General features: G+C 38.1%; 3 protein-coding genes and 1 pseudogene across 3 annotated transcripts; 1 reads left to right on the top strand and 3 right to left on the bottom strand.

Moving 5' to 3' along the window:
• Window positions 1-2,822: 2,822 nt before the first annotated feature.
• LOC114470088 (homeodomain-interacting protein kinase 3-like) lies at window positions 2,823-10,023 on the bottom strand. Its single transcript, XM_028458102.1, has 9 exons — window positions 9,914-10,023; window positions 9,056-9,231; window positions 8,701-8,838; window positions 7,869-8,010; window positions 7,720-7,773; window positions 3,938-4,096; window positions 3,652-3,828; window positions 3,302-3,520; window positions 2,823-2,966 (listed from the first exon to the last, which is right to left on the bottom strand). The coding sequence occupies exons 2-9, from the start codon at window positions 9,226-9,228 to the stop codon at window positions 2,823-2,825; spliced, it is 1,206 nt and encodes a 401-aa protein (XP_028313903.1). The 5' UTR covers window positions 9,229-9,231; window positions 9,914-10,023.
• An 11,470-nt stretch (window positions 10,024-21,493) lies between these two features.
• On the bottom strand, window positions 21,494-28,520 carry LOC114470087 (homeodomain-interacting protein kinase 3-like). The gene is made up of 10 exons (XM_028458101.1): window positions 28,508-28,520; window positions 27,764-27,939; window positions 27,478-27,654; window positions 27,165-27,346; window positions 26,919-27,042; window positions 26,676-26,792; window positions 26,496-26,588; window positions 26,127-26,301; window positions 22,388-22,525; window positions 21,494-21,606 (listed from the first exon to the last, which is right to left on the bottom strand). The coding sequence occupies exons 1-10, from the start codon at window positions 28,518-28,520 to the stop codon at window positions 21,494-21,496; spliced, it is 1,308 nt and encodes a 435-aa protein (XP_028313902.1).
• Window positions 28,521-42,088: 13,568 nt separating this feature from the next.
• LOC114470086 (protein BTG3-like) lies at window positions 42,089-44,455 on the bottom strand. Its single transcript, XM_028458100.1, has 5 exons — window positions 44,320-44,455; window positions 43,457-43,632; window positions 43,102-43,239; window positions 42,256-42,397; window positions 42,089-42,160 (listed from the first exon to the last, which is right to left on the bottom strand). Exons 2-5 carry the CDS (start codon window positions 43,627-43,629, stop codon window positions 42,089-42,091), a joined length of 525 nt encoding a protein of 174 aa, XP_028313901.1. The 5' UTR covers window positions 43,630-43,632; window positions 44,320-44,455.
• A 1,287-nt stretch (window positions 44,456-45,742) lies between these two features.
• Window positions 45,743-67,533, top strand: LOC114470085 (uncharacterized; annotated as a pseudogene).
• The last annotated feature ends 4,556 nt before the right edge of the window (window positions 67,534-72,089 follow it).

Genomic DNA, 72,089 nt, shown 5'->3' with positions numbered 1-72,089 from the left:
GATAAAATTGCAAATGCAATTAATCGTTCAGCCCTATAAAGAATAAATTGTCATTTGTTAATCTCATAAGTATTCAAAGGTTTATGTATTCTGTTGTTTCTCAGACTGGAAAAGCATCCCCAGCACTTTTGGAAGAATACCCAGAGGCAACAAACCAGCAGCGTAGTCCAGGACATCCCAGCACCACTGAGCTACACTAAAAGCGCAGATCAACAATTGTTACCCAAACTAGTGATGAGTACCAGAGACATTTGCAATTTGCAACCTGAACCATTCAAGTGCAGTGTAAATTTATTATGTATATGAGCTCCCTGTCATGTGGAAAGTTAGAGCTTGTCATTAACACTCGCTAACTAGCCTCTATGGATAACGGCCTGTCAATCAAAGTCCGGCCCCGATTAGTTTACGAGATTTTCTAAAATGTTCCTTAGGAAAACCAGCCTGGTCCCAGTAATTGTGCCCAACCCAGCATTATCACAGGAGGAATATTTAACTGTAGAAAGTTTTGGAAAAATGGCACCAGGCTTTAAAGTTAAAGCTTTCTAATGGGAGACTAGCGGCTGACTATACTGTATGCAGGTACTACAGCAATGGGGGACAAATGGCGGCCTCTAGTGCCGTGGTCACGAAGCTGAGCAGCCAGCGGCCATTGGTTGTAAAGCATAACATCTAAATGCATACCAGGGTTATCATCCATGTTATACATTTTTTGCCATATTGCCCTATATTTTCAACTCGTTCGTTGTAAATATTTTTACAGTGAAAGTTTGGCAGCTAAGCTACAGGTATTTTTCTGTTGAACTTAATAAAATTCCCTGTATTGCTAAATACAATTGTAATGTGTTTATTACAGGAAAATACATTAATCCAGACAGAAGATATGTAGTTTTAAAGGCAATTATCTGTAAATAAGATGGCATTTGTTACCGTCATTTTTATGGTGACTCACTGGCAGCTGCAGTTGCCATTTTTTCACCGTTATAAATACGGTATGGTATTCTGTAAAATTTACGGTAATTCACTGGCAGCTGTAGTTGCCATTTTTTCACCGTTATAAATACGGTATGGTATTCTGTAAAATTTACGGTAATTCACTGGCAGCTGTAGTTGCCATTTTTTCACCGTTATAAATACGGTATGGTATTCTGTAAAATTTACGGTAATTCACTGGCAGCTGTAGTTGCCATTTTTTCACCGTTATAAATACGGTATGGTATTCTGTAAAATTTACGGTAATTCACTGGCAGCTGTAGTTGCCATTTTTTCACCGTTAAAAATACGGTAAGGTATTCTGTAAAAATTTTAACAGATCATATTACTGTATTTTTAACGGTGAAAAAATGGCAACTGTGGCTGCCAGTGAATTACCGTAATTTTGACAGAATTTTTTTTACAGTGCACCCCAGTCATAAACTGTTTCAATCTCTCAGGAAGAAAGTTTCGGTCAATCAGGACCAGAACCTCCAGACACAAAAACAACTTCTTTCCCTCTGCCACCATTCAAATGTTTTACCAATTCTAAATATATGAAATATATGATCTATTATTGTATCAGTGGCTAAATATATTTTGAAAAGGGTCAAAATGACGAAAAGTAGTGTGGAAATAAAGAAGGTTTGAGATCTAGATTATTCATTCAATACATTTATTTACAAATATACATGTACCATGCAATTATACAAAGAACTAAACAAACAAAGAATAAAAACTAATTACTCCTTCACAGAGGAAGACAAGCAACCTGAAAAAATTTTTTGAAGTCGAGAGAAGAACTTCCTTACTGACACACTCCCTCTCCCTCTCTCTCTCTGGCTTTTTCTTGCTTTCTCACTCTCTTGCTTTCTCTCTTTGGCTTTCTCTCTCTTTCTCACTTTTTCTCTCACTCTCTCTCTTAAAAGTTCAGCACGCCCTGTCCAAAGTCGAGAGAAGAACTTCTGAACTCGTTTCAGGAATCTGCCCGAGAACCTCATAGAGTTGGAGGCGGGGAAGGAGACGTCTTCTGCATTAGGTCCAATTGGAAAAGGGAAACAATTTCACAGGAAAACGTGGGACATCCTCAATCCAATCTTCTGATACATGTGTCTCACAATGTCCACATTTGTTGTTTGCAGGAGACAGTGGGGACTCATCATCCCCATTTTCTGTTTCATGTTTCTTACTGTGCCCATCTTGGCCAGATGAAAGAGTAATGTCATCCATTTCTTTAGTAGGAGGAAAAATAAAAAAAAGATTATTTAGAAATTCAATAGAACAACTAGTTGATCACCATGTGCGTGATTGTCTCCACAGTGCAGTCACTCACTATTCTCTGCTGTCTGGCTCCTGGGCTGGCTCAGGTATGACCCTGTGATAAAGGGATGCTGAAGAGCCTCAACAGGAGAGATTCTCAGATCCCCATCCAGATGTAACAACTCTTTTAGGAAGTCGATGAACACCTTCCTGTCTTCCATTTCTTCAGCATCCTCTACTTCAGAGATCTAGATTCAAAAAAAAAAAAAAAATAAGAGTTAGGTCATTGCACAAGTTCACACTTATCTTACTCATGACATAACAAAAAAAAAGAAACCGTGAATAAATTCAGTTTATTAACGCATTTTTAAGGTTGGTTGCATTTTAAAGAAGAAATCTCTACTAAGTATTTGAACTCAAATACCGTAGAGAACACTTACATAGAGCAGGTCATCCAATGATGAGAAATGAGCACGAGATTTGGGCCACTCCTCTGCTTTCTTTTTGTTTCTAGATGAGTTTTCTTCTGGGGTCTGTGGAAACACAACAACAATGAAAAGGGTTTATGAGAAGTTTAGGGCAACAATCAAGGTTCAACAACAATGAAAACTATGCTTTACCAGCAGCCTCCATTGTGTGCCAAATTCATCCTCTTTACAAAAGAATCTCTGGCTGTACATGCCAAAGCGGAGGTGGTATTTCGACGGCATGCCCAGCATCTCCACCATGCACTTCATCTGCAGAAAGAAAACACAATTACACATATTAGGGGCAGTTACTCAAGACTTACTATACATGTGGAAAAGAGAACACGTGTCATTAAATGGATGGAGGGATGATGTATAAAAAAAGAAAAGACCTACCATGAGGTATTCACAGTGGATAGGAAAGAGATGATCATTGAGGTAGAGAAAGGCCAGCGTACAGCCCACTCCCCACATGTCAATGGCCCCTGAAAATGGAAGGCCAAGACAAACCTCTGGGGCTCTGCGACGCAAAATGAATGAAATACACTTTAGAAAAATGTTGCTTAGCATTAACTACCAACACTATAATGACAGAGGTTTGTTACAAAAACACAGAAGTTATTCAGGGTGACACCCTCATACCTGTAGCCGATGGGCTGAAGAATCATCCCGGGACAGATGGCAGAGAATGAAGAAGCCATTCCAAAGTCAACCAGCTTCACTCTGACTGGATCCTCGTCTATGTCAGCCAACATAACATTGTCGGGCTTGATGTCGCCATGCATGACCCTTACAGACTTTAGTCCCTGCAATGCCACCAACAGCTATAAGGACACAATTAGAAAAGACGTGATTAGAATAGTTTCTCTTATTCAGATTTTTAAGATCAGGTTTGCACTTCAAGCTTTCTTAAATCAATTAGCAAGCATTACCATGGGATTAAAACCATTCTTACCTGCTCTGCAATGGGGCGGATATTGTGTACTTTAATTGAACAGACTAGATGGGATAAATCCACGTCCAACAACTCAAAGACAAGGCAGTTATAGCCCAAGTATTGAAATTGTTCGTAGAATTTAACCACATTGATGTTGTCTGCATTCAATGAGCCGATGGTCTTCAGCATGGACACCTGAAAGGAAAGAAGCACTATTAGATCACCTTTATATCGCTGTACCTCAACAGTTCATAGTTAAAGTCCTGTTGGAGGCCCAAAAACTAGGAGAGATCCAAACACCTACCTCATCCTCTATGTCTTGCAAAAACTCCTTCTTCAGAATTTTTACCGCCACTGCGCTGCTGCTGTTATCAGCCCAGCACTTTGCCACTTCTCCGAAGCCTGCCTTCTCCAATAAATTGGAGGATGGTGTAATGAGTGGAGTTGCTCTGGAGGACCTGCCCTACCATTAGAGGATGTGCTGTTAAAGTGGACAGACAGAGCACATGGTTAGTATTCAGAATTCAAACATTAAGACTCACACAAACAAGGAAATCTCATCCTGTCCTGGAAAATTACTTCATATAAGAAGTCCTGTCTCAGCATTGACTGCATGTGTAGGACGTCCTCATTTTTTGTTGATACACTCAGAGTATGAGCCATGTTACTTTTCACAGTTAAAAGGTATAGTAGTAGTAGGTAGTAATACATGGTCTCAGTTTTCAAGAGCTCCTCATGCTATATGACATCTATTCTGTAAACATTGAAGTCAAACACTCTTATTTTATGTATTATAAGTACACACCTTTGGCTCTGGAGGCTCTCTCAAACTGTTCCTAACAGCATTAGCTATATCAAATATTGAACTGTTTTTTTTTTTTTTTTCAAGGAAAATTATTTTTCATGATTTGAAACCCGAGTAAATATTTTCTAATAATAATTATTAAATATATTTAAATGTAGTGATTCCCTTCATGACAATGGTACAGTTTTCTTTCATCTTATCAGATAAAATTTCATCCTCATATTTTGTCTGTATAGTCTGTCTTACCTGTTGAAGCCATTCCTCATTTAGGTTTTCACAGTTTAAGCTTTCAAACTTTACAAAAATGCTAGTTTTACGATTTGATACTCAGAAGAGAGACAGTTCCCAATCTAACCACTAGCACTGAGAGTAGCTACTGCAGTTCTGGTTCTCTTTCATCTCTTCATTATCTTTCATCCTGCAACCATGGCAACCATTGGCTTTCAAGTAAACACATCATGAAAGTTTTTCCTATATTCAGGGCCGGCCCTGCCGCCAGGCAAACCAGACGGCCGCCTAGGGTGCCATTTGCTGGTGGAGTGCCGCATTGCAACCCCCCCCCCAAAAAATTTTTTTTTGAAATTTTAAAATGTATAGTACATATGAAACACACCCTTTACAATCACATGTTTTTTTCCTAATTAAAATATTAATATTAAAAATCTGGTGGTACATATACTGTATGTATAACGCCAACATATCTGAATCCATAGCAGACAAACTTTTGGCAACAATAAGTATTTAATACTCTTCAGACATCCTGACCTTTTCATCTGAAATGGTTTTCTCATTCTTAAAAGTATTTAATCATTAATAACAATTATTGTAAAACTTTATGCTGCAAGAGAAAATGGGCTGTATATCACACCCTCATATCCAGCGCTAAACCACAACATTGCCTCATGATTCGAACCATTTCGGTTTGGGTTCGAAAGGCAAAGGCGGGAGCAGCACAAAATATACTGTATTTGGTGAAATTTTGGGGAACAATTTGAAGAAAATTGCAGGATTTTGAAAAAATTTACTGTACTTACAACAATATCAGATTTAAATTGACTTTGATTATGTGATATAGGCGTGGAAAAACTGATCTCTGGAAATAATGTGCATCTTCATTGACTGTGTATTTGCAGCTTCTATCCCAGAAAAACAGCTTCTTTTCTAGAGCTGTTGTTTACTGAACGCTCATATGTAAATATCCATGTCCATACCACATCTTGTCTTTTTTATTTTACATTGGCCATTGTGTGTGTGTGTATATATATATATATTCACTCTTTATGAGGGCTGCTATTTTTTTTTTTTTTTTTTTTTTTTTTTTTTTACATTGTTGTGCTTTGTGTAGTGACAAATAAAATGATTCTGATTTGGAGGGAATCAGAGATTCTACAACTAAATTAGGTAGTGATTTACAGCAGTGGGCTGGATCCAAGTCCCCCCTTTGTCTGCATTGAAAAAAAAAATTAATGCAGTGGTTCCAACCTTTTTTGGATCGTGACCCCATTTTGATATCAAGAATTTCCCAAAAGACATTTTTTTTTTTCAAGAATCATGTTTCAGCTCAGATTGATTTATTTTTACTGCATTTTAGTTGAACAAGATTTACATTTCACAAAGTGAAAGCCATTTTTAAATTGTATTTAATGATAAAAATGTTCCCATTGATGTTAAGAAGGCCTTTTATTTGGAATGTTAAACATCCAAGATTGAGGAAAACTCTTCTTAATACTATTACTGGGCCACAAATATCAGGTCGATGCTGTAATGGAAACACTATTACTTGGAACCGTCTTCCCCCGTTTGGGTCACCATGGAGTCTCATGTGGACAATAAGATTTCCTTACCTGCAACTATAGGTTCATCATTTCCTCTTGTCTTGTCTTTACCTAGTAATAATATAGTAGTCCATCAGTCTCTCAGAATTTGGTTTTAGTTTAGGATGATTTTTGGTCTCAATTATTTTTCACTTCAAAGTCTGGTTGTTTCAAATCAACGATTTGTTCCTTCAATGACGGATAGTGTATTTCACATTTGGAACAGAAAAGGTTTAAAATGTTTCGCTGATCTATATTTAGATGGACAATTTGAAAGTTTTTCTTTATTTTCAACCAAATTTTGTATTGCCTTTACTCACTTTTGTCATTTTTTACAGGTAAGACACTATGTGTAGAGTATGACAGCACAATTCCCTCAAAAACCTCCAGATAATTCTGTCGACAACTTTTTATCAGTCAAACCAACCTCTAGGGGAGCAATATCGGTTCTGTTCAACTTAATTTTACATTTACAATGTTTTTCTGTTGATGCGTTTAAATATAAATGGGAACATGATTTAAATACTACCATTACGGATGATATGTGGGAGTCTATCCTTGGCCAGGTTCACACTATATCAATGTGTGCTCAACATACACTCATTCAATTCAAGATAGTTCATTGTGTGCACTTGTCCAAGGCTAAGTTAGCGCGCATGTATCCGGATGTGGACCCAACTAATGGAAAGTGTGGTAGTGAACCTGGTACATTGCTTCACATGTACTGGTCCTGTCCTTCATTGGTCAATTTTTGGAACTCAGTTTTTCACACAATTTTCAATGTCCTGTATCACCAAATTAGGCCAGATCCAACCTGTGCTATTTTTGGTGTAGCCCTGGATCTTAACTTGCTTAAAAAGCAGCTCAGAGTGCTACATTTTTCTTTATTATAGGCCAGAGAAGTTATAATGTTTAAGTGGAAAGATTCCACGGCCCCTTCACATTCACAATGAATAAAAGATGTTATGTCCTGTATGGATTTGGAAAACATTAAATACACAGTTCATGGATCTGAAGATAAATTTGATAAATTATGGCGCCCTTTCCTGGATTACTTTGAAAGACCCACAACTACAGCCTCTGAATACCCCACTGACTCCCCCTACCCCCTCTCCTCCTCAAACCCTCTTTATTTTTGTTCACTTATTTACTTTTATTTATAGGCATATGAGTTTTATTTTTTAATTTTATTGAAATGTTTTGTCTGTGTAGTTTTTCTTTTGTTTGGCAGCTGGCTACCAGTAAATTTCTGTTTAATGTTTATGAAGTAAAATCAAAGAAAATGTTAAATTGGACAAATGTTTATTGTACATTGTTTAAAAAAAAAAAAAAAAAGACCCTTACTGTACATTGATACATTGTTAAAAAAAATAAAATAAAAAAGACCCTCAAAAGATAATGAGGGGGGCCTTGGCTCTGGTGGAGGAGGCACCGGTAGCTGTGCTGAGGCTATGGAATTTTATGAACCATTCCTGACAGCTTCTTTTTGGGTTCCCAAGCTGGAGCATCTGGATTTAACACCTGGGGAAGGAAAAGGTTGAAGATCAGTTCAAACATAGAAGCACCAACAGTTTAAGAATAAGTGAGGGGGGTGTGGCTTCTGCTCCCTGGGTTACCTGGCACTTCCTGTTGGTGACGGTGAGGGGGGAGGAACGTGTGCTCCCCTCATCAGATGAACCCGAGTGATAGTCCGATGTCATCTCATCCTTATCGGAGGAAAATGTGGCAATTGAGAAATGGAAATTCTGCTCTCCGTACCTGTGCAACAATAACACACACACACACAAACATGTCAGTTCAATGACAAACCATTTAATTTAATAGTATGACCCCAGACACACATATCTGACATGAACATACCAATATCTGACCCCTCCCACATATCAGAATAAATGTTCAAACGGCCAGCCCCCCATTTTACAGGAAAAATATCTTGGAAATGTTTGATATGGTCTCAAAACATGAGGGTTTAGTCTGTGTCATTTGTTTTCATTTGGACTCAAGTTTTGCGCAAAATCCCACCCAGTCATGTGTTTACATAGAGCGAGATTATAATCAAGATTGTGTATGTAACACTCGCTGGAAGAATAATTGCATGTATATGCATGATATTGTCCCAAAACATGCATGTGAGGCATTTCCATGTCATATTGGGACCAGATTTTTAATAAAAAGCAAAAACTAAAAAGGTTTGGATTTAATTTTCTGATTCAGAACATGAATTCCATGATCACGAATAATCAGAGGCTTTAATGTATATAATATTTGTTAATTATCAACTAATATTGTATTATGTAAAACAGACGTCAAATGTGGGTGGGGCTAAACATAAGCTTGGTTTGAGCAGAGTGTATACTGTTTATGCTCTGAATAAACCAATAAACTAAACCTAGGAATAGAAAGTCTAAAAAACAGAGTGAAGAATAATTGTGTGTTTTTGTTCCTCACCTGCCACAAACCTCTCCTGGATCCACCCAAAGAGTGATTTCCCAGGGCAGCCCCAGGTCACCGTAGTGAACCCCACTTTCACTGCAGGCACGCAGCAGCTCCTGGTCATATTTGTGGAACGCGTTCACTCTGATGCACCTGAAAAACACACAAGGATCAGCGCTTTTAGCTGCTGAGGCTGACCAGAGGACAGCTAGGGTCACTCCATGTCATTTCAACACATTTTCAGGACATCACATGCACTTTGGTCTTAAAGAATTCTGAAATGTTTACCAATTGTTCCTTAATTATTCAATTATCACACTTTTAAAGAGACGGAATGACCCACAAACCATGGGTGTCCCGCTGAGCGTACCTGTACGCCTGGCCTTTGCTGGGCTTTTCAGGGACCCAGTGTCCCTCAAACTTCTCCTGCAGCGCCACTGTTAGCCTCTCAGCAAACAAATCCATTTTCTCCACCTCCACCTTATTCTTTAATTTCACCAGCCTTTTCAAGAAGGAAACCACCGCTGCAATCTCGTTCCTCATCCTTTATAAGTAAAATAATAAAAACTTATATGATGATGTACATAAAACAAATAAAACCAAACTTAGTGTAAAAATGTCAAGAGATAGAAAACCAGAATCCTGACCTAAAATCCCAACCCTATAATAAAATCCACAACATTTTTGTTTGCTTACATGTAAATAACATAAAGTTACTATGAATATCACAAACTGAACAGTTAATCAGATAAATATCAAAAGTTTGATGTAAGAAATCATTATATAGTTAGATATTATTTAACATTTCTTTAGTCTTTTGAGTGATCAGCAAACACACACATCTTCTTTCATATCTTTCAGGTGAGATACATTTAAGAATATCATTTATTTTCAAAGGAAGAGAAACAAACTCTAATTTAACACTTGCCTCTTAAATTTACTTTTTATCCATAAAAAAAATAATTATACATTTTGAAAAACGTTGCTACAAGTTTCATTGTCTGCACTTATGAATGTAAAATTATGCCAACATTAAAACTGACTTACACACACAAAAAAAAGTAATTTTATCCCTTTGTTTTAAAACCAAACTTAATCTGACAAAACTCAAGTAATTCTATCCTGGAAGAAAAAAAAAAAGTCATATTGCTGTAAAAACTCACACATTGCTCACGGGGAGCCTCTGGTGGTCACAATGTAAAATGCATATTTAAAATATTACACTTACTTTATTTGTTTGTGTCCGTCTTTAGTTATTGACTCAAATGGGGAGAATAAAACATGTAGTTTATCACCAGACTTTGTCTTAGAACTACTTCAGAAGCTGCTTTCATCTTCTGATTAGTTGTGTTTACGACAGTTAAAAACCATGGCAACCGGCGCAGAGTCTGCGCATGCTCAGCTGGTTCTAGCTGTGGTAGACACGTGTGTTGTCTGTCGTCTCCATCCGTGCCTGCTTCATACAGTCTACTTAAATATTCCCTGCTAGGTGAGCTGAAAATATTCATGGTGTAACACTGACTGTACTGTAATTGACTGTCATGGAATATATGTTTTAATGTCCTGTTAAGTTGTATTTTCTGAGTGAATGTTACTATCATGCTAATCGCTGTTTAAGCTAATTGCTAGTTAGCTGCTGTGCTAAGTAGCTTCAGAAAGGATGGTAATTTATTTTTGTGCACAAAGAGCTTTATAATTTAGTTTTGCAGGCCAGAATTTTCATTTTTTTTTTTTTTTTTAATTAAAACAAAAAAACATTTTAAGGACTATATTTTTATGAAACAATATCATTTATCTAATTTTTTTTAATAACATGAGCTGAGAAAGGGACTATATAAGCACAAGCTTATTGGATTTGAATCTTTTTTTGCTTTTTTGTTTCGCATTTACTGAGTTTTTTATTTTGATTGGTACATATGTCAGTTTTGTTTGGGTGAGAATAAATGATATGAGGTTGACTGTATTTCTGTTCATATTATTTTGTTTTATTTGGACTGATAGTAAACTGCTGTCATAACCCTGAAGTAATCTGCTCCTTGGTTACGTTATGTTGTGTTGTGTTGTGTTGTGTTATGTTATGCGTGGTCAAACTTACAGCTTTGAGGATAGCTTTCTGTTAGCATCTCTGATGATAACAGGTCCTAATTCAGTTGTACAAAATACTTAGAACAAATATCTATCATCTCATTTCTTTCCTATCTATTCCTAATCTATGCAAATATAAGTTTTAATATTTTTGGACATCTGAGCCTTTTTGTGTATACCTCTTGATTACATTTTTTTGTTTTTCAAAGGGGACATATTATGAAAAATCCACTTTTGCAGTGTTTTTGAACACATGAGGTAACTTGAGTGTCCACCAACACACAACATGTGAAATAAACCATCCAGTCCTTTGTTTGTGGTTTGTGTAAGTCTTACAACACAGAGAAAAGTGCCCTGTTTCAAATTTTCTCAGTTTGTGATGTCACAAGCTAAATCTGGAAAGAAAATACCCTCCCCGAGTGGGAGGTCTTTGCAATTCTAGGGACACACCCCCCAAAATGGAGCACTCTGAAAGAGCTGGATTATACAGGGTCATAAACCTCTGCTGTTGCTTGATTCATGTTATGTTTTGTTTAAACTCCAGCACAGATTTGTCATTTAGACCTCAGGGAACTGTTTTAAAAGGTGAAAAATAAGTATAATATTTCCCCTTTAATAGTAAAATGTGGTAAAGCTTTATATGAAACATATTTTAATAATTGTTAACTACATTGATGTAGTTAACAATAGTTTTGCATTAATTTATAACTGACAATTTTTATAGAATTTTCATGGCAATTATAATTACAAACTCAATAACAATTAAATTGCAATTACGCCAGCAACAGTTAAAAAAAACAAAAAAATGCAATTATGCCATAATTACGTGTGTTAACAAAAAAAGACACATTCTAAGTCGTGTTTCATGCTAAATAGAAGAGGGACACTAGATAACCAATGCTGAGAAAAACTACCTTCTGAGCTGGAGTCAAAGTGAGATATTTCAAGCCTTTATTTGTTATAATTCTGACGATTATGGCTTACACCTTATAAAAACCCAAATTAAAATCTCAGAAAATTAGAACATTAAATGAATAAAAAATTATTTAAAATACAGAAATGTCCCCTCCTTCTCCCTAAATAAAAAAAAGAATCCCAAACATTTGATATTCAGCTGACACACACACACACACACACACACACACACACACACAAAAACAAGCAAGAAACCAGTTTGCATACATTTTTATCTTAAATCTTGTGTAAAAAAAAAAAAAGATCAGATCAGAGAAACAGTCATTCTCCTTTTCCTTCAGCCAATCATTTTTCCTGTTAACATTTCATCAATAACAGGAAAAGACATTAATAACAAATGCATGTACAAAAAACAAAAACAAAATAACGTCAGTCAATAAGCGGATTCGGCATCTCGCTGCACGCAAAGCATGCTGGTCCGGGTCAAAGGTCAGGACTACCCAGCTCCCGCCTAGCTCGTATCATAAAACGTAAACATGGCCGAGTCTGACAAAGATATTGAATATTTTGAGCGTTGTAAAGTGGATGTTTTAAAAGAATATTGTAAGAGACGTGGACACGTTGTTACTGGGAAGAGGAAGAAAGAACTGGTGGCCCTTTCTTGGGCATTGTCATTTCAAAAAGCGTCTATAGTTTTCACAAAACAGCAGGAACGAGAGGCTGTCAACCTTGATTATAAATCTCTGCTCGAGATCGATGTTGACAGTTGATCCTGGGGGGATCGGGCATATTGTGGCGAGAAAGAAAAGGACGCCAACAAACCCCCGAAACCTGCTGGGTGAGAGACACCTCTCGAACATGTACACCACAATATAATATTTATATACTAGTTTACTAGTTAGCTTTAATGTAGTACAGTATATGTCAAACTTACTGATTTAATCCATTCGGCACGACGTTCTGGATCTTTTCTTTCAGTAGGAAATGGGATGAGTACGTATGGCGGGTTGCATATACATCGTGAGGTTCCTTTATTGCACTCGTGAACGGGGCAAAACTCTTTCATCCACGTATTAAGGCCACGTGTACCGTTGGAACAGCCACACACTGAACAATGGGACCCTGGCATATTGCCTTAAAACGACCTTAAGCAAAGTAAATGCCTAAAAGTCCGTATAAGTAGCCGGTTGTTCCGCGAGACAGGGGCTTTGTTGACACGCTGGGCAGTCGTGAACTCTGACCCGGATATATTGACCCGGGAATCGCGCATGCGTACTGATAATGCTGATTTGGCTTATTGGTTCATGTGAAGCACAAAGTTGGAAGGAATAATTTACACACATTAACGCAGAGACAACAAAGTGAGCAGGATTATAACGGGAGAAGAGAAGGATCCGTGGATATTGGATGTTGGCTGGTTGGATGTTGGCTGGTTGGATGTGTGACGTGTTCCAGTGGTTAAAAAAAGACCAGTCAGATCACAAGCTCTGAACCACTCGTCCTGAGCCTGAGAGCTGCAGACTGAACACTGAAGGTTAAAAAAGGGATTTTTACTCTCATCATCATCCTCATCACCATGCCAACCGCTCTGAGATCATGTTGATAAAACAAACACAAATAGTGTTTAGAACTTACAGAAAGAAAAAAAACACTGATCAGTATTGAAATAATGCAAAGCTTTTATTTATTCTCTTTTTTTTTTTTTAATTATTTTTTGCATACCTCTACTGCATGGTGTCATACTGAATTATACATTTTCATTGAAAGTTTATATTTTAAAACTGAGGTTCGTGGCCTCTGTTGTGGTCAGTTATTTACTGTAGAAGGCATGGAATACTGTAGAAAAATTATATATATATAGGGATGTAACGATTAATCGTAAGGCAATTAAAAATCGATTCACAGGTACCACGGTTCACATCGATGCGCTGAAAATTTAATCGCAGTACTTTTTTTAAACAGCAGAGGGCTTTATTCTTCCAAAAGCGGACGTGACGGGCGGAATCTGCTACTATTTTCTTTTTGGCCGCCATTTACTGTTAAACATGCTCATGAATGATTCTTTTCTCCTTTAGCACCGAAAGAATGTCTGTAATATTACGTGAATATCTGTAAAAGTCACGTTTTTCTATTAGCTCTGTCTGCTAGCATAGCTTCTCTTCTTCACTGGTGGAATAACTGCATGCCAACCGACCACTGGGTTACCAGTGCCCTCTGCTGGTCTAAACAAATATCTGACGTTAATACAGTAAAATGACTGTTTTTTTTTTTAAAGTCCAATTGTTAAGGCACAAAATACATTTTCAGTTGCACTTTTCAAAAGAAAAAGAACTATTATGCAGTTTTGAATTGTTTACTATAGAACCAGAATTTAAATTAATAGGTTTCTTCTTCATTTGTATTATTCCTTTATTTATTTAATTCAAGATTTATTTTTAGTTAAATTGCATCATTTTGAATAGTTTATCAAGGGATTCTTTTGACAATGAAAAATAAAAGGAAAATAGTATAGTATTTTCCCCCAAAAAATAAAGGAATATTTTTCAGTCATTTGTCAACATTCCCATTTTGTAAAATAAATCGTGAGAAAATCGTACCGTGAACCCAGTATCGTGAATCGAATCGTATCGGGAGTTGAGTGAATGGTTACATCCCTATATATATATATATATATATATATATATATATATATATATATATATATATATATATATATATAATGCCGATTGTATGTTAAAGCAGCCGGTTTTAAAGTCTTAAGGCTCCAAACTACTACTGCACCAAACCCTATGGATGGACGATTTGGTACAGTAGTATTTTGGAGCCTAAAATTTTAAAACCGGCTGCTTTAACATACAGTCGGCCTTATTATAATATGTTAAGGAAATTAAGTGTACAGTGCAACATTTTGGAGTAATTAAACATCCTTTAACACGTTACAAAACACTGAACCATTGCTTTAATTAAACCCCAACAGATCGTCTTATTCTGTAGTTATTAGGTGTACTTTCTTAAAGTTGTGCCATTTGTTATGTTATAAATGTTTTGGTAATTCGCTACGTGCACAATATGGCATCCATAAACTTCCTGTCACAGTTTGTGTGGGCAAGGACTTCCGGCCCCAATATCCTGCCAATCAACCGGGATTGTTGTTGTTATTGAAGACATCCAGCGTTGGAAAAAATGAGTATGTTCGGTGTCCAAAAGAGGAGATTGGCCTATAAATACAGTTGCTCGATTCTCAAGATACCCACGGTACCCAGCGGTGCCAAATTGTAACGTTCCTACTATACTATAAATTCTACACGACGGTATTATCGTAGATTACGATACTACTGGTGCCAGTTTTGCTACATAGTGGCTGCCTCTACTCTCCTTCTGGCTTCTCACTGCACAGTCTAAGCTCACTGCACACTAATCACTTGAAAACATCCCAACATGGCAACCATTGCAACCGAACTCCACAGCTGCTGAATGATTGGCTGTTTGCCTGTTACTGGTGACGTCCAGAGTTATGATAGGCTGTTTCTGCATGCTGGGTGTGGCCGTCTGTTAGCTGATTGGCTGTTCATGTGTTTCTGCCGGCATGAAGGAACTGAAGACAGCTCCGCTTCAACAGGAACTTTTATCAAAACAAACAACAAGCTAGAGTTCTGTCTCACCTGGACATGCACACGGCTTACAGTCACAAACACGACACAACTCATGGCAGAAGCTCCGGGCCCGAGCGGCGAGTTTGCAGCGGCGGCGTTGTCGTCAGTGGCATCACTAATTTTGCTCAAAAAACCAAACTCCAAAAGTTCATTTGGAACTATTTTGGTTTTATAAGCTCTTGCTTCGGCCCACTCCTTTTGAGCAGAACTTTAACTGGTCAAATAAACAAATAAACTAAACTAAACTAAATTAAACGAGGCAGAGACGGTAAAGCAATAGGAGATCCACTGTGCAGGTGCTGTCACCAGCTATAGGAGCCAAAGGAGGGAATACTTTTTTGTTTGTTTTTTCCACACAGACTCAGAGCAGTCTTTTTTTATTTTTATTTTTTTTATTTACAGAGATATTTGCAATCTACAAACAATATTTACAAATTATATTCATACAAAGGAGAGATCACATCCAATCTAAAACACCAGTGATGTCATAAAATGCATACAAATATAGTTTTCTCAGGGAATCAGTTCCTGTTTATTGTATTTTATTTTCTATGGTTTATTATGTTGGAGATAAAGCATTATTGTCAAATATATATAGTTTAGTTATTTATTTTTTTTGGTCGACTAACCGCGACGTGTGCCATAGTCTTGGTCGACCAACCATTTCCTTGGTTTCCTTGGTTGACTACAGCCCTAGTATTTTTGTTTTGTATGCATTTCTCTCATTTTGTGTTTTTTTTGTTGCGCATTAGCAGTAATTTTGCATATTTTTGCTGTTTTGTATAGTTTTCTGTCATTTTGGTAGCTGCCAAAAATTACACCATGTCTGTTGTTTTTGTGTTTGCTTTGTGTGTTGTTAGTCAGTACGTGCATTTTGAGTATTTTGTGTGGGATGTTATGAGTAAACTTGTGTATTTTTGTTTTCATTTTGTGTTTCAGAGTCATTTCTGTTCTCATTTTGTTTTTTTTTCTATTTTTGTTGTTGTCTTATTTGTTTTTTGTGAGTAAATGTGTGTGCATCTCATCTGTTGTGCTTTTGTGCAATTTTTTTTGTAATTTCTATATGTTTTGAGTAATTTTGTGTTTTTTGCTGTTTTGTGTCTTTTTGGCCCCATGTCTGATTAGAAACAAACCCAGGAAACATCACATCCTCCCATTTAGACAAAACACATACAAACCAGCCTTAAATCTGAGCAAAATGTTTTATTTGGGTTTATTTTTCGTCTTTGGCTTAAATCCATCCAGTTTGACAAAAAATGTACAGCACTTGGACAGGAATATGATACGAAAATACACAAAACCATTACAAAAACACACAAAACAACTAGAAAACTATTCACAATTAGGTCAAAAATGCACAATATGACAATTGGGATACAAAAAATTACAACAACAAAACCTCCCACAGATTGACAACAATAACACAAATCAACTAGAAAAGATCTTTAATAGGTATATTCATTATTATTTTACATGCTTGCTTTGTGAACACATTGTAAAGTTTAAACTACATCTTTTATTTTGTAGAGCAGACATTGGCAACTGGAGGCCTTCAGTCCAGTTTTGAGCAGCTTTCAAATTTAACCCACAAAATGACTCCAAAAATACACAAAATGACAGAATATTGTACGAAATAACAACAATACACAAAATGAAAGAAAAATTCAAGATTCAAAGTGTTTATTGTCATATGTGCAGTTAGAAACACGTTTCCCTGTACAATGAAATTCTTGCTTTGCCGACCGCCAGTGAATGCCTACGTAATAAAAGAATAAAATCAAGAGGTATAAGAACTATAATAACTAACAGTGGCATGCAACACTGTTACTCAACAAAACCTGTACATTAAATACAATACACCTGTACAATTAATGTGCAAAATACAAATATATTAACTATACAGAAAGTAGAGGTGATATATACAATGGTATGTGCAAAAAGCTGTTTCATAATAGAAAGACATAGTGTTAGCTATGCATGGACGCGTCTAAAGTGTGAATGCAGGTGGTGTGTAAGTTAAGTGGGGAAGGGGTGGGGGAGGTGTGTTGGGGGGGGGGGGGGGGGGGGGATGAATAGTTTGTTAGACTCCGATCACTCATTTAGGAGTCTAATGGCAGAGGGGAAGAAAGAGTTTTTGACTCTGCTGGTCCTGCATTTCACAAATAGACAGAATGAAAAGAAAAATACACAAAATCACTCCAAAAATATACAAAATACACAAAATAAAAGTAAAATATACATGATTATAACAAAAATACACAAAATCACTCCAAAACTACACAAAAATAAAAGTAAAATATACACAAAAAGATGCTTGCTTAGTAAACACGTTGTAAAGTTTAAACTGCATATTTTTGTTTGTAGAGCAGACATCCCTCAGTTCAGTTTTGAGCTGCTTTCAAATGAAACCCACAATATGACTCCATAAATACACGAAATGACAGAATAATACTCAAAATGACCGAATAATACTCAAAATGTCTCCAAAAACATACAACATAAAAGTGAAATGTATACATAATGATAACAAAACTACACAATCACTCCAAAAACACACAAAATAAAAGTAAATTATTCATAACGATAAGAAAAATACACAAAATGACCCCAAAAACATGCAAAAATGCACACAGGGCCTGTACTACGAAGCTAGATACAGCAAGTGATGCCTGGATTTATCTATGTTAGAGGGCTTCACATAACCAAACATTATCCATCAGAGAGTTCCTTTATTACAAAGTGAGATATTAACTCCAACCAGGATCTTCTTTTGTACTCGCTCAGATCTTATCCACTTCATAACCTGGTCCTGACTAGGTTAGGTGTTCAGCCTCAGTTATCACAAAGATTTAGCCCGAAATCTAGATTTGTAGTACAGGCCCACGATGACAGAAAAATATACAAAACAACAAAATACACAAACTAAAAGTAAAATATACATAATGATAAGAAAATGACTCCAAAATGACAAAAATTCACTAAATTTATGACAAAAATACACATAATGACTTCAAAAACACACAAAACAACAACAGAAATATACAATTGGACCATTAACATAAATAATTAATAATAAATAAAAACATATTTACTGGAAAGATACAAGATCCTACAATGTAAACAAAACAACCAAAGAATATACCGTATTTTTCTGACTATAAGGCGCACCGGTTTGTTATTATTAATATTATTATTATTAAGACGCATTAAGTGAAATAAAATAGTCAGATAAGTCAAACTTTATTCAACTCATTAACAATAATTCTCAACATTGTTAACACATAACATACAGAACAATACACTCACTTTTTCAGTTCAGTATGTTGAAGCACAGTAGTTAATTTCATACATAAGGCGCACCTGATTATAAGGCGCACTGTCAATTTTTGAGAAAATTAAAGGATTTTAAGTGTGCCTTATAGTCCGAAAAATACAGTACAAAAAAACAAAAATGCACAAAATGTATAGATAAACATGCAAAAGGACAAAAATATACACAAAACAACACAAAAAAAACCACACGAGCTCTTTGTTGTTTCCTGTCATAGTGCTCTGATTGGTCACTGTTCTAATGTTGACATGAATGTTGATCATGTGACATGTGATCAGATTCAATCACATGTCTGTGGCTCTGCCCACCATGATAAAAGTATCCTATCTCTGATCTCATTTGATTGGAAAAACACTCATTGAATTTGTATCAAATATCAGTTCTAAATGATGAGTTTTATGAATCCACATCAGAGCTTCTGTGTGTGTGTGTGTGTGTGTGTGTGTGTGTGTGTGTGTGTGTGTGTGTGTGTGTGTGTGTGTGTGTGTGTGTGTGTGTGTGTGTGTGTGTGTGTTTTATTATTTTCCTATGACTTCCTGTGTGTGTTACTCTTGTCCTATGCCTGGTGCTCACACAGTTCCAAACAGAGCTCTGCTCTGTGAGGCTTTCTGGGACTTTCCCACATTTGCTTATTGTGTGCAACTGTCAGGGCATTGATGGCTTTCACTCTCACTTCTTGTTTCTCTCTAACTACTAATAAGCCATCAGCTGAAGAAATGAAAGTGAAAGGATGCAGAATGAGCTCCTTCTTGAGAATCAGCAGCTTTATTCACTTTGTTTACTGCACCTAATCACTCACCGTGCAGGTGATTTGTTCTTTTCTGTGTTTTGTTTGTTTTTGTTGCAGTTTTTTTTGTGTACTCTTGTTGCTGTTTTTGTGCTATTTTATTAGGCCCGAGCGCCACGAGCTGGCGAACAGCCTTGTGCTCTCGTAGTGGCCATACTACAAGGGAGGAGGTGGAGCCTATGCGAACGCCACGTGCCCGTCAGTGACAAGGGACCCTTGTCACGTCGTAGATTGGAATTAGTATTTTCCCATAATTATCCCATATTTTAATGTAATAATAATTAAAAGATGTCTTACTAAACTGAACGCCGTCACTAGCCGCGCAAGAACTGCCATCTGAAGTGTCCTGAGTGGCAGTTCTCGCGAGATTAGTACCGACAGCGGCAACAAACCCAGAAACAACTCAGAAAACAGATGAATGAATGAAGACGTTCCAGCGAAAAAAAAACAAAGAACTGGTGTAAATACGTTGTGAAATGTGACAGTGAGTTTATCTTCCTAAAGAGCAGCAGGATGTGACACAGTTACACGTTCTGTTAGATTAATAACTGAGATTTTAACATCTACCACAGTGGAAGGAATGACGGAAGTCACCATTAAAAATCAATCAATCACAAGCTCCACAAATTTACACTGCTTTAAAAAAGTGTTAAAGAATGTAAAGTCTGTAATAAATGTGTTTAATAAGTCATTAGTGAATACCAGAGAACCACGAGTGAGCATGAAAAAATATCAGAAATTATATAATGAAAATAAAATGTTGATCTTTAACTTAAAGACAAACAATGTGAAATTAACAGTAAATATGCAACGTGTTGACTTGTATATGAACTGTAAGTCTATTAAATAAACACGTGCTTCATATACACATTTATGTTTTTATTTAGGCTGTTTTATAATTTAGGAATTAGGCCTGGGCAATATATCGAGATTCAAGATGTATCGAGTTTTCTATTTTGGCGATATAGAAAACTATAATATTTCATGTATCATATGAAACAAAATACTATAGGAGAACATGTAATGCTCATTTAGATGATTGATGAGTGCACATATTGTGCAGCTGTTTGTTAATAAATTTTTGCATCAGCAAATTTAACCCAGAATTGTCTTTCTGGTCAGACTTTATTTGATAAAATTATCAAGATTTTTATCGTATATCATCATTTTGAGAAAATATATTGAGATATGAGTTTTGGTCCATATCACCCAGCCCTAGGAGGAATGTTCACAGCATTTTAATGTTAATGAAGGTCGACCTACCGGATTCTAATCACATAATTGTATTTAGTAAGTGGTTGACAAGTGGGTATTTTACATTTCTTATACATCTATCTTAAAATATAAGGGAGACTGGAGCTTGGTTAAGTGGGTGGGACGTCTCGTAGTGGGCGCCAGAAAATTTCCCTTATTTTCAATTCCAAAACTTGACAGGTATGTATCTGATAATGAGTTACATAAAGTTATGGTTAATAAATAACTCTGATTTCCTATAATTAAACCAGATCAGGCTGATGATTTAATCATTTAGTATATTTAGGTGTAATAATCTCAATAGTTACATTAGACAAATGGGACCAGCTTTGTCTGTGAACACTTGAAATATAATTTAAAAATATTACGTTTCGCAAGTTTGGACGGATTAATAGTGACATTAATTTTTATGTTAACATTTATTTCACACAACGTGTGACATGTTTAACTTTTACTCTTCCATAGTAAAGTGTTAAATCTGACCATAAACAAATCGATGGCTCTCTGTGGCTTCATGACAGTAAGACGTGTTTTTTATTTGGTCTGTTCCTTATATGGAGTGGTTAGCATTAGCTCTTAGCCCAGTGTGTCGGTGGGTTAGCTTAGCATAGTTAGCTTTAGTTGAGTTTCCAGTTCATAATTGTTCCTACGGGTTCATCTCTGTCCCCGTGTTTGTGGAACTTTGGGTGGACATGACGGAGGAACTTGAATCGGTTCACTTTGTTGGATGGTTGTCTGGTTTTAACCAAGTAGCGGTCCATGATGTATCGCAGCTCGGCAGCTTCAGGTGACGAGCACCGCCGTGTATGTGTGTGAGCTGGGGGCAGGAGGGGTGGTGCACACAGCGGTACAAGTAGCGGAGGCTTCGCTGTGGAGCTCCCGTAAACAACGTTTTGCTCCAGGGAATAATAAGTTGACAACATACAGGGGCAGTTTTGGCTCGTGGAACAAGGTTTTTATGGGCATTTTTACCTAAATTGTGTGTGTGTGCGTGCTTGTGTGCGTGTTTGTCAGATACGTCAGCTGTCAGCCTCTGTTTGATAGCACGCAACTTTAAGTCTCGTCTATTCTATTTTTACAACATACCAGCCGGTATGTTGTAAAATGTAAGTCCTGGATTGTTGGTTCTCCTATTTGTGAAATCAACAATAAAACATGATGGCATCGTGTTGTTTTTAGAAGAAAGAAAAGTTGTGTGCTGATAAAAAAATGCAGTTCTCAGGTTGTTTTGAACCGAGCTTGCTCACGCATTCACCTAATTTAGTATGCATACATCACACAGAATGGGTCTATATAACACCTGTATAAATCTGTATGATGGGTGATGTTAAACAGACTCTGGGCGTCTCTGGGCACAAGTCATGAGGGCCCGCCTTCTCCAGCTCCCCTGAGCCGTGGTAGAGGCCCAGCTACCTGAGTCCTATCTCCTACCGGGCCGGGGGCGTGCCGCCCTCCCAGCCCCCCCTGTAGCTCCTCCCCTGTTCCTATGAGCACTGCACTCATATTTATGAAAAATATATTTTATTAACATTTTTTCCCACTTTCAAGACATTTTCACCACTTATAAATCCTTTCTACCATTTTTCCACCTTATGTTAAAGGACAGCAGGTGACATAAGAACATCTCCCATAGTAAAAATACACTACTGATCTGGGGGGCTCGGCCGGTGCTCCGACTTGCAGCGTCCCCTTGGTGCCCCAGGCGGCTGGGGATGTGGCCGTCATCCTTGGGCAGGCTGCAGCCGGTGCTGCTTCTGTTCCAGATCCTTCTGGCCTGGGGTCCGGTTCCTACTGACTTGGGCCTTGGTGTTGGTGCTGTATCCAGAATAATAATAATCTTACTCAACAAGAACTGTTGGAATCAGAATCATTAAAAGCCAAACGATGCCCAACCCTAACAAAGAGGAAACACTCTGCGGTGTGTAGGTGACCAGCCATGTTTTTTCTTGGCAGAAATACTTTTACATTACATTACATTACTTTTTACTGTACATTCAGCTAACATAAAAATCTTGTTTTCAAATATGTAGAATAATTGTGAATTTATCAGTAGCAGTAGTAGTTTTAATATTTTAGTTAATTTTCTGCAGGCACCTTTTTTCTCCATCAAATGTATTTAAAAGAAACTAAAATTAAAGAGAAAATGTTATTTAACTGTCGAACCTTGTCAAAATTTCATTTATTTATATATTTTTTTCAATTTAAAAAAAAAATGTTTATGGTCTTGGTCTCGGCTCCCGAAAGTCTTGGTCTTGTCTTGGTCTCGGCGCATTCTGGTCTCGGGCAAGTCTTGGTTTCGGGCAAGTCTTGGTCTTGGATAGTGTGGTCTTGAACTCAACACTACCTGTGGATGACATCACAGGGTTAGGAAACGGCCATCACGTTTGCTTTGACTATCAGAGCACTTTCACTATGTGACGTAATACGCTGACGGCTCCGAAGATTAGTGACATCCGCTGTGTTGAAAAAACTAAAAATTTCTGAAAATGGACTAAAACCATATTTATAACACTTTACGCTGATATAATCTAAAAAAATCACAGGGTTTGAATGTAAATCAAAGGAAAAGAGGTTACCAGGCTACGAGGAATAAAAGTGAAACTAAAAGAACATCACATTGAGAATGGTTGCTCATACTCACCTTCTGCTCACAAATATGAATTATGTTGAATAAAACATAATGTGGCTACAAATGTCTCTGATTTATGTCAGTTATAATCTGATAATATGTCTTACATATAATAATATGTGGGTTCTAGATTATTTTAAGTTGTTCAAGACATATTATTGCATTGAACTTGAATGATCTCCGTTATATATCAGTGCTCGGGTGTGCATTTCTCTTTAAATGTTGTCGCCACAAGGAATTGTGGGTCAGAATTATTTCGTCTCCTTTGGTAAGGGATGCATCAGTGTTTCCTAGGCTAAAGGAGGTAAAAAAGGAAACATTGAGCCTCTATTCCTGGGCTTAAAGAGAACTCGAACGCTCTTTATCATGGTCCCCATTTAACTCATTCAGTGCCAGCCATTTTCAAAATTTCTAACCCCACTAAATGAGTTAAACAATTCCGGGGATGAAGGAACAGTGGATAATAAAGCAGATATGAGGGACTGTTCAGACGCAGCCCTGGTGTTTGTAAACACCAGGAGAATCCATCTTGCAGGCAAGGTTACCATATTTGATCCTTGAACTAAAATGAGTTTGACGCAAACAATTCTAGCCTCTGGCAGGCGCCTCCGACACATCAGAGTGAACACAGAAAGACTCAGGAAGAGCTTCTTTCCTCATGCTGTCCTCAGTTAAAAAACATAGATCTGCACATTGCACTTTGACACCTCTGGACAATATAACATTTTTATATTTTTTTATATTCTATACATTCAATTATCATTTTTAAACTATTTTACATTGCTATTTAACTGGACCCTGTTCACTTTGCACTTTGCATATTTTACATGTTGACACTTTGCACTGTTTACAGTATTCTATTCTGTGTTTTATGTTTTGTGCATTCAAATAACGCTTTTTATTTTTTGCTTTGTGTTATATTTTTTCTGCAAATATGTGCATTACTAAATTGAGTGTGACAAATACAAATCTTGAATCTTGAATCCTGAACACAGGCAAAACGTGCACACTACATGCAGAAAGATCACAGCTTGAGTCAAGGAGTCAAACCCTGGGCCTTCCTGCTGTGAAGCAAAAGTGCCAACTACTGTTTTACAATAAATCCTGCCACATTCAATCATGATTGGTTGCAAAGTGATTGACTAAGAAGAAAAAGGAGATAACTCATTTAAAGTGTGTTTTAAATCCTATACCACTGGTATTGGGTGGTATCCTCAAATTATTCATTTTGGTGGCAGAAAAGCTGTAGGTTGTGTTAGTTTTCAAATATATTGGGAAATGATGGTGTGATTTTGGTTGGTTGGTTGATTGGTTGGTTGGTTGGTTGGCTTGCCTTTAAATTTAAAATGATTCTTATTTCAAAAGTGAACTGATTATCTTGATTGTCAAATATTTACATTTCAAAGAAAATAATGAAGTTTATAACAAAGTTAAAATAACATTTAATCATCTAATAATAACCTAAGGTAGCAATGTAATGCCAAATCTCTTTTACCTGCTTATCCTGCTTGATTTCGTCTGATACTTTGACGGCATTTTAAAAAAATCCCCTGTATATGCAGTGATTGTGTTTTGCACTATATAATAATAACGTACTGTGAAAATGTCTCAGGCAAGTGAGTAAAAAGGCTGTAAACTAAAGACAGAGATATGCGAGCCACTGCATTGTGCATCTTTTGTAAAAGTGGGCCGGGCCTGCAGCCAGGAAAACCAGGCGGCTACCGAGGGTGCCCTCTGCTGTAAGGGTGCCAAAGTGCACCCCCCCAAAAAAAAAGACCTGGAGCTCAACGCTTTAAAGACAGTGGAGATGATAGCAGACTTCAGGAAGAACCCAGCCCCCCTCACCCCCCTCACCCTGGGAGACTCTACAGTGAGCTCTGTGGAGTACTTCTGCTTCCTGGGGACCATCATCACAAAGGACCTCAAGTGGGAGCTGAACATCAGCTCCCTTGTCAGAAAAGCTCAGCAGCTTCTTTCCCTCTGCCACCATTCAAATGTTTTACCAATTCTGAATATATGAAATATATGATCTATTATTGTATCAGTGGCTAAATATATTTTGAAAAGGGTCAAAATGACGAAAAGTAGTGTGGAAATAAAGAAGGTTTGAGATCTAGATTATTCATTCAATACATTTATTTACAAATATACATGTACCATGCAATTATACAAAGAACTAAACAAACAAAGAATAAAAACTAATTACTCCTTCACAGAGGAAGACAAGCAACCTGAAAATTTTTTTTGAAGTCGAGAGAAGAACTTCCTTACTGACACACTCCCTCTCCCTCTCTGGCTTTTTCTCTCTTTCTCACTCTCTTGCTTTCTCTCTTTGGCTTTCTCTCTCTTTCTCACTTTTTCTCTCACTCTCTCTCTTAAAAGTTCAGCACGCCCTGTCCAAAGTCGAGAGAAGAACTTCTGAACTCGTTTCAGGAATCTGCCCGAGAACCTCATAGAGTTGGAGGCGGGGAAGGAGACGTCTTCTGCATTAGGTCCATTGGAAGAGGGAAACAATTTCACAGGAGAACGTGGGACATCCTCAATCCAATCTTCTGATACATGTGTCTCACAATGTCCACATTTGTTGTTTGCAGGAGACAGTGGGGACTCATCATCCCCATTTTCTGTTTCATGATTCTTAATGTGCCCATCTTGGCCAGATGAAAGAGTAATGTCATCCATTTCTTTAGTAGGAGGAAAAATTAAAAAAAAAGATTATTTAGAAATTCAATAGAACAACTAGTTGATCACCATGTGCGTGATTGTCTCCACAGTGCAGACACTCACTATTCTCTGCTGTCTGGCTCCTGGGCTGGCTCAGGTATGACCCTGTGATAAAGGGATGCTGAAGAGCCTCAACAGGAGAGATTCTCAGATCCCCATCTAGATGTAACAACTCTTTTAGGAAGTCGATGAACACCTTCCTGTCTTCCATTTCTTCAGCATCCTCTACTTCAGAGATCTAGATTAAAAAAAAAAAAAAATAAGAGTTAGGTCAATGCACAAGTTCACACCTATCTTACTCATGACATAACAAAAAAAAAAAAAAAACACGTGAATAAATTCAGCTTATTAACGCATTTTTAAGGTGGGTTGCATTTTAAGGAAGAAATCTCTACTAAGTATTTGAACTCAAATACCGTAGAGAACACTTACATAGAGCAGGTCATCCAATGATGAGAAATGAGCACGAGATTTGGGCCACTCCTCAGCTTTCTTTTTGTTTCTAGCTGAGTATTCTTCTGGGGTCTGTGGAAACACAACAACAATGAAAAGGGTTTATGAGAAGTTTAGGGCAACAATCAAGGTTCAACAACAATGAAAACTATGCTTTACCAGCAGCCTCCATTGTGTGCCAAATTCATCCTCTTTACAAAAGAATCTCTGGCTGTACATGCCAAAGCGGAGGTGGTATTTCGACGGCATGCCCAGCATCTCCACCATGCACTTCATCTGCAGAAAGAAAACACAATTACACACATTAGGTGCAGTTACTCAAGACTTACTATACATGTGGAAAAGAGAACATGTGTTATTAAATGGATGGAGGGATGATGTATAAAAAAAGAAAAGACCTACCATGAGGTATTCACAGTGGAAAGGAAAGAGATGATCATTGAGGTAGAGAAAGGCCAGCGTACAGCCCACTCCCCACATGTCAATGGCTCCTGAAAATGGAAGGCCAAGACAAACCTCTGGGGCTCTGCGACGCAAAATGAATGAAATACACTTTAGAAAAATGTTGCTTAGCATTAACTACCAACACTATAATGACAGAGGTTTGTTACAAAAACACAGAAGTAATTCAGGGTGACACCCTCATACCTGTAGCCGATGGGCTGAAAAATCATCCCGGGACAGATGGCAGAGAATGAAGAAGCCATTCCAAAGTCAACCAGCTTCACTCTGACTGGATCCTCGTCTATGTCGGCCAACATAACATTGTCGGGCTTGATGTCGCCATGCAAGACCCTTACAGACTTTAGTCCCTGCAATGCCACCAACAGCTATAGAGACACAATTAGAAAAGACATGATTAGAATAGTTTCTCTTATTCAGATGTTTAAGATCAGGTTTGCACTTCAAGCATTCTTAAATCAATTAGCAAGCATTACCATGGGATTAAAACGATTCTTACCTGCTCTGCAATGGGGCGGATATTGTGTACTTTAATGGAACAGACTAGATGGGATAAATCCACGTCCAACAACTCAAAGACAAGGCAGTTATAGCCCAAGTATTGAAATTGTTCGTAGAATTTAACCACATTGATGTTGTCTGCATTCAATGAGCCGATGGTCTTCAGCATGGACACCTGAAAGGAAAGAAGCACTATTAGATCACCTTTATATCGCTGTACCTCAACAGTTCATAGTTAAAGTCCTGTTGGAGGCCCAAAAACTAGGAGAGATCCAAACACCTACCTCATCCTCTATGTCTTGCAAAAACTCCTTCTTCAGAATTTTTACCGCCACTGCGCTGCTGCTGTTATCAGCCCAGCACTTTGCCACTTCTCCGAAGCCGCCTTCTCCAATGAATTGGAGGATGGTGTAATGAGTGGAGTTGCTCTGGAGGACCTGCCCTACCATTAGAGGATGTGCTGTTAAAGTGGACAGACAGAGCACATGGTTAGTATTCAGAATTCAAACATTAAGACTCACACAAACAAGGAAATCTCATCCTGTCCTGGAAAATTACTTCATATAAGAAGTCCTGTCAGCATTGACTGCATGTGTAGGACGTCCTCATTTTTTCTTGATACACTCAGAGTATGAGCCATGTTACTTTTCACAGTTAAAAGGTATAGTAGTAGTAGGTAGTAATACATGGTCTCAGTTTTCAAGAGCTCCTCATGCTATATGACATCTATTCTGTAAACATTGAAGTCAAACACTCTTATTTTATGTATTACAAGTACACACCTTTGGCTCTGGAAGCTCTCTCAAACTGTTCCTAACAGCATTAGCTATATCAAATATTGAACTGTTTTTTTTTTTTTTTTCAAGGAAAATTATTTTTCATGATTTGAAACCCGAGTAAATATTTTCTAATAATAATAATTAAATATATTTAAATGTAGTGATTCCCTTCATGACAATGGTACAGTTTTCTTTCATCTTATCAGATAAAATTTCATCCTCATATTTTGTCTGTATAGTCTGTCTTACCTGTTGAAGCCATTCCTCATTTAGGTTTTCACAGTTTAAGCTTTCAAACTTTACAAAAATGCTAGTTTTACGATTTGATACTCAGAAGAGAGACAGTTCCCAATCTAACCACTAGCACTGAGAGTAGCTACTGCAGTTCTGGTTCTCTTTCATCTCTTCATTATCTTTCATCCTGCAACCATGGCAACCATTGGCTTTCAAGTAAACACATCATGAAAGTTTTTCCTATATTCAGGGCCGGCCCTGCCGCCAGGCAAACCAGACGGCCGCCTAGGGTGCCATTTGCTGGTGGGGTGCCGCATTGCAACCCCCCCCCAAGAAATTTTTTTTTAAAATTTTAAAATGTATAGTACATATGAAACACACCCTTTACAATCACATGTTTTTTTCCTAATTAAAATATTAATATTAAAAATCTGGTGGTACATATACTGTATGTATAACGCCAACATATCTGAATCCATAGCAGACAAACTTTTGGCAACAATAAGTATTTAATACTCTTCAGACATCCTGACCTTTTCATCTGAAATGGTTTTCTCATTCTTAAAAGTATTTAATCATTAATAACAATTATTGTAAAACTTTATGCTGCAAGAGAAAATGGGCTGTATATCACACCCTCATATCCAGCGCTAAACCACAACATTGCCTCATGATTCGAACCATTTCGGTTTGGGTTCGAAAGGCAAAGGCGGGAGCAGCACAAAATATACTGTATTTGGTGAAATTTTGGGGAACAATTTGAAGAAAATTGCAGGATTTTGAAAAAATTTACTGTACTTACAACAATATCAGATTTAAATTGACTTTGATTATGTGATATAGGCGTGGAAAAACTGATCTCTGGAAATAATGTGCATCTTCATTGACTGTGTATTTGCAGCTTCTATCCCAGAAAAACAGCTTCTTTTCTAGAGCTGTTGTTTACTGAACGCTCATATGTAAATATCCATGTCCATACCACATCTTGTCTTTTTTATTTTACATTGGCCATTGTGTGTGTGTATATATATATATTCACTCTTTATGAGGGCTGCTATTTTTATTTTATTTTTTTTTTTACATTGTTGTGCTTTGTGTAGTGACAAATAAAATGATTCTGATTTGGAGGGAATCAGAAATTCTACAACTAAATTAGGTAGTGATTTACAGCAGTGGGCTGAATCCAAGTCCCCCCTTTGTCTGCATTGAAAAAAAAAATTAATGCAGTGGTTCCAACCTTTTTTGGATCGTGACCCCATTTTGATATCAAGAATTTCCCAAAAGACATTTTTTTTTTTCAAGAATCATGTTTCAGCTCAGATTAATTTATTTTTACTGCATTTTAGTTGAACTAGATTTACATTTCACAAAGTGAAAGCCATTTTTAAATTGTATTTAATGATAAAAATGTTCCCATTGATGTTAAGAAGGCCTTTTATTTGGAATGTTAAACATCCAAGATTGAGGAAAACTCTTCTTAATACTATTACTGGGTCACAAATATCAGGTTGATGCTGTATTGGAAACACTATTACTTGGAACCGTCTTCCCCCGTTTGGGTCACCATGGAGTCTCATGTGGACAATAAGATTTCCTTACCTGCAACTATAGGTTCATCATTTCCTCTTGTCTTGTCTTTACCTAGTAATAATATAGTAGTCCATCAGTCTCTCAGAATTTGGTTTTAGTTTAGGATGATTTTTGGTCTCAATTATTTTTCACTTCAAAGTCTGGTTGTTTCAAATCAACGATTTGTTCCTTCAATGACGGATAGTGTATTTCACATTTGGAACAGAAAAGGTTTAAAATGTTTCGCTGATCTATATTTAGATGGACAATTTGCAAGTTTTTCTTTATTTTCAACCAAATTTTGTATTGCCTTTACTCACTTTTGTCATTTTTTACAGGTAAGACACTATGTGTAGAGTATGACAGCACAATTCCCTCAAAAACCTCCAGATAATTCTGTCGACAACTTTTTATCAGTCAAACCAACCTCTAGGGGAGCAATATCGGTTCTGTTCAACTTAATTTCACATTTACAATGTTTTTCTGTTGATGCGTTTAAATATAAATGGGAACACGATTTAAATACTACCATTACGGATGATATGTGGGAGTCTATCCTTGGCCAGGTTCACACTATATCAATGTGTGCTCGACACACACTCATTCAATTCAAGATAGTTCATTGTGTGCACTTGTCCAAGGCTAAGTTAGCGCGCATGTATCCGGATGTGGACCCAACTAATGGAAAGTGTGGTAGCGCACCTGGTACATTGCTTCACATGTACTGGTCCTGTCCTTCATTGGTCAATTTTTGGAACTCAGTTTTTCACACAATTTTCAATGTCCTGTATCACCAAATTAGGCCAGATCCAACCTGTGCTATTTTTGGTGTAGCCCTGGATCTTAACTTGCTAAAAAAGCAGCTCAGAGTGCTACATTTTTCTTTATTATAGGCCAGAGATTTTATAATGTTTAAGTGGAAAGATTCCATGGCCCCTTCACATTCACAATGAATAAAAGATGTTATGTCCTGTAGGGATTTGGAAAACATTAACTACACAGTTCATGGATCTGAAGATAAATTTGATAAATTATGGTGCCCTTTCCTGGATTACTTTGAAAGACCCACAACTACAGCCTCTGAATACCCCACTGACTCCCCCTACCCCCTCTCCTCCTCAAACCCTCTTTATTTTTGTTCACTTATTTACTTTTATTTATAGGCATATGAGTTTTATTTTTTAATTTTATTGAAATGTTTTGTCTGTGTAGTTTTTGTTTTGTTTGGCAGCTGGCTACCAGTAAATTTCTGTTTAATGTTTATGAAGTAAAATCAAAGAAAATGTTAAATTGGACAAATGTTTATTGTACATTGTTTAAAAAAAAAAAAAAAAGACCCTTACTGTACATTGATACATTGTTAAAAATGTAGGGAACAAAAGCACCTCAAGCATAAATCTTCCCCCTTTGCTAGCAGGAATGAACCAAGGAGCCTGTCTTTGTGTTATCATCGAACTGTTTACACACAACTGCCCCCGTAACTCTGAGATGCAGGACTAACCCCACTATGTGGTCTTTGAACTTCTTACCGGAGCCGCTAAGACTGAACCAGCTATGTGAAGTACTCAGTATGAACCCGTCTTTTACGACTCCCCTTCCGGCCAAACAAAAGGACCAGAGAATCCAAGGACAGTTTTCCCCCTTTATCACCTCCCTGCTACATTATGATCAAAAGAAGAACATCCCTCTCCTTCCCCCTGTTCAAACAGATACCTCTGGGATGCTGTAAGATCAAAGAACTGTCCCAATGCCCTCTGACCCCCTGTGGTGAGAGGTCACAGAAGAACACTGTCCAGGCACCTATCTGAGGTGTTTCCCAGTAAGGAAGGGAGAACAAAGAAATTGTACTATGTTTAAAAAGTTACAAATGAAAACATTTTTGGAATGATTTCTACAGAAATTGAAATTGCAAATATTGTCTGTTCGATCACACTCGTTTCATGTAATGCAATAACCAACAGAATGCTATTTTAAAGTGTTTATCATTTAAAAGTGCTTAAAAATACCAGAAAACATCACAAACGTTAGTTTGAGGTATCTACGGAAACCATATAGTTAAGAGGAGGCATAACATGATTTTTGACATTTATGTTATGAGTAATTACAGGTAAAATGCATTAATTAGTTCCTAAAGTGATTCGAGGCTATTTCCTAGTCGTGTTTGGTATCAAACTCTTTCGTAATACATGATATTTCAGGATATGATGTTGAAAAGATGTTTTGAAATATGTGGAATTAATTATTAGGCATTCTTTTATGTTTAGAATCATCCCTTGTCGTCTGTCTCTGTCTCACACTCACACACACCCAAGAAACACCCACAAGCTGAAAGCAGAGACATTGACCAATCACCGACATGATCACAGAAGGATCCACCCAGACGCCTCCTCCAAAAGGCGTCGCCAAACGCCCTTTAAAAAAAGACGCGCGACCAGAAACAACAGTTTTGGACGCGGGCGTTCATGCTCACCCGTCTTCCCTCATGTTTCCAGTCTTTCATTTCATTTTTATTTTTAGTTGAAACAGTTAGATTTTGCAATCAACAGCTGCTTGGTTCGGACGAATCCGTTACCCAGTGACGTGCGTAACAGCCGTAAGGAAGCCCGGCCCGCGACCCGTTGTGGTTAGCCAAGAGCCATTATCGAAGCCAGCTGCGAAGGCCTAACCGCCCGGATCGGCTGAAGGGGCTAAATTCTGTGGAACCGAAACAGAACCAACGGTGGCACGTCCTGCTACATGGCTTCAACAGCACCTCCAGGTCCAGCCTGACCTCACCTCCAAGGTACAAGAATGAACTTTCATCAGCAACTTCATCCACAATAGATCACATACATATTTCCATAACTACAAACTTACACGCATTAACAACATGCTGCACACACAGTACATCTCATTCATGTTTGTTCGTCTCCCCCTTGTCCGTCCTCCTCTCTTTGTTATGAGCTCTCTTTATTTTATTCTTTGATTTTATGATCTTATTATTGAATATGTATCCTGCATTTTTATTCAATATTTAGTAGATTAGCATCCTTCTAGATTAGTGATTTCACTTTATTACGTATAATCCTCACTTTTATTAGCCTAGAAATGCATTTTATCATGATTTAATTATCCCATTTCAATTGATATTTTGACTGTGTTAATTGTTGACTTTTGAATAAAAGGTTAAACATAATATTTGATTCTTCTGATTCATTAAAGCTGTGATGATGGTGTAGATGTCTGGTAGAATTCACTTTTCCCTGGTTTCACATTGATGAGTTTAGTCTAAAAACTTAGACATATTTCTCCTGTTAAAAGGAGTGGCACCCCGCAAATTTGAAGTAATATTAATAATCATAATTAATATTCTCAGTTATATAACCCATTAATAATAACTCATCTCATCTTCCTACATAATTTCTGGCACCCCAGATGGGACCAGCTGAAGCCATGAACACAGCGTTAATGAATAATCATTGAAATCAAAAGCCGGTCTAAAAACTGAACACTCGTGTTGCCAGATTGGTACGGAAGCCGCCGAGCCCCGACCAATGTTGTATTCTAAGCAAAGCCGCCGCGCTAATGCTTAGAAACTGAATAAATAAGACCGCCGTGTCTCTGTGTTTAAAGCGCTAATGTTATGAAAGGCCGCCGCGCCAAAAGAAAAAGTTAAAATTAATCACTGCGCCGTCAGTGACTGTGACGTCAGAGGTAAACAGTAAGTTGCCAGAACCGGGAAAACCCCGTATAAAAGGAAAAGATACGCAGACAGTGCAAACTAGGACTTTGCTACCCCGAAGAGCTCTGAAACTCTGGTATCTACCGACGCAAACAAAGAGTAAGTCGTCTGAATCTTCCGTTCCTTAAAACGGACAAGCTATCGTTGTATTAGCTCATGTTAGCTCATTGTGGTTGGAACACATGTGTGTAGCTCCGGAAACCGGAAGCAAGTGTGTCAAGCCACCGCTCATACACAAAGACAGGCCTTCCTGTCCCTTTTTGAGACGCGACTGCCCCTCGTGGCGAGCTCGCGAATAACAGGCTAACGAGAGCCTCAGCATAGCAGCAGAAGCTTGCTATTAAGCGGTTAGCATCCGGCTAACCCAACGAGCCCAGTGAGGCTTTAAACAGATTCAAGTTACAGCGTGTCTTTTAGACACGTTTGGCTTGACAACTGTGCATCAATACAGCTGTCTTTACCGTCACTTTGCTGAAATCGTGTGGTTTTAAATGTGCTCGATCTGATTTTGTCATCTCTCAGAAACACACACACACGCACGCACGCACACACAAGGCCCATAACTAAACGGAAGTTAAGCCATTAAAAGGGTAATCTTATTAAAACTAAGGTAACTCATTTAAATACAAGTGACGCACTAAAATCAAGGTTTAACAAGATTTAAACCAATTTGGAAAAAATAATTAAACTAAAACAGTTTAAATAAATAAAGTAATGATTAAAGTAGAATACACATTTTACTAAATGATTAATCCAGTGTGATTAAAATTAAATCAATTTGATTAAAAACAATTAAATTGAATAGGAAGTTAACTAAATGAAAGCAACTAATTTAAGAAGGATTTATTAATTAAAATAAGTTTAATAAAAGTTAAACCAGTTTTAATTAAGGTAATTAAATTCAACACAACCGAATTTAAACACAAACCATTCTTAAAAATCAACCTAAAGGAAATTACAACTGAAATAAAAACTGATAAATTAAAACAGAATTTAATTAATTAAAATTAACATTTATTGATTACAATAAATTCAATAGGATTTGAATTTAATTTCAAAAAAAAAAAAAAAAAAAAAAAAAAATTTTTTTTTTTTTTTTTTCTTTCTTTTTCCAATTGATTAAAAACACCTGATTAATCTAAGGAAACTGAATCAAAGTAAAGCTAATTTAAACTAAAGTTTGAATTAATTGAGGAAAACATTTATTGATTAAAATAAATTCAATAAGATTTGAATTTAATTTCAATAAAACATTTTTTTAATTGATTAAAATACCTGTTGATTAATTCAATGAAATTGAATTAAAGTAAAGTTAATTTAAATAAAAGTCTTAAATCATTAAGAACAAATCTTGAATGACTAAGAACAATTGTTTAAATCAAACAAACCACACCAAACTTTTTCAAGTTTACCACTCAGTTTTTATTTACCAAACAGTGAATTGCTAAGAACAAACAAAATAAGATAAAACAATTTACTACCATTGTAATTTTTAAACTTTGTTTGAAAAATTATTTGAAATTTTGAAATCCTTTAGAGTTCTTTGTACGATTTTGACCCACAACAAATCAACATGTCTGTCTCCTCAGAAGACCATCCAGCCGAGAACTTAGAATTCCTCCTCACAGAAATTTTAGGGGACGGAAAATCCACAATTGATGCCAAAATCCGAGAATCTCCCCCTCAAGAATTAGGAGACCTTGTGGCCGATTGCGTCACTGCAGCCGTTTCAAAAAAGCTGAAAGATAAGGAGCTGGTTAAACAGCTCGGCTTTGTAATATCAGCATTCTCCGCCCAGTTAAAATACGAACAGGATCGGGTTAAAACCCTCGAGCGCGAACGAGACGCTCAACTCGAAGCCATCGAGGAACGCGAAGCCCGCTGCGCGAACCTCACGGTCCAGTATGACGAAACACGTGAAGAAAATGGACTGCTCCAAATGCGTGTGACTTACCTAGAAGAAGCGGAAGATCAGGTTAATCAATTAATCACTGAGAATAAAGAATTAGAAAAATCCAAAGTGCTACTCGGTGATAAAATACGCGTTCTCGAACATGATTTCGACACCACCACCCGGGAATTAGACGCACAACTACACGAGTCAAATGATGGGAAGAAACTCCTCCTTGAGGCAGAAGGGGCGATCAAAGCCTCAAAAGCCAAAACTAAACTGCTCTCTAGAGAATTAGACGCAGAACGAGAGAGGGTTAATGACTTATTACAACAAGTAGCTGACGGTAAAGTAGCTACTGCTAAGGTTCAACGACAATTGAACCTCACCAGGAGAGAGCTCCTAGACGCAAGACGTGAGCTCGGGCACGCTCTCTCATCATTGTCAATGTCGGAGGCTGATGGCGATCCTGACTCCGACGGTGAAGACGCAACTCGACAAGTCCTGCGCACCACCGACCCACCGGTACGTCCGCGTCGCTTAAGGAGGCCCCGGGATGCCTCCGCGGACCCTCCTATTGACGGCGGACCGACGCCCGCCAGGCCCCCGAATAGCAATCGACCGTCCAACCGCGACCTGGATAAAATCGCCAGAAACATTCCGAGATTCGAACCAAAGTTCGACGAACTAAAAAGTTATCCAATGGCTAATGTTGAAGATAAAATCTACCTAATCAAAGCAACCTCGAGCAGGCTTGTCAATGATTTCATTGAACGTCAACTACCTCAGATCAGAAATGATTACACAACACTGTGCCGCCTCCTGGTGGATGAATTTTCTGACGCACTTCACCAAACAGGTTTCGACTATGCCCACACCGTTAAACAGGGGAAGAACGAATCACCCCAACAATATTACCACACCTTGCCACAGGCATACTTTGGTAATCGCAACGACCCAGGTATGGAAGAAGAAGAGCAGTTCAAAAAACTGTTCCTCAGAAACCTTCACCACAGCACGAGCACCCATCTCGGCGTCGCGGCAGATCCCTATACCATGTCCAGTAAGAAACTTCGCGATCTTGCAATCAGAGGCTTCCTCTTGTACAAACAAAATTCGGCAAAATCCACACCTCACGAAATGTTCCCAATAAAGAATAACTCTCACTCGCTGCAATTGGAAGGCACAAAAAAGACACCCGACAGTCCTCAAATGCCTCCACCGCAAGCACCACAGACCCCTCCGCGGTACAACCAGCAACCGTACCATGGAATAAAGCCAAAACGATACCAAGATAACACCGATTATCGAGATTATGCGCCAAAACAAAACTTTCGGCACCAAAATTCTCACCCTAACTCACACCACCAAGATCGCCGACCGCGACCACCGTGGTATGATTACAACCGTTCTGACCAGTGGAAAAGACACGACAACGACCGCCGAACACCTCCAACCAGAAACGAACACTCAAAACCTCGGTATCACAAAAATAATCAAAGGTCATACGACCAGCAGCCGAACAGATCAAGATCAGACGATGAATCTAATGAAATAGAAAGTTTAGAAATTAGGTTATCTAACCAAATCACTAAAGAAATGGCATCCATCAAGAAAATGTTCGAACAAATGATAGATGACAAAATCAATAGAAAGCAAAAACAATCAAAATGCAAAGATGACGATGATTCGCCTAGTGCTGTCTTGCTGGTGCAAACACATGCACCAAACCACCGTTTTGCCAATGGACATCAGTCCATTGAGGGTGAACCACCAATTCACCAATTCTTGTGCGACCTCTACGAAAGAGGAATCGCCCGAAAGTTTTATATATCAGCCACTTTTGAAGGTGTGCTTACCAATGAAGCCTTACTTGACACAGGAGCAGACATATCCCTCATGTCCGCCCAACTATTCAATGAGCTGCGCAGCCTAGCCAAGGAGACCAACCTAAGGTTGATACTCCAAGACTGCCACATTGACATTGAACCTTATGGCGACAACGCCACCGTTATCACGAAGAAGGCTCTCGTACAAGTCACCATAGGGCACCTGACCCTGGTGCACCCGTTTTACATCTCAGACCACAACCAGATTCCTCTTCTCATAGGTATCGATCTGCTCAACCGATTTGAGCCCCTGATCGACTTTCAAAACCTGAAAATCTGGGCACAAGTCAGGCAGCCACTGCCGCTGCAGCATGACTCACTCGACGGAGTTCAGTGCTACCAACTGAACCACTCTCGGGCTCTAAAGGAGACCCCCAGCCGGTCTCCGGCCCAAATGCGTCCGGCTACTAAAACCGTAGACCGTACTCTAACGACCAAAAGTACCTCCCTGTGCGCGTTAACCAACAACCCCCTCGCTACCGATGGTCTTGCGTTTCAGAACCGACACATCAACGATGCTCTCGCCAAAGAAAGGGCGCTATCAGGAACACCCTGGTCCTTTGACCCCACCCAGCTCGCTGAGCCCCACCCGTTGTCAGTGAATGCTATTACGCGCTCTCGTGCGGCTGCCGAAACCAGCGCCCCATCGTCTTCTCAGGTCATCGCACCGATAAAACCCGCTTTCATCGACAATGACCCAATGACGTTAAAAGTCTCCTCTGACTTTGCCTCCACACCCAGCCATCTGTTCGCTGTCCGTCGCTCATTACAGACGGTCAAGGGCACCTTGGTCCATGTTTCTGCAGACTCCCAAACGCATGCGTTCGTTGTCCCACAGAACCAAAGGGGGGTGATATTGGCACATGCCCATGACATGCCCTACGCTAGACACAGAGGAGTCAAAGTCAAAACCAAGCTAACACCGCTACCACTTACACCACCCACCAATACACGACCGATCCTGAGAACCACCTTCGAGCTACGTTCGCGTTTGCTCAAAAACACCTCAAAGAGAGCGCGAAGGGCCGTAAAACCTACTACGACCAAAAAGCCTCACAAGAGGAACTACAGGTGGAGGACCGCGTCGGGTATTACAGCTTTGCTCCGCCCGCCGGCAAAACCAATCATCATGCAACCAAACTGAAAAAAATAAATAAATAAATAAAATTTCTTCCTAAATGGACAGGACCCTACCTGGTCACCAATAAACTGTCTCCAGTGGTGTACCAAATAAAGATTCCGAGCACAAAAACCGAATCAAAGCTCAAATGGGTCCACCGAAAACCAAATTAAGCTATACAGAACACTAAAATCAACAGACAAGCCATCAACCGCGAGCTGAATAAACCCTACGAGCTGAGAGATAGCATTCCTAATTAACCTACCAGTCGTCACGTTCAATAACATCTACCACCTCAAGGACGACATAAACTCAGACCTAGGAACTAGAATCCACTACGCTATCTGGTCCCACCGAGGACACACCCGAGGGTCAGGACTTAACCGTGCTGGTTGATCCGTAAACTTCCAATCAGCCATCCCATTGATCAGGCCCCAAACATTAGCATATCTAACACCCTGCTACCGAGACCACAACGCGTCTCATTATATAGGCACAGGCCAAATTTAGCCAGAGCAAAAGAAAGCTCTTCTTTTTCTCTCATTTAGTTTAAGCTCCCTTAGGTACTTACTTTTGTGTGTTTAGATTTGATTCTTTTATACCCTGCATGCTTTGCCTTTGTCTTATTGATGTGCACCAGGAGTAACTGACCCATATCACGCTATCTATGTTTTATGTGTACACTTTTATGTTACCCCATCCTGCTGATCCCAAATTACATGTTCGCACCGAGCATTGTTGAGGGACACATAGCAACATATAGTACACACACCTAGTCTGCCTCCTGGTCTACGGGTGCCCACTGCCAAGCGGCACCTCAGAATTGACTCCATGGTCGCCCAACTCCTACCTCCATGGTCCACGGGCATTAACACCAGGCAGTGCCCCAACGCCAGCCACCAAGGGCTCCAGGCGTCAACCTCCGGGGCTCCAGCCTCAAACCTCCGGGGCTCCAGTCTTCAACCTCCAGGGGCTCCAGCCTCAACCACCAGGGGCTCTAGCTTCAACCTCCCAGCGTTGCCTCCAGTATTGACTTCCTGGCAATGCTGCTCATCTCAACGTCAAGGTGAGAGTGATTTCCCTACCCTACAGGGGGAAACACCTCCAATTTCCAACAAGGACGTTGGACTTTTGTCACTCCTGAACTTACATCAGGGTGTGTGAGGACCTCAACACACCTTTACCTGTTTCCAGTTGTCGTCAACTTGAAGGTTTGTTCCCTCTTTTGTTTCCTCAAAAGAACTATTTGATAAGAGCTTCAAAGCATTGAAACCTTATCAACAGGGGGATTATGTAGGGAACAAAAGCACCTCAAGCATAAATCTTCCCCCTTTGCTAGCAGGAATGAACCAAGGAGCCTGTCTTTGTGTTATCATCGAACTGTTTACACACAACTGCCCCCGTAACTCTGAGATGCAGGACTAACCCCACTATGTGGTCTTTGAACTTCTTACCGGAGCCGCTAAGACTGAACCAGCTATGTGAAGTACTCAGTATGAACCCGTCTTTTACGACTCCCCTTCCGGCCAAACAAAAGGACCAGAGAATCCAAGGACAGTTTTCCCCCTTTATCACCTCCCTGCTACATTATGATCAAAAGAAGAACATCCCTCTCCTTCCCCCTGTTCAAACAGATACCTCTGGGATGCTGTAAGATCAAAGAACTGTCCCAATGCCCTCTGACCCCCTGTGGTGAGAGGTCACAGAAGAACACTGTCCAGGCACCTATCTGAGGTGTTTCCCAGTAAGGAAGGGAGAACAAAGAAATTGTACTATGTTTAAAAAGTTACAAATGAAAACATTTTTGGAATGATTTCTACAGAAATTGAAATTGCAAATATTGTCTGTTCGATCACACTCGTTTCATGTAATGCAATAACCAACAGAATGCTATTTTAAAGTGTTTATCATTTAAAAGTGCTTAAAAATACCAGAAAACATCACAAACGTTAGTTTGAGGTATCTACGGAAACCATATAGTTAAGAGGAGGCATAACATGATTTTTGACATTTATGTTATGAGTAATTACAGGTAAAATGCATTAATTAGTTCCTAAAGTGATTCGAGGCTATTTCCTAGTCGTGTTTGGTATCAAACTCTTTCGTAATACATGATATTTCAGGATATGATGTTGAAAAGATGTTTTGAAATATGTGGAATTAATTATTAGGCATTCTTTTATGTTTAGAATCATCCCTTGTCGTCTGTCTCTGTCTCACACTCACACACACCCAAGAAACACCCACAAGCTGAAAGCAGAGACATTGACCAATCACCGACATGATCACAGAAGGATCCACCCAGACGCCTCCTCCAAAAGGCGTCGCCAAACGCCCTTTAAAAAAAGACGCGCGACCAGAAACAACAGTTTTGGACGCGGGCGTTCATGCTCACCCGTCTTCCCTCATGTTTCCAGTCTTTCATTTCATTTTTATTTTTAGTTGAAACAGTTAGATTTTGTAATCAACAGCTGCTTGGTTCGGACGAATCCGTTACCCAGTGACGTGCGTAACAGCCGTAAGGAAGCCCGGCCCGCGACCCGTTGTGGTTAGCCAAGAGCCATTATCGAAGCCAGCTGCGAAGGCCTAACCGCCCGGATCGGCTGAAGGGGCTAAATTCTGTGGAACCGAAACAGAACCAACGGTGGCACGTCCTGCTACATTGCTTCAACAGCACCTCCAGGTCCAGCCTGACCTCACCTCCAAGGTACAAGAATGAACTTTCATCAGCAACTTCATCCACAATAGATCACATACATATTTCCATAACTACAAACTTACACGCATTAACAACATGCTGCACACACAGTACATCTCATTCATGTTTGTTCGTCTCCCCCTTGTCCGTCCTCCTCTCTTTGTTATGAGCTCTCTTTATTTTATTCTTTGATTTTATGATCTTATTATTGAATATGTATCCTGCATTTTTATTCAATATTTAGTAGATTAGCATCCTTCTAGATTAGTGATTTCACTTTATTACGTATAATCCTCACTTTTATTAGCCTAGAAATGCATTTTATCATGATTTAATTATCCCATTTCAATTGATATTTTGACTGTGTTAATTGTTGACTTTTGAATAAAAGGTTAAACATAATATTTGATTCTTCTGATTCATTAAAGCTGTGATGATGGTGTAGATGTCTGGTAGAATTCACTTTTCCCTGGTTTCACATTGATGAGTTTAGTCTAAAAACTTAGACATATTTCTCCTGTTAAAAGGAGTGGCACCCCGCAAATTTGAAGTAATATTAATAATCATAATTAATATTCTCAGTTATATAACCCATTAATAATAACTCATCTCATCTTCCTACAAAAAAAATAAAATAAAAAAGACCCTCAAAAGATAATGAGGGGGGCCTTGGCTCTGGTGGAGGAGGCACCGGTAGCTGTGCTGAGGCTATGGAATTTTATGAACCATTCCTGACAGCTTCTTTTTGGGTTCCCAAGCTGGAGCATCTGGATTTAACGTCTGGGGAAGGAAAAGGTTGAAGATCAGTTCAAACACAGAAGCACCAACAGTTTAAGAATAAGTGAGGGGGGTGTGGCTTCTGCTCCCTGGGTTACCTGGCACTTCCTGTTGGTGACGGTGAGGGGGGAGGAACGTGTGCTCCCCTCATCAGATGAACCCGAGTGATAGTCTGATGTCATCTCATCCTTATCGGAGGAAAATGTGGCAATTGAGAAATGGAAATTCTGCTCTCCGTACCTGTGCAACAATAACACACACACACACACACACAAAAACATATCAGTTCAATGACAAACCATTTACGTTTAATTTAATAGTATGACCCCAGACACACATATCTGACATGAACATACCAATATCTGACCCCTCCCACATATCAAAATAAATGTTCAAACGGCCAGCCCCCCATTTTACAGGAAAAATATCTTGGAATTGTTTGATATGGTCTCAAAACATGAGGGTTTAGTCTGTGTCATTTGTTTTCATTTGGACTTAAGTTTTGCGCAAAATCCCACCCAGTCATGTGTTTACATAGAGTGAGATTATGATCAAGATTGTGTATGTAACACCCGCTGGAAGAATAATTGCATGTATATGCATGATATTGTCCCAAAACATGCATGTGAGGCATTTCCATGTCATATTGGGACCAGATTTTAAATAAAAAGCAAAAACTAAAAAGGTTTGGATTGAATTTTCTGATTCAGAACATGAATTCCACGATCACAGATAATCAGAGTCTTTAATGTATATATTTTTTCTTGATTATCAACTAATATTGTATTTTGTAAAACAGACGTCAAATGTGGGTGGGGCTAAACATAAGCTTGGTTTGACCAGAGTGTATAGTGTTTATGCTCTGAATAAACCAATAAACTAAACCTAGGAATAGAAAGTCTAAAAAACAGAGTGAAGAATAATTGTGTGTTTTTGTTCCTCACCTGCCACAAACCTCTCCTGGATCCACCCAAAGAGTGATTTCCCAGGGCAGCCCCAGGTCACCGTAGTGAACCCCACTTTCACTGCAGGCACGCAGCAGCTCCTGGTCATATTTGTGGAACGCGTTCACTCTGATGCACCTGAAAAACACACAAGGATCAGCGCTTTTAGCTGCTGAGGCTGACCAGAGGACAGCTAGGGTCACTCCATGTCATTTCAACACATTTTCAGGACATCACATGCACTTTGGTCTTAAAGAATTCTGAAATGTTTACCAATTGTTCCTTAATTATTCAATTATCACACTTTTAAAGAGACGGAATGACCCACAAACCATGGGTGTCCCGCTGAGCGTACCTGTACGCCTGGCCTTTGCTGGGCTTTTCAGGGACCCAGTGTCCCTCAAACTTCTCCTGCAGCGCCACTGTTAGCCTCTCAGCAAACAAATCCATTTTCTCCACCTCCACCTTATTCTTTAATTTCACCAGCCTTTTCAAGAAGGAAACCACCGCTGCAATCTCGCTCTTCATCCTCTATAAGTAAAATAATAAAAATTTATATGATGATATACATAAAACAAATAAAACCAAACTTAGTGTAAAAATGTCAAGAGATAGAAAACCAGAATCCTGACCTAAAATCCCAACCCTATAATAAAATCCACAACATTTTTGTTTGCTTACATGTAAATAACATAAAGTTACTATGAATATCACAAACTGAACAGTTAATCAGATAAATATCAAAAGTTTGTTGTAAGAAATCATTATATAGTTAGATATTATTTAACATTTCTTTAGTCTTTTGAGTGATCAGCAAACACACACATCTTCTTTCATATCTTTCAGGTGAGATACATTTAAGAATATCATTTATTTTCAAAGGAAGAGAAACAAACTCTAATTTAACACTTGCTTATTAAATTTACTTTTTATCCATAAAAAAAAATAATAATAATTAGACATTTTGAAAAACTTTGCTACAAGTTTCATTGTCTGCACTTATGAATGTAAAATTATGCCAACATTAAAACTGACTTACACACAAAAAAAAAGTAATTTTATCCTTTGTTTTAAAACCAAACTTAATCTGACAAAACTCAAGTAATTCAATCCTGGAAGAAACAAAAAAAGTCATTTTGCTGTAAAAACTCACACATTGCTCACGGGGAGCCTCTGGTGGTCACAATGTAAAATGCATATTTAAAATATTACACTTACTTTATTTGTTTGTGTCCGTCTTTAGTTATTGACTCAAATGGGGAGAATAAAACATGTAGTTTATCACCAGACTTTGTCTTAGAACTACTTCAGAAGCTGCTTTCATCTTCTGATTAGTTGTGTTTACGACAGTTAAAAACCATGGCAACCGGCGCAGAGTCTGCGCATGCTCAGATGGTTCTAGCTGTGGTAGACACGTGTGTTGTCTGTCGTCTCCATCCGTGCCTGCTTCATACAGTCTACTTAAATATTCCCTGCTAGGTGAGCTGAAAATATTCATGGTGTAACACTGACTGTACTGTAATTGACTGTCATGGAATATATGTTTTAATGTCTTGTTAAGTTGTATTTTCTGAGGGAATGTTACTATAATGCTAATCGCTGTTTAAGCTAATTGCTAGTTAGCTGCTGTGCTAAGTAGCTTAAGAAAGGATGGTAATTTATTTTTGTACACAAAGAGCTTCTTAATTTAGTTTTGCCGGCCAGCATTTTCATTTTTTTTTTTTTTTATTAATTAAAACAAAAAAACATTTTAAGGACTATATTTTTATCTACTTTTTTTTAATAACATGAGCTGAGAAAGGGACTATATAAGCACAAGCTTATTGGATTTGAATATTTTTTTGCTTTTTTGTTTCGCATTTACTGAGTTTTTTATTTTGATTGGTACATATGTCAGTTTTGTTTGGGTGAGAATAAATGATATGAGGTTGACTGTATTTCTGTTCATAATATTTTGTTTTATTTGGACTGATAGTAAACTGCTGTCATAACCCGGAAGTCATCTGCTCCTTGGTTACGTTATGTTGTGTTGTGTTGTGTTGTGTTGTGTTGTGTTGTGTTGTGTTGTGTTGTGTTGTGTTGTGTTGTGTTGTGTTGTGTTATGTTATGCGTGGTCAAACTTACAGCTTTGAGGATAGCTTTCTGTTAGCATCTCTGATGATAACAGGTCCTAATTCAGTTGTACTAAATACTTAGAACAAATATCTATCATCTCATTTCTTTCCTATCTATTCCTAATCTATGCAAATATAAGTTTTAATATTTTTGGACATCTGAGCCTTTTTGTGTATACCTCTTGATTACATTTTTTTGTTTTTCAAAAGGGACATATTATGAAAAATCCACTTTTGCAGTGTTTTTGAACACATGAGGTAACTTGAGTGTCCACCAACACACAACATGTGAAATAAGGTCCGTGTACTTTGCGGACATCCGTTTTTTGATTAGTAAAAATGAAACGGACAACGGAAAACAAACCGTTTCCCATGTTTCTATTTGTAATAAAACACCAAAAAAGAAAAACAAACTGATTTTCCGTTTTTTATTTGATGATGGAAAATAGATAATGAAAAACGGAAAATGGATCCGTCATCCGTTATTCGATTTTAACGTAATGATTTTTTTTTTTTGGGGAACCACGAGCGGAGCAACTACTTCCGGTAGTATACATTTAACCGTGCTTTAAACATGGAGAGTGACACGTTCGTGCTCTTTCGGGGCGGTAAACGTATTACCCTACAGGATGGCGATTTGTCTGTGGAAAACATCTGCAGAGTATTTCAGGTACAGTAATACAATTTCAACAATAGCTAGCTAGAGTTTCAAGTAAAAGTTTATATTTGGGCTCGTTTTCGTTACTATTTTTTTCTACCCAAACAACTAGGTCCGTCGCAGTAGTCTGTACCTTACAGACGATGCAAACAGAGCCATTATGCCTGAGCCAGCAGGACATTTTTCCACCTTGTATATGTCCAACCGCGGCCATTACGAGGTCCACGGAGAGCCAGAGCAAAGTCAGTCACCTGCAGGCAGAGCACCAGCACCTTCACCCACTCCTCCGCCCACTTTCCTCTTCAGCTTCATGCACCAAGCCTCATCTTCTTCTACTGGGAGTGCAGCTTCACATGGAGCTCCACGAGCTCGTGGAAGGTTTCCTCAAAAATCATTTCACAGGTACTGTTCATATGTTATGCAGCTGATTCCACCTGCTATCATTTCATCCTGTGATATGTGGTCATATTAGCCATGAAAACACACTTTTTTTCTTCTTTTTTATTGAGGGACATTAATTTTAACATAAATAGTGTCTACATAGCCTGGTTTTTTATTCAGTTGTATATTCCTGTAATTGTACAACATTGCTTCGGTTGAAAAGATAAATACTTTATCATATGTCATCTTGTTAAATTAATTATATGTACAAGAGCCAAGAAAGAAAAACTTGAATAAGTAAATACTTTTTTTTTTTTAATCCAGTTAATATTTGTTAAATTATTTTCTTTCAAACTTGCAGGGAATATATTTTGATGTTTTATGGTTTCATTAAAATGTACTTAAAAAAAAATAAAAATAAATATATATATATTTATTATTATTTATTTATTTAAATGCACTGACTGCACAGTACAACCTGTTACCCTAGTGGTGTCATCAAGCAGTACCTCAGAGAAGTTGTAATGTTCATCTCTCATGCACTTGTTTTAGGTTTAAATGTTTAATGTTCTGTTTAATTTTCAACTTTCTTCTATTTGTCAATTTTACCAGCCGCTCAATAGTGATTTTAAAATCATCTGATCTGATTCATCCCCAGGTCAATCAGTATTGGTGAAATGGTGAACGGCAAGATCAGTACCTCCATGGCGGTTGACATTTGCTTTTTGGAAGATGAGGCAACTGTTGAGGGAATAACCACAAAGGTGCAGGGTGCCTTGGATTCCGATGAGCCATTTACTTTGGCGGACAGCCAATTTAATGAGGACTGCGAAGGCTCAAGAAGTAAGTTATATGATCACAAAATATGTGGTTTTGGAATAAATCTAAAATTATTTTGCATGGATTGCTATTTAAGTGAGGTTCATATTTTATGACTCTTAAGATTCCAAGTTCTGGGCTTCAAACTCCAGGAAAATCTACGCTATCTCTGACACTGACTTTGTGGAGTTCCAGAATGGAAGATGACCTAAAGTAAGGTAATTACACACACACACACACACACACACACACACACACACACACACACACACACACACACACACACACACACACACACACAGAGAGGAGCTCCATTTCAATTCTTCTACTGTGAAAAACTGTCCCTAAAGTTGGGTGTGACGTATGCTGGTGGTCACAGTCCACAGTAGGACAGTAACTTCACTTATTCTGAAGTAATATGTTGGTTTTAAGGGTGTGATGATTCATGGATTTGATCGATGAATTTATTTATTTTCCTATGCTCTCTACTCCAGTGTTCCTCAAACTTTTTCAGACCATGGACCTCTTAATACATAAAAAACACTCATGGACCACTTACCTCAGAATGGCCCCAAAAATATATGCTAACAGGGTCACAAACCGGTCCACTGCACTGCTCAAATCAGACAATGCCACAAAAATAATATTTTTGTGATTTTAAATTCTAGTTTAGTTGATATTGAAAACACATGTCACAGGCAGTTTAAGAAACACTGAAATAAAAAAAAAATAATTCCATTTTCCATTTTAAAACATGGTATGTGCACTTGTCACCTCGCGGACCACTAAGGGACCACACTTTGAGAATCACTGCTCTACTCCCATCGATCTGTGCTCAGCTTGTTGATCTTCAGGGTGACAGAAATTAATCAAAAATAATTTTTAAAGGTAGTCAATGGATTCTATTGATATGTGGAAATAAGACATTGACACTAACACAGTAGTTTAGATGGATGTGTTTTTAAAGTGCTTTTAATGATAAAGACTTAACTGAACTCAGTCAGCCTGTCTGTGATACAATTGCTAATGAACAAAGCATGTAGACCAATGATTCTCAAACTGTGGTACGCGTACCACTATTGGTACGTGGCCTCCATCTAGTGGTACTCTAAATTGTGATGATTATTTATTGTTCTATCTTGTCTGCACATACTGTCAAAGTTCCACACTACAAGATGTGCAATCTTTTTAAGACAGCAATGCATTCAAATGTATTTGATTCATTATTCAAGTGTTTTATTTTCCTATATTTAAACAGCGTTACTGTTCAAACTGTGTGTAATGTTACAGTAGGTGTTAAAGTTTTTATTAACTATTTAGGCTGTTACGGCAAAATTTGCGGTTGACCTCATTTGGAGACATGATTTATTGCTCTGGTTGAGTGATGGAGTCCAGGCGAAGCATTGATGATTTTATAAAAAAAGGTTTATTATAAAACTAAGTAAAAAGAGTGTACAAAGATGGAACAAAAATTAGTGACCGTCCGGCCGGACGTTCGAAGGCAGAGTGAAAGACAATTCTGACACATCACGTATATTGCCCCTCCGTCCCCCTCCCTCCTCCCCCCCAGGAGATAAAGAGGACAGAGGAGGGGGAAAGAGGAGAGTGAAAATAAGAGACAGTTTTCTTCTTTGGGTCAAAACAACCAGTTCTGGTATCTGGTTGTCATGGGAGTGGAGGTGTGTGCGTTTATGTGTTTGTGTGTGTGAATGGATGTGTATGGGGTGTGTATGTGTGACTTTGGGTGTGTGTAAGCATGTGAGTGCGCACACAGAGTGCCTATGCGTCCTTGTGTGATTATTGTTTTGGGGAGATATCATGTGCTTTGAAAAAGGTGGCCTGACCCAGTGCTGGATGCAAAGATGAAGACATGAGAATAACACAATGGAAACTTACTACCCAAGGCTTAAGGATTAAAAATATATGAGTAAATATATTATTAAGCATAACTAATAATTTTGCCATAACAAGGCCTACGCTACTGTATTTCAATGTTGCTCATTATGGTGGTACTTGGAGAGCAAAGTATTTTCAGAGGTGGTACTTGGTGAAAAACGTTTGAGAACCACTGATGTAGAAGATGTGAGAAAGGATAGAGCCTCCTTTGGGTTCCACTGTGTGGAAACACTTTGTCTTGTTGTTTGAAAGGAGTTGCTCACTGTTTTTAGGATATGTAAAGGTTTTATCAAAATACCACCGAAACATGACAAATGTGTGAAACTTAAAGCTCTATGAGGTTTCACATGTTGATTATCTTAGTTTAAATTTGATTATTAATCATAATAATATGAAAATGCCAAAATTATGATACATTTTCCATTCATATTGCCCAGCTGTATGTTAATTGTTGCACCATTAATAATGTATATTAAAATCTTTAATTTGACATTTGTCTGACATTTAAGTAGAAGGTCCCAAGCAGAAGAGGTCATTTCTAATATGGACCACCTGAAAAAAGCTGCAGAGAGCCTCCCAGACATCACTTCATCTGTAAACCAGCTGTTTGAGCTTGCAAAGGCCAAAAGCGCAGTGGCAAAATCTCTAACTATGACTCCTATAAAGGACGCCTTCACCTGTATGATCTGTAGAGGTAAGAATATGTAACATTAGGTCATTGTATTGTACAAAAGATAACCAGTTGATGCTCTTTTTTGCACTTTTTCTTTTCTTTGTTTAAACCTTACAGCTGTGATGAAGCAACCTATGGTTTCCACCTGCTGTGAGTCTCTGCTTGGATGCCAAACATGTGCAGAGCAGTGGTTGACAACTTCTGATCTTTGTCTTTCCCTTTCCTGCAAGATGGGACAATGCAATAATATTTAAAGAGTTAGTGATAGATTAGGACTGCACCATTAATCACATCCTAATTGTAATCATGATTTTGATCATGATTAACCTGATTATTAATCTCATTTTTGCCCTCTAGTGTATTTAATCAGTTAGCCTTTAAATAATTCGAAAATCGTGGGATATTTTTTATTTATATATATAATTCTAATTTAAAACCTAATTTTGCACTGAAAACTTCACACTTTGTTTAAAATTAGTGCACAAAAGAAAATTGTTTGTTTTCCTCAAAGTGATAAATAATTGTGATTAACTGTAAAGCAATATTGATCAATATAATTATAATTTTGGCCATAATCATGCCACTCTTTTGGATCCAAAATTTCAATGAAATTAATATAAACATAAATTGCAGATTTCCAGGTTTTGATGACAGGACATGACTCAAATGCTCAGTCAATATTTTGCTCTCGTCAAAAACTTGGAACAGACACAGGGGATCAGTGGCACCAGGACAGAATCTATAAACTGAATAATCAGATAACAGATCCTTGAGTTGATACATTTTTATTTTTAACCGTTATTTTTCTAAACCTAAAGTTCATTGTAAATGTGTTCCCATTCAGAATCCATCTCAACAGCAAAAACTGTATTTTATATTACAGAAACAAAGTGATATGGTGTCTGTATCGGAGAATAAAAAAAGCAAATAAAAAAAAACCTAACTTGCATATTTTGTACATTTCATCTAGTAAGAAGAAAAAAGTACCTGGGATCCTGTGGGCATTCCATGCTGAAACTACATTTGTGAGGCCAATCTTAGCATCTGGCAGGTTAGGTTTGAGACGCAGTACTTGGATAAACTGTCCTCCATGTCCAGTTCTTCCTGGTCCACCAGCTGAACCAAAGCGGTCTTCAGTGGGTAGTTGACACGCGCGTTCACCTCAACCCACATTCTTTCGATCACATGGTTCTGTGTAGATATTATGTGTAGAGTTGGTCTGCATGTTCTCATAAGTAAGCACCCATTGCAAGACACCAGGATTGATTGACTTACTGTCTGAAGGTAGGGCAGCCTTTGAACATTGTGTCGATGCTCTGACAGCTTCTCCTGGATGAACAGCATCAAATAAAACTCTGTTCCACAGTCAACTCTGACCTGGTCCCAAAGTCCATAAGAAAGCACAGCAGGTCTGTGGAACAACAGGCAGACAGATGAATAAAATATTGGTTTTCAAACACATTTAACTATAATAACTCTGAGATATGTTCAGTTAAAATACAAAAATCAAATAAATGTACTAAACTGAATGATGACAGTTGATGATTGATTATTTTACCTGTACACATCCTCATAAATGATAATGTTGTTTTTTATTGGCATGGTAGAATGACCGACAACCTTTTTGCTGAAACCATCGATAGCCATTACATGGGTCACTCCAAACATGTTTAGCTTTTCATTTTGATCTACATGCACCTTGTGACCCATGTATTCTGCATTGTAGGGTATGGGGTTCAGATTTCTGGCACCCTAAAATATAAAATATATATTTTTAATTTTCTTAATGGTATTACTGTGTTTAATTGAATACAATATAATTGTGACCTTACCTGCTGTCTTTCAGTGTGGTAGGGTTGATTAACACTTTGCAGCATCCTGCCCACTCTGCCCTCAGATGCTTTCACTCCTTTAGAAGACAGATAGCCAGTCATCATTTTGTGGCCAAAGGATTTTCCGGTCTAGGGGAGAGGTCAAATATACAAAAAAAAAAAAGAGGGATATTTTCCCCATACTTCTTGCACATTTGGATAGCATTTAAGCTTGTTTACCCTTTGTTGAAACACACTAAAGGGTTTTCTGCAAAGGGATATATATTATATACACATGATTATTATGTATATAATTTTCAAGTAATATTGAATGCAAATACAAGGAGTATCCATAATTCTACATATGGTCCCACATAGAACAAGATAAGGCGGTTATGATTTTGATGAAGCATTAGTCACAAGTGGTAATGACATATTTCATGTTTGGGATTAAATTCACCCCAGACCTGCTGTGCTTTCCCATTTGTGGGAGCAGGTGAGAGTTGAGGGACATTAAATTTCGCATGACTCGTCCAGGAAAAGATGGCACAACAAAGTCGCAATGTTTGAAAAGCTACAGTTTTATATGAATGGTAAAGCATAAGTCCTTTAGTAGATACGGTGATGATTTAGAAAAATAGCCTTACCTCTGCAATACCTTGAGCGACTTCAGCTGCAAGCTGGCTATCAGAACAGAAGTCCCTAACAAGCCCCTGCTCAGCACACCATCTCCGCACGTTCCTCTGAGAAAACCCCCATCTTGTGCCAAAATGGGTACATAAAGCAGCCGCAATATCCCCGCAAAACATTCCATATCTTCTTTTTTCCAAAATAAAACTCGCATATTCATCCAAAGACATAATCATTTTAAATCCCGAGCCTTGTCCCGCCGACGTTCACCTTCTCGTCTTCTTCGCGTAACACTTCCGGTTCACGGTTGGCTGCAGAGAAGAAGAATTAAAAAAAAAAGTGTTGGTCCTTCCCAAATAAAATCGGATAACGGACGACGGATCCATTTTCCGTTTTTCATTATCTATTTTCCATCATCAAATAAAAAACGGGAAATCAGTTTGTTTTTCTTTTTTGGTGTTTTATTACAAATAGAAACATGGGAAACGGTTTGTTTTCCGTTGTCCGTTTCATTTTTACTAATCAAAAATCAGATGTCCGCGAAGTACACGGACCAAATAAACCATCCAGTCCTTTGTTTGTGGTTTGTGTAAGTCTTACAACACAGAGGAAAGTGCCCTGTTTTAAATTTTCTCAGTTTGTGATGTCACAAGCTAAATCTGGAAAGAAAATCCCCTCCCCGAGTGGGAGGTCTTTGCAATTCTAGGGACACACCCCCCAAAATGGAGCATTCTGAAAGAGCTGGATTATACAGGGTCATAAACCTCTGCTGTTGCTTGATTCATGTTATGTTTTGTTTAAACTCCAGCACAGATTTGTCATTTAGACCTCAGGGAACTGTTTTAAAAGGTGAAAAATAAGTATAATATTTCCCCTTTAATAGTAAAATGTGGTAAAGCTTTATATGAAACATATTTTATTAATTGTTAACTACATTGATGTAGAACCCAGTTTTGCATTAATTTATAACTGACAATTTTTATAGAATTTTCATGGCAATTATAATTACAAACTCAATAACAATTAAATTGCAATTACGCCAGCAACAGTTAAAAAAAAATAAAAAATGCAATTATGCCATAATTTTGTGCGTTAACAAAAAAAGACACATTCTAAGTCGTGTTTCATGCTAAATAGAAGAGGGACACTAGATAACCAATGCTGAGAAAAACTACGTTCTGAGCTGGAGTCAAAGTGAGATATTTCAAGCCTTTATTTGTTATAATTCTGACGATTATGGCTTACACCTTATAAAAACCCAAATTAAAATCTCAGAAAATTAAAACATTAAATGAATAAAAAATGATTTCAAATACAGAATTGTCCCCTCTTTCTCCCTAAATAAAAAAAAGAATCCCAAACATTTGATATTCAGCTGACACACACACACACACACACACACACACACACACACACACACACACACACACACACACACACACACACACACACACACACACACACACACACACACACACACACACACACACACACACACACAAACAAGTAAGAAACCAGTTTGCATACATTTTTATCTTAAATCTTGAGTAAAAAAAAAAAAAACAACGTCAGTCAATTGGTTCATGTGAAGCACAAAGTTGGAAGGAATAAATTACACACATTAACGCAGAGACAACAAAGTGAGCAGGATTGTAACGGGAGAAGAGAAGGATCAGTGGATATTGGATGTTGGCTGGTTGGATGTTGGCTGGTTGGATGTTGGCTGGTTGGATGTTGGCTGGTTGGATGTTGGCTGGTTGGATGTGTGACGTGTTCCAGTGGTTAAAAAAAGACCAGTCAGATCACAAGCTCTGAACCACTCGTCCTGAGCCTGAGAGCTGCAGACTGAACACTGAAGGTTAAAAAAGGGATTTTTACTCTCATCATCATCATCATCATCATCATCACCATGCCAACCGCTCTGAGATCATGTTGATAAAACAAACACAAATAGTGTTTAGAACTTACAGAAAGAAAAAAAAACACTGATCAGTATTGAAATAATGCAAAGCTTTTATTTATTCATTTTTTTTTTTTTCAATTATTTTTTACATACCTCTACTGCATGGTGTCATACTGAATTATACATTTTCATTGAAAGTTTCTATTTTAAAACTGAGGTTCGTGGCCTCTGTTGTGGTCAGTTATTTACTGTAGAAGGCATGGAATACTGTAGAAAAATTATATATATATATATATATATATATATATATATATATATATATATATATATAATGCCGATTGTATGTTAAAGCAGCTGGTTTTAAAGTCTTAAGGCTCCAAACTACTACTGCACCAAACCCTCTATATATATATATATATATCAGAGTAGATGTACAGTATGGATGGATGGAGGATTTGGTACAGCAGTATTTTGGAGCCTTAAAATTTTAAAACCGGCTGCTTTAACATACAGTCGGCCTTATTATAATATGTTAAGGAAATTAAGTGTACAGTGCAACATTTTGGAGTAATTAAACATCCTTTAACACGTTACAAAACACTGAACCATTGCTTTAATTAAACCCCAACAGATCGTCTTATTCTGTAGTTATTAGGTGTACTTTCTTAAAGTTGTGCCATTTGTTATGTTATAAATGTTTTGGTAATTGGCTACGTGCACAATATGGCATCCATAAACTTCCTGTCACAGTTTGTGTGGGCAAGGACTTCTGGTCCCAACGTCCTGTCAATCAACCTGGATTGTTGTTGTTATTGAAGACATCCAGCGTTGGAAAAAATGAGTCTGTTCAGTGTCCAAAAGAGGAGATTGGCCTATAAATACAGTTGCACGATACTCAAGATACCCACGGTACCCAACGGTGCCAAATTGTAACGGTTCCTACTATACTATAAATTCTACACGATGGTATTATCGTGGATTACGATACTAATGGTGCCAGTTTTGCTACATAGCGGCTGCCTCTACTTTCCTTCTGGCTTCTCACTGCACAGTCTAAGCTCACTGCACACTATTCACTTGAAAACATCCCAACATGGCAACCATTGCAACCGAACTCCACAGCTGCTGAATGATTGGCTGTTTGCCTGTTTCTGGTGACGTCCGGAGTTATGATAGGCTGTTTCTGCATGCTGGGTGTGGCCGTCTGTTAGCTGATTGGCTGTTCATGTGTTTCTGCCGGCATGAAGGAACTGAAGACAGCTCCGCTTCAACAGGAACTTTTATCAAAACAAACAACAAGCTAGAGTTCTGTCTCACCTGGACACGCGCACGGCTTACAGTCACAAACACGACACAACTCATGGCAGAAGCTCCGGGCCCGAGCGGTGAGTTTGCCGCGGCGGCGTCGTCGTCAGTGGCATCACTAATTTTGCTCAAAAAACCAAACTCCAAAAGTTCATTTGGAACTATTTTGGTTTTATAAGCTCTTGCTTCGGCCCACTCCTTTTGAGCAGAACTTTAACTGCTCAAATAAACAAATAAACTAAACTAAACTAAATTAAACGAGGCAGAGACGGTAAAGCAATAGGAGATCCACTGTGCAGGTGCTGTCACCAGCTATAGGAGCCAAAGGAGGGAATACTTTTTTGTTTGTTTTTTCCACACAGACTCAGAGCAGTCTTTTTTTATTTTTTATTTTTTTTTTTATTTACAGAGATATTTGCAATCTACAAACAATATTTACAAATTATATACATACAAAGGAGAGATCACATCCAATCTCATAAAACACCAGTGATGTCATAAAATGCATACAAATATAGTTTTCTCAGGGAATCAGTTCCTGTTTATTATATTTTATTTTCTATGGTTTATTATGTTGGAGATAAAGCATTATTGTCAAATATATATAGTTTAGTTATTTATTTTTTTTGGTCGACTAACCGCGACGTGTGCCATAGTCTTGGTTGACCAACCATTTCCTTGGTTTCCTTGGTTGACTACAGCCCTAGTATTTTTGTTTTGTATGCATTTCTCTCATTTTGTGTTTTTTTTTTTGTTGCGCATTAGCAGTAATTTTGCATATTTTTGCTGTTTTGTATACTTTTCTGTCATTTTGGTAGCTGCCAAAAATTACACCATGTCTGTTGTTTTTGTGTTTGCTTTGTGTGTTGTTAGTCAGTATGTGCATTTTGAGTATTTTGTGTGGGATGTTATGAGTAAACTTGTGTATTTTTGTTTTCATTTTGTGTTTCAGAGTCATTTCTGTTCTCATTTTGTTTTTTTTTTCTATTTTTGTTGTTGTCTTATTTGTTTTTTGTGAGTAAATGTGTGTGCATCTCATCTGTTGTGATTTGTGCAATTTCTTTTGTAATTTCTATATGTTTTGAGTAATTTTGTGTTTTTTGCTGTTTTGTGTCTTTTTGGCCCCATGTCTGATTAGAAACGAACCCAGGAAACATCACATCCTCCCATTTAGACAAAACACATACAAACCAGCCTTAAATCTGAGCAAAATGTTTTATTTGGGTTTATTTTTCGTCTTTGGCTTAAATCCATCCAGTTTGACAAAAAATGTACAGCACTTGGACAGGAATATGATACGAAAATACACAAAACCATTACAAAAACACACAAAACAACTAGAAAACTATTCACAATTAGGTCAAAAATGCACAATATGACAATTGGGATACAAAAAATTACAACAACAAAACCTCCCACAGATTGACAACAATAACACAAATCAACTGGAAAAGATCTTTAATAGGTATATTCATTATTATTTTACATGCTTGCTTTGTGAACACATTGTAAAGTTTAAACTACATCTTTTATTTTGTAGAGCAGACGTTGGCAACTGGAGGCCTTCAGTCCAGTTTTGAGCAGCTTTCAAATTTAACCCACAAAATGACTCCAAAAATACACAAAATGACAGAAGATTGTACAAAATAACAATACACAAAATGAAAGAAAAATTCAAGATTCAAAGTGTTTATTGTCATATGTGCAGTTAGAAACACGTTTCCCTGTACAATGAGGGGGGGGGGGATGAATAGTTTGTTAGACTCTGATCACTCATTTAGGAGTCTAATGGCAGAGGGGAAGAAAGAGTTTTTGACTCTGCTGGTCCTGCATTTCACAAATAGACAGAATGAAAAGAAAAATACACAAAATCACTCCAAAAACATACAAAATACACAAAATAAAAGTAAAATATACATGATTATAACAAAAAGACACAAAATCACTCCAAAACTACACAAAAATAAAAGTAAAATATACATGTTGATCATGTGACATGTGATCAGATTCAATCACATGTCTGTGGCTCTGCCCACCATGATAAAAGTATCCTATCTCTGATCTCATTTGATTGGAAAAACACTCATTGAATTTGTATCAAATATCAGTTCTAAATGATGAGTTTTATGAATCCACATCAGAGCTTCTGTGTGTGTGTGTGTGTGTTTTATTATTTTCCTATGACTTCCTGTGTGTGTTACTCTTGTCCTATGCCTGGTGCTCACACAGTTCCAAACAGAGCTCTGCTCTGTGAGGCTTTCTGGGACTTTCCCACATTTGCTTATTGTGTGCAACTGTCAGGGCATTGATGGCTTTCACTCTCACTTCCTGTTTCTCTCTAACTACTAATAAACCATCAGCTGAAGAAATGAAAGTGAAAGGATGCAGAATGAGCTCCTTCTTGAGAATCAGCAGCTTTGATTCAGAAATGGCTTCTTTATTCACTTTGTTTACTGCACCTAATCACTCACCGTGCAGGTGATTTGTTCTTTTCTGTGTTTTGTTTGTTTTTGTTGCAGTTTTTTTTGTGTACTCTTCAATCAATCAATCAATCTTTTATTTGTATAGCGCCAAATCATAACCAATGGTATCTCAAGGCACTTTACAGTAGAGCAGTCTTAAGGACGGACTCTTCATTTTATGGATACACACATATGCATATATACGTATATACACATACATATGTATCCCACACCCAACATGAATTCATCATGGCGGCAAGGAAAACCTTCTGTTAAGCAGCAGGAACCTTGTGTGGATCCCATTCCTATGATGAACAGCCATCCACGTTATGCTGTGTTGGGTGTGTGCAGAGAAAAGGGTGGAGACAGAGCCGCTGAGTCTCTGTAACTCCACACTGAGGATCCCACGGACCTGCAAGACAAAAGCCAGAAGGAGTACAGGAGCAAACACACAAGGGAGTAAGCAGACATAGAGGGAGTGTTTGAAAGAGGAATGGGACCCTCTCCGGTCCCTCTCTAACCTAAATGACCTCTCTCTTAACGCCCTCTCCAACCTCTCTCCAACCGAGCATGCCAGACCCCCCCCCCCCGGCAGTCTATGCCTATTGCATCTTAATTATGAGCTATGAGCTGGTTCCTAACTAAAAGCTTTATCAAAGAGGAATGTTTTGAGCCTAACCTTAAAGGTAGAGAGGGTGTCTGCCCCCCGAACCGTGGTTGGTAGATGGTTCCAGAGAAGTGGGGCCTGATAACTGAAAGCTCTTCCTCCTATACTACTTTTAGAGATGAATGGAACAACGAGTAGTCCAGCATTTTGAGAGCGTAGTGTTCTGGGGGGATTGTATGGCACTACAAGCTCCTTGAGATAGACTGGTGCCTGTCCATTTAGGGCTTTATAAGTGAGAAGAAGAATCTTGAATTCTATTCTATATTTTATGGGAAGCCAATGCAGAGAGGCTAATACAGGAGTAATGTGATCTCTTCTCCTAGTTTTAGTCAGTACACGTGCTGCAGCATTTTGAACCAGCTGAAGTGTCTTAAGCGACTTGCTCGGGCAGCCTGCTAAAAGAGAATTACAATAATCCAGTCTAGAGGTAACAAAAGCATGGACTAGTTTTTCGGCGTCGCCCTGAGACAGGATAGATCTGATTTTAGCAATGTTACGGAGATGAAAGAAGGCAGTTCTTGAAGTTTGTTTTATGTGAGAGTTGAAGGATAAGTCCTGATCAAATAGAACCCCAAGGTTTCTAACAGTTGTGCTTTGTGCCAGAGTAATGCCATCTAGGGCAGTTAGGCTAGCATAGGTTTCTCTAAGGTGTCGCGGGCCCAGTACAATGACCTCAGTCTTGTCTGAGTTGAGAAGAAGAAAATTTTGGTCCATCCAGGCCCTAATGTCCTTTAGACAGGCCTCAAGTTTAGATAGCTGATTTGTCTCACCTGACTTCATTGATACATACAGTTGGGTATCATCAGCATAGCAGTGGAAGTTAACAGAGTATTTTCTCATAACATTACCAAGGGGGATCATATAGATACAGAAGAGGATTGGACCTAGCACAGAGCCCTGAGGAACCCCGTAGCTTACTTTAGTGTACACAGAAGACTTATTATTCACGTGTACAAACTGGTACCTATCAGATAGGTAGGACTTAAACCAGTTTAGGGCAGTCCCTGTGATTCCAAGTAATTTCTCTAATCTCTCTAGTAGAATATAGTGATCTATAGTGTCAAAAGCTGCACTAAGATCTAATAAAACCAGCACTGAGAGTCGTCCTTCATCTGAAGCCCAGAGTAGATCATTAGTTACTTTAACTAAAGCAGTCTCTGTGCTGTGTTGAGCTCTAAAGCCTGACTGGAAGTCCTCGAACAGGCTGTTGTTTTGAAGAAATTCACAGAGCTGAGCTGCCACAACTTTCTCAAGAATCTTTGAAATAAAAGGAAGATTAGATATAGGCCTGTAGTTTGCTAAAGTGCTGGAATCAAGAGTAGGTTTTTGAGAAGGGGTTTGATTACAGCTACTTTAAAGGACTGTGGCACGTAGCCTATTGATAGGGATATATTTATTGTCTCCAACAAAGATGGGCAGACTAGGGGAACAACTTCTTTAAACAGCTTAGTTGGGATCGGATCTGAAAGGCAGGTCGATGGTTTGGAGGATGAAATAATAGAGTTAAGTTCCTGAAGTCCTATATGTGTGAAACAGTTTAGGTTAGGCCTATTTACATTTAATGGTACAGCAGGCCCAGGTGAAGGCAGGGAGTGGCTAATTTTATCTCTAATCTTGTGAATTTTATCGTTAAAAAATGTCATAAAGTCCTCACAGCTGAGGGCTAGAGGAATCATGGGCTCAATAGAGCTCTGACTTTGTGTTAGCCTGGCTACAGTGCTGAAAAGGTACCTCGGATTATTTTTATTTTCTTCAATTAGTGAGGAGTAGTATGTAGATCGACTATGTCGTAAGGCTGTCATGTATTTACTATGGCTTTCTTGCCAAAGTATTACAGCAACAAGTACTCTTGTTGCTGTTTTTGTGCTATTTTATTAGGCCCGAGCGCCACGAGCTGGCGAACAGCCTTGTGCTCTCGTAGTGGCCATACTACAAGGGAGGAGGTGGAGCCTATGCGAACGCCACGTGCCCGTCAGTGACAAGGGACCCTTGTCACGTCGTAGATTGGAATTAGTATTTTCCCATAATTATCCCATATTTTAATGTAATAATAATTAAAAGATGTCTTACTAAACTGAACGCCGTCACTAGCTGCGCAAGAACTGCCATCTGAAGTGTCCTGAGTGGCAGTTCTCGCGAGATTAGTACCAACAGCGGCAACAAACCCGGAAACAACTCAGAAAACAGATGAAAGAATGAAGACGTTCCAGCGAAAAAAAACAAAGAACTGGTGTAAAAACGTTGTGAAATGTGACAGAGTTTATCTTCCTAAAGAGCAGCAGGATGTGACACAGTTACACGTTCTGTTAGATTAATAACTGAGATTTTAACATCTACCACAGTGGAAGGAATGACGGAAGTCACCATGAAAAATCAATCAATCACAAGCTCCATAAATTTACACTGCTTTAAAAAAGTGTTAAAGAATGTAAAGTCTGCAATAAATGTGTTTAATAAGTCATTAGTGAATACCAGAGAACCACGAGTGAGCATGAAAAAATATCAGAAATTATATAATGAAAATAAAATGTTAATCTTTAACTTAAAGACAAGCAATGTGAAATTAACAGTAAATATGCAACGTGTTGACTTGTATATGAACTGTAAGTCTATTAAATAAACACGTGCTTCATATACACATTTATGTTTTTATTTAGGCTGTTTTATAATTTAGGAATTAGGCCTGGGCAATATATCGAGATTCAAGATGTATCGATTTTTCTATTTTGGCGATATAGAAAACTATAATATTTCATGTATCATATGAAACAAAATACTATAGGAGAACATGTAAAGCTCATTTAGATGATTGATGAGTGCACATATTGTGCAGCTGTTTGTTAATAAATTTTTGCATCAGCAAATTTAACCCAGAATTGTCTTTCTGGTCAGACTTTATTTGATAAAATTATCGAGATTTTTATCATATATCATCATTTTGAGAAAATATATTGAGATATGAGTTTTGGTCCATATCACCCAGCCCTAGGAGGAATGTTCACAGCATTTTAATGTTAATAAAGGTCGACCTACCGGATTCTAATCACATAATTGTATTTAGTAAGTGGTTGACAAGTGGGTATTTTACATTTCTTATACATCTATCTTAAAATATAAGGGAGACTGGAGCTTGGTTAAGTGGGTGGGACGTCTCGTAGTGGGCGCCAGAAAATTTCCCTTATTTTCAATTCCAAAACTTGACAGGTATGTATCTGATAATGAGTTACATAAAGTTATGGTTAATAAATAACTCTGATTTCCTATAATTAAACCAGATCAAGCTGATGATTTAATCATTTCGTATATTTAGGTGTAATAATCTCAATAGTTACATTAGACTAATGGGATCAGCTTTGTCTGTGAACACGTGAAATATAATTTAAAAATATTACGTTTCGCAAGTTTGGACGGATTAATAGTGACATTAATTTTTATGTTAACATTTATTTCACACAACGTGTGACATGTTTAACTTTTACTCTTCCATAGTAAAGTGTTAAATCTGACCATAAACAAATCGATGGCTCTCTGTGGCTTCATGACAGTAAGACGTGTTTTTTATTTGGTCTGTTCCTTATATGGAGTGGTTAGCATTAGCTCTTAGCCCAGTGTGTCGGTGGGTTAGCTTAGCATAGTTAGCTTTAGTTGAGTTTCCAGTTCATAATTGTTCCTACGGGTTCATCTCTGTCCCCGTGTTTGTGGAACTTTGGGTGGACATGACGGAGGAACTTGAATCGGTTCACTTTGTTGGATGGTTGTCTGGTTTTAACCAAGTAGCGGTCCATGATGTATCGCAGCTCGGCAGCTTCAGGTGACGAGCACCGCCGTGTATGTGTGTGAGCTGGGGGCAGGAGGGGTGGTGCACACAGCGGTACAAGTAGCGGAGGCTTCGCTGCGGAGCTCCCGTAAACAACGTTTTGCTCCAGGGAATAATAAGTTGACAACATACAGGGGCAGTTTTGGCTCGTGGAACAAGGTTTTTATGGGCATTTTTACCTAAATTGTGTGTGTGTGCGTGCGTGCTTGCGTGCGTGCGTGTTTGTCAGATACGTCAGCTGTCAGCCTCTGTTTGATAGCACGCAACTTTAAGTCTCGTCTATTCTACTTTTACAACATACCAGCCGGTATGTTGTAAAATGTAAGTCCTGGATTGTTGGTTCTCCTATTTGTGAAATCAACAATAAAACATGATGGCATCGTGTTGTTTTTAGAAGAAAGAAAAGTCGTGTGCTGATAAAAAAATGCAGTTCTCAGGTTGTTTTGAACCGAGCTTGCGCACGCATTCACCTAATTTAGTATGCATACATCACACATGCCTTTAAGGAACTAAAAATGTTTTATTTTTATTTTCAAATATTTATTTTTTTACCATTTTTCTGCAACAACACCACACTTACCATATTTTTGTAACCTATTTTCATCACTTTTTCTTGCCATATTTTTGCTCCTATTAAAGCATTTTAATACATTACTCCAAATTCTGCCACTTCTCAAATGCCATTTCTGCACATTTTTTCCCACTTTCAAGACATTTTCACCACTTTTAAATCCTTTCCACCACTTTTCCACCTTATGTTTAAGGACAGCAGGTGACATAAGAAAATCTCCCATAGTAAAAATACACTACACAGCAAAAATTGGAGTGTTAATATTTCAGACGTAAATGAATCAGAGTTGATTTCCACTCTTAGGGTGTTATTTTAACACATTCTGATTCAAATGGTGTTCAGTGTTGGAGTTGTTTAACAGAGTTAGTCACGTCCAAGCAAATCAACACTGTAGCGATGTCCTCCTTACATCTCTACAGTGTTAATGTGCCTTGCTTCAGCAATGCCCCTGGACTTCAGGCTTGAAACCCCGTGCATTGATGCTGTGCGCGCCATTTTCCATCTGCTAGAGCTGCTGCTGAAGTCGAGAGGAGTTTTTCACTGAAGGTAAGTTAACTAATTCAAAATTATCAATAGTGTCAAATGACAGGCAGCATTTGAAAATGAAATATCTACTTTCTAATATATTTTATCTATGAGTTGGACATTAACATGCGGTTGCACCGGAGCGGGTGAAGATATTGTCAATTAATGTCGGTTCGGTTCGGGTTGGGGCGGGTAATTTGAACGGACAGTCACCTTTTCGTGTGATGTGTCCATGTATAATAACATGTAAATTAAAAAGGTACTGTGTGTGTGCGTGAAGTTATGTGTTTGGGCTCCCATTGGCCAATTTAGAACATTACGACTGTCCATGAATGCATCACACCTGCACAGCTCATCAGCGCTGGCTAGCACCGTGAGGCGTGTGCACCATGTGGAATATCCTTTTTTCTTTACTAACCGTAACAACATGGAGGAGGAAGTGCGGTCAAAGATAAGGTCAGGAGTTTGCAGTTATTTTGTTACGCTTGCTTGGTGAAGAAAGCACCTGTTCACCGAAGTGTTCGGTGAAATGTGCTAATGATGCAGCTGTTGCAATATGGAGTCTGTTTCCACTTTCCATGCATACTAGCTAAAATATAACGGATTACTATGACCATTATGTCTGTGGATTTTATTCTTGCTGGTTGGGTTGGGGCGGGTTCTGTAAATAGAGGCAGAAGCTCGGGGCAGGCGGTGCGGGTTGGTTTTAGCCATTTATGCTGGTAAGAAATGTAGAGGTCAATGGTATGACCCAATCCAATTCCAGATGGTGTAACCTATATATTTTTTTCTCGAATCTGTCAACAGTGTTAAGTATATTGTGGAATTAATGTAATTCACTTTTGCAGTGCAAAATAATTGTTTTTCTTTTCCTTCTAGGGTTTTCCGATTCCTCCTTGTCCTCTCCATCTGAGTGGTCTGAATCTAGCTTCAGTTCAAGTGCATCAACTATACTTCTAGATGAGGTCCCTAGGAAGAAATCCAGAGTTGAAGGAATAATCAATGCAGCGTCTGCTAAAAAGGTTGCAACAATGCTCACTTCTCACAGATTTCTTTAAATGTATCTATCTATTATTCTGCTGTTAATCACAATTTTTCTTGGCTTTCTTTTTTTTCCCTTAAGTTGATCGAAACATTACTTGAAACCAGTTCAGGTGGTAAAGAGGTTCTCGAGGAATATCACACAACACAAACTCTTACAGATGCTACCAGAAGAAAACTGGTCAATATAATAGTGGCCCACATGATTGATAAACATGGGTAATCTTGTCCTCTTTATTAAGACTTTGATAAGAAAAATAACTGTTTAACCATTACATAAAGAATGCAAATAACATAAATAATTCCAACTCAATCTTTCTTCTCAGGCACATCCCCACCAAAGCTGTTAGAGAAGAAATATGCTCTGGGGAGAGTGACTGTGTTCCCGTCCCTCAAAGACCCTTACTCCAAGAAAGGCTATGTATGTTATTTTACTTTTATTTATTTTGGTTTTTTTTACATAATTTGTATGTTTTGGGTTGTGTTTGAGGGGATGTTCAAATTCTAAGATTACTTATGAGTGACAACACATTGTGAATTAATTTCCATTTTAGGAACACTTCTATGATGCTGCAAGCAGCACAGGCTACATTTCTTGGTGTCTGAAGACAGTCAAAAGAAAGAGTCGACGAGGATCTGTAGCTCCAAATAGCCCCACTGGCTTTTCGCAAGGGGGAGGAGGAGGTAACATACTTGCTAAGTGCCTTTTAGACTATAGTCACTATTTTTGACGTCAACCAGTATAGAATTGAATGAAAAGGGTTTAAGGGTCTAATGTTCTCACCTTTTCCACAACTCTGTTTGTAGGTCTGAAATGTTATTTTGTTTTTATTTACCTATCTGATCAGCAGATAGGGCTTATTTTCTTTAAACTGTTGTGTTCTTTCCTTCAGGGGGCCCTAATTTGCAACGATCCAGGGATGTTGACAAGCAGCTTGAGGGAGATGCCTGCCAAGAGGCAATCTCTTTGCTCAACCATGCAACTTCTTTAATTCTCCAAAAGATGAGAGAGACATTTCAACATCGTCAAACTTATCAATGACCCTGCCAAAATTCTTGATATCCTGTCTATCTTCCCAAGATTCATGGATACAAAAGGATTAGTAAGTATGCAGTGGTCTATGTTGAGAAGGACTTGAAATTTGGTTCTGAAGGTGGTAGTAATATATTTTCTTTCTCACAGGTGAATCAAGACTTCACTCTTCTGTTTGATGATGAGGTATCCACCAGACTGCTTCAGAAATGGGATCCGATCTTCAGATCTAACGTCATCAAAGAGGCCAAGCAGCTCACCTCAACACCGGAGCTGCGTGAATTGGTTCAGTCAGCAGAGAGTCAACCAGGAAGTGATGAGGCAACAAGTGAGTTTTGCTCTTTAGAATTTGTTACAAGCAGTTACATTCCAAAACTCTATTAAATAATTATTAATTTTTTTGTAACTAAATTTCTTCAATGAAGATTGTTTATTTATTCGCTAAGAAATAAACATGAATGACTCAAAAGAAGATGTTTACTGCCTACTACTAAGTGAAGGCTTATGGTTGGTCACTAGTTGATAATAAAATTTAAAGCATTATATTCACCATTTAAACATTTGAGGATTGATGTTTTTAAATCAGATATATTGGGGGCTATATTCTCTCAGCTCTTGCTTCACGAACATCCTTTAACTGTCAATTTACAATTTATTGCAGCACACATCAACTTAAAAAATTCAGGATTTTCAATCTTTTCAACATTGTAACTGCTTTTAATCCTTTGCAAACCATTCTGTTCAGCCTCCAGGATTCACAAACTTTCAACAGGAAAATGCTCTTTATTCTAATCTCGTTTTAATTAAAAATATCAAATTTAATTAATGCATTTCAAAGTATTTGCAGTCAATTCATTCTGTCTGTTCTTTGTCTATAGCTTATGACAAAGAGATGGCCTCCCTTTTGTTGCTGTTATATCTCCTTCCGCCACCACCTGGGGGACCGAAATCTCCAAAAATAAGCGCCTCTGATGCAGTCAAAAAAATTGTCGTCTTTCACAAGGTAATTTAATATTTATTCATTTTTATCATGTTTAAAGGTGGTCAAGAGGTGGATGAAACAAATTAGACAAGTTACAGAGGGTGTTTGTGTTCACTTCTGTCATGCTGTTTTCTCTGATTTAACTTGTGTCAAATGTCCCCTGTCCTTGTGTAAACCCTTAGTCTTGCTGCAGTTTGGAGGAGCATCTTCGGAATCAGCAGTGCCAGCAGCCATACCTCCTAGCCGTTGGTCGCCAGAAGAGGAACATCGACAGCTTCTACATCTCCATGGACAAACATCTCATCCCTTGCCAGGCAAACCGTTTCATTGGGGCATTTGATGAGCTATTTAAAGCTCATTTTGTATTCAATGCGTCTTATGATAGGGCACTTGTACATTTCTACACCTTTCTTCAGACAACAGTTTATAATATTGATATGGGAAAAATGAAGGAGTCGCCAAGAGTTCAAGACATGAGAGCCAAACTTCTTAACCAGGAAGTACTTCTCACAACCCTTAGTTAAAGGCAAGGCAGTCTCTTGGAGGTTTTGCGAGGATAATGTTGATGTGTTTTTTGTGTAAGGAAATTTATCCCAGCAGTCAGCAGTTGATTTCCCATTTAAGAGTTGAACATTGTTATTATCCTGGGCCTAAGTATAAGTTGCTTTGCTGTCAGCCAAACTGCAGACTTCAGTTTCAAACTTATGCAGGCTTTAGGAAGCACCTCAATATTGTGCACAGTAATATTCAGGTATTTGCTCAAAATTCAGTTGTTGCTCGTTCATTTGGTGACCAAGTTTCACATGGTTTGGATGACCAAATTGATTCCCCAAATCTTTCTCAAAGTTCATCCAATGTTCTTCAGGTGTCTAGTTCTTCACATGTTCCAGAAAGCCGTGTTTCAGGACCTACCTGGCATTTATCCAAAGAAAGTCCAGTCAGACAAGGTTGTGCCGGGTTGCAGTCAACCTCCCAATTCTGAACCTCAATGTATACCCATCACACTGCTTACATACCATTTACACTGACTGATGTCCACCCCATGCTCATTCTCATTCCACTCACACATAGTTTAGCACCAGGTGTTTCCATGCAGGCAGACCTGCTAATACTGTATCATGTTTTTCTGCAGTCTATACCTTCTCCTCGCTCTTCTCTCTCTTTTCTGTTTCAGGTGCTTTGAGATTACATTTGTTGTAATTAGCGCTATATAAATATAGTTGAATTGAATTAAATTGAATAAATTATTGTAATGGCCAGTCAACCACTCTCGGTGGTGGGCGGGGCTAGAAGCGGTGCTACAGATAGCGTTGTCTGACCCAACTTATGAACTGTTATGTAGAAAGACTATTTCAGACTAAATTCATCAGCTTCATCAGTTGCTCTGTTTATTTCATATCACAGATATTCTAACTCTGTGTTTTTCAACGCCTGAAATGTAAATGCGGTCGCATGAAGTGTCAAGTAATAAATAAATAATAACCATTACTGATTTAAAATATATTTTAAAATTTAAAATTATTATTTTTTAAATAAAGAAAAACACAAAATCTTAACAACTGTATTCTATACTTTCACTTTGTCAAATATAAATCTAGTTCAAATGAAATGCAGTTTAAAGAAAATCAAGAGAAATATGAAGAAAAATAAATAAATGAATAAAATGCAGTATAAAAATATCTGAGCTGGTGAATCTTGTCACTTTTGTGCACTAATCCTGGCTACTCTGTGTTTGTTACACATCATAATAGCAATCAATAATGATCACAAACTAATGATATATATAAAAAAAAGTCTTGTGGTATCAAAATGGCTATTTTGCACTGTTCAGTTTCCACTTCTCTGGAATGTTCTACCAAGTGCAGGTTTTTATTTAAATACACAAAAACACATTTGTTTTAGAAAGTTTACCAAAAATCTAAAAAAAGCATGAATAAAGCCAGTTAAATTAACTTTGTGCTTTGTGATAAATGCAATCATAATATTCTTTATTCATATTGCACATCATGTTAGCACTCAGTGATGGAAATAATAAACACTATTTTGTTGTTTAAGCTCATTTATTGTTTTCATTGATTCAGTCATAAACCAAAACCCATTTAAAATGGAAAAACATAGCTTCTCAAATTTAGATGAATCAAGATTCATTAATTAGATTATTTTTTTCCATTGAGTACCACCACTAATAAACTTATATCGATTCTGTGGTATATTTATTATCTTTATGAACAAAGCTTTAAATATAAAGCGATATTATTTCCCACCACTTCTCTGAGGTGGTGTTTCAATCCAAGGAAATGTTTAGGACGCCCTCTGTTGGCCGTGTGGTGGAGCTGCAGGCACAGAATGAGGAACCACAGACTCATTCAAATGGTTTTTATTCTTCATCATAGTTTGAACAGCAATATTTACAGGTGAAACAAACAACAGGGCGTCGTTGGGTAGAGACTCCAAAGGTCACAGCCAATCAGAGGCTGAGCCTCACCTCGACCCAGGCTCTCGCCCGACCTTCCTCCTGATGATGAACCTTCCCAACGGAGACGAAGAAGAGACGCATTTCTTTCCACTGAGGAGAGACGTTGGCATGTCAAATAAACACACACACACTGATGTTTGACCTGTCTCTGTGTGTATCAGCAGAGGTCAGGGTTGGGGTCAATTACATTTTTCAGTAACAATTACATTTTTAATTTCTCATGTTCAAATACGACATTATTTTTATCCTCAGAAAGTCAATTACAATTATGTTCTCAATTGCTAAAGTTCAATTATAATGAATCACAATTACTAAGCCTGAAATAAATAACCTAACAAATGTTAACCTTCCTCTTGTGTTAGCTTTCTGTTAGCATCTCTTATGATAACGTCCTAAATCAGCTGTAAAATACACTAAAAACAAATATCTATCATCTAATATGTTTCCTACTGCTTGGTAACCTTGTTAGGTTTAATAATCAATGAAAACATAGGTTTTAATATTTTTGGTGGGGGCATCTGAGCCTTTTTTTGTGCCAGTCTTAAGCTAGAATTTTTTTTTAAATAGTAAAATGTGGGAAAGCTTGATCTGTAACATCTTTTAATAATAAATATTAATTGTAATTTATTATAATAATCCCAGTTTTGCTATAAATTATTATTGATAATATTTATAGAATTTTCATGGCAACTTCAATTACAAAGTCAATTTTCTGAACTCAGTTACAATTCATTTACAATTACAAGAGCAATGCATTTTCATAATTCCAATTCCAAATATAATTACACGAAAATTGTAATTAATTCTCAATTACACGATTACAATTATAATTGACCCCAACCCTGGCAGAGGTATGCAGGTTCTCCCTGCATCAGCACTCACATGGTGATCTCTGTTTTAGTGCAGAACATGCTGGGTCGATGGAGGACAGAATCCTGGAGGACTGTCTCTAAGTCCTTCTGGTGGATCATCTGAGCCGTATTTACCAAGCTCCTCCCCGTACACAGACACCTCTCAGACCGAGCGGCTGGATGTCCTGCAAAGGGGAGTTTAAATATCACGTTAATTAATAATAATGTAGAATGTGTTTGATACATCTGATGATAACATGTTTAAAATAAGATCACTCAGAGTCAAACATCCTCCATAGAGCTTTAAATCTTTGGTCAAAAACAAACTGAGAGGAATTTTGGAATTTTCCCCAATGATCACAGGTGGCATTTTTTTATTTTGTATTTTTTTATTTAAAAAAAATACAAATAAAACACTTTTTGGTGAAAATGTTGTCAAAATCTAATATTTTTCACGTAATCCTTCAAACAGACAAATGAGCAAACAAATAAGAAAAAGGCAATAATTAGGTAATAGAAGCTGTATATAAACCAGATGAATAAGACTCCTGGTACCTTCAGCACCATAGACCATCAGAACCATCAGAACCATCAGAGCCAGGGCTGTGGACAGCAGAGCAGCAGGTGGAGGAATCATGGCTGTAGATCCTCAGTCTGATCTTCTGATGCTGTGAAGCTCAGCTTTTATCCTCTCCTCACGAGCTTTCACTTTTCACTTTCACTTTCCCACACAGTTCCTCGTTTCCCGGAATCAGCCCCAGGCCTGAGAGCAGGATGGATCCCTGTGTGTGTGCGTGTGTGTGTGTGTGTTAGAGTTAGAGTTAAGTTTATTTGTCGTTGCACATGTTACAAAGCTACAAAATTACATTTCAGTTTCATCCCGTCCAAGAAAACATGAAAAGACAATCATAACATGGGAGCGCAAGAGCGGGAAAACTGCGGTTCGCTACAAGGGCGGCGCCCCTTATTTAGATGAGAAATGGGATAACAACGATGGGGAGGAAGAAGAGATAAAAAAAGGCAAAACTCAAACTAGGCCCTTGTAGAGAGGGGCAGAGTTTGGGATCATGAAAAAAACTCTTCAGCAACATTGCGACAGAAACCAACAAACACAACATTCAATTCAATACAACAGCACGTTAGCACAGGGGATGGATCTTTCGGATGGGTAGTTCGCAGGTCAGCCACAGTTGGGCGCTGCCCTTATGGCGCGCCCCCTACTGCCCAATCTCTGAGAGGGAGGAGGGTTGGAGCCAGAGGAGAAGGTGACAAAGACAGGATATGTAGTGATGTAGGGGGAGTGAAAGTGTTCGTTGAGATAAGCCTGTTTACTCAGACTCTGCTGCTGACTCTCACATAGAGATGACCTCCAGAGTTCGTTGGCAGAGCCGGGGCCAGGTGAACATGAAAAGTGAGGGTAAGGTCAGAGCGTCTTATCAACTTTCCGTCCTTGGAGAGTTTGGAGAGAAGAAAACAGACCACAGGGTGTGCATCCGGGGGGGGGGGGGAATGAGAATAGAGAAGGTGTTTTGAGACGAGCTCGCCATAACATGGCTGCCAGCCCTAATGTTCCTGGTCAGTTCGATAAGTAATTCAATAGTGTGGCCATATCCTTTGTGACAAACTATCCTCCTCTTAAAGTTCCACGGTGGAATCCATCTGAGAGAGTTCGGAGAGTTTGGCTCCTTTCGTCGTTAACTGCGGCTTCCAATAGTGCTGCCAACGTAATCCAATTTTGCGATAATTCAGGAAAATGCCAGATCCAATCAGCAGAAGACCCGATATCATACATTCTAATCTGGTGGTGGACGTCTTCCACATCCTCAGGACTTGTGAACTCTCCCATTGCCTGTCCTTCTAGTAGAGAAATTTGACCGAAAGCGAAGAAAGACCAGATAATCAATTCCATGATTAGATTCAGGATTGGGATGCTGATAGAGGCTCCTGTTAGATTTAAACAAGACAAAACAAGACAAAAGAGCAGCAAGCAGGGAAAATGAGGGAGAGGGAAAAATAGTGTCCGTCTCCTCCGAGAGCAAGCAGGAAAAAAAAAAAAAAAGCGTGTGTGTGCGTGCGTGTGTGTGTCAGATACGTCAGCTGTTTTGGATTAAAACAAGGATTTACATATTTAAGATGACTATATAATATGGTGCAAATAATGAAAAAGTTCCTGGATAACAGTAAATATAATTCAGATAGATAAATAAATGTAGTTAGATTCATAGAACAATGGACCATCATTTTGCTGACTTTATGGATGAACACCAAAAATCTCTCCCCTTTATTCCTTCTTATAGACGGCCCTGTCTCCACATGACTGTTCTTCAATGTTCATGGGGGTCGTGGGCTGAAAAGGTTGAGAACCACTGGCCT

This window comes from Gouania willdenowi, chromosome 9, assembly GCF_900634775.1.
Source record: "Gouania willdenowi chromosome 9, fGouWil2.1, whole genome shotgun sequence".
Classification (NCBI taxonomy): domain Eukaryota; kingdom Metazoa; phylum Chordata; class Actinopteri; order Blenniiformes; family Gobiesocidae; genus Gouania; species Gouania willdenowi.
The sequence above is the reverse complement of the archived record's forward strand: the minus strand, read 5'-3'. Positions and strand labels throughout refer to the sequence as shown.

Coding starts and splice junctions, on each gene's coding strand:
- LOC114470088 (XM_028458102.1), bottom strand. CDS start 9,228: ATGAGGAACGAGATTGCAGCGGTGGTTTCCTTCTTGAAAAGGCTGGTG. Junction 4,097..7,719: donor AAAAGAAGCTGTCAGGAATG/GTTCATAAAATT, acceptor CTCTAATGGTAG/GGCAGGTCCTCCAGAGCAAC. Junction 2,967..3,301: donor TGAATAACTTCTGTGTTTTT/GTAACAAACCTC, acceptor TTCTTTCTGCAG/ATGAAGTGCATGGTGGAGAT.
- LOC114470087 (XM_028458101.1), bottom strand. Junction 27,043..27,164: donor TTTCAGCCCATCGGCTACAG/GTATGAGGGTGT, acceptor TTTGCGTCGCAG/AGCCCCAGAGGTTTGTCTTG. Junction 22,526..26,126: donor GAGCCAGACAGCAGAGAATA/GTGAGTGTCTGC, acceptor TTCTGGATACAG/CACCAACACCAAGGCCCAAG.
- LOC114470086 (XM_028458100.1), bottom strand. CDS start 43,629: ATGAAGAGCGAGATTGCAGCGGTGGTTTCCTTCTTGAAAAGGCTGGTG. Junction 43,240..43,456: donor AGCAAAGGCCAGGCGTACAG/GTACGCTCAGCG, acceptor TGTGTTTTTCAG/GTGCATCAGAGTGAACGCGT. Junction 42,161..42,255: donor TCACCAACAGGAAGTGCCAG/GTAACCCAGGGA, acceptor TTCCTTCCCCAG/ACGTTAAATCCAGATGCTCC.